This window comes from Lynx rufus, unplaced genomic scaffold, assembly GCF_022079265.1.
Source record: "Lynx rufus isolate CCGP_SWC_20201006 ecotype Redwood Valley unplaced genomic scaffold, mLynRuf1.p SCAF_8, whole genome shotgun sequence".
Classification (NCBI taxonomy): Eukaryota; Metazoa; Chordata; class Mammalia; order Carnivora; family Felidae; genus Lynx; species Lynx rufus.
Genome location: NW_025814896.1, coordinates 102,615,034 through 102,668,595, shown reverse-complemented (window position 1 = coordinate 102,668,595; position 53,562 = coordinate 102,615,034). Strand labels below are relative to the sequence as shown.

General features: G+C 52.4%; 1 protein-coding gene across 1 annotated transcript; it reads right to left on the bottom strand.

Moving 5' to 3' along the window:
• Positions 1-6,342: 6,342 nt before the first annotated feature.
• On the bottom strand, positions 6,343-50,650 carry PAX8 (paired box 8). Its single transcript, XM_047068764.1, has 11 exons — positions 50,596-50,650; positions 32,007-32,172; positions 29,363-29,563; positions 27,935-28,023; positions 27,496-27,621; positions 27,058-27,233; positions 22,870-22,990; positions 22,185-22,391; positions 14,789-14,890; positions 8,221-8,307; positions 6,343-6,786 (listed from the first exon to the last, which is right to left on the bottom strand). Exons 1-11 carry the CDS (start codon positions 50,648-50,650, stop codon positions 6,710-6,712), a joined length of 1,407 nt encoding a protein of 468 aa, XP_046924720.1. The 3' UTR covers positions 6,343-6,709.
• Positions 50,651-53,562: the final 2,912 nt, after the last annotated feature.

Sequence of the window (53,562 nt, the reverse complement as noted above, 5' to 3'; positions counted from 1 at the left end):
CTGAAGGCACTTTCACATCACCTCTCTCAAGGCCTTCATCACCTTCCCGCCTTGTTCTGTCGTAGTGGCTTTCAGTAAAATCTCAGTTCTAAGTTCCGAGGGAGGTGGGGTGGGGTGGGGGATGGTGTAATCCAATGGGATTCATCTTGTTTTCCAGTAGATGCCTGTCACAGTCTGGCACATAGTAGGTGGGTCGGGAAAGACTCCCAAATGAATGAATGAATCAATGGATGGGAGGGCTCAGCAGACTTTTCTTGCCCCAGCCTCTGTTAACTGTGGCCTATTAGTCTCACTCTGGTTTCTGCCCCAGCCCTGGAATCCTTTTGAAGCCTGGCTTAGTTCCTCCAGCTGAGACGGGGCCCCTGGGTGAGTAGGGCACCAGAAGCCACCCCGTCCCCACCCAACAGAGACGCGATTCCAAATACGGCAATATGGTGCTTCCTATGGGGTTCAGTGGAAAATTACCTGGGGAATTTGGAAGAAAGAGGGCTTCATACCTGAACCAGTCAGATGAGGCCGGTAATGCCTTTCACTGACCCAGGCAACCACTGAATCACAATGTTAGGGCCGGACATCATCTCGGCCCAAGCCACACATTTTACAGCTGAGGAAACTGGCCTCCCCTGGGGTCTCCAATGGGGAGGAGATGGGGAGGGGCCAGAGCCCCGCACCCCAGCTCTGGGCTCCTTAGCTCCACCACTGGCCACTCGCTCTGGGGGAGGGGTGGGAGAAACAGAGGTGATGGCCAGGGGCCCCGTTATGATGACAAGAACTAGCAGGTTCCAGTACCCCCCAGAGTCAGTCTACACTGGCAGGCGGAGCAGCCCTTTTCCTTGGCATCGGCAGCTAGTTTCACCAGCCCTTCTTTCTTTCTTCAGCTTTTCTCTTCCTCTTCCCTTCTTTCCGTTGGTGGGGAAATGAGTTTCCATTCAGACCAAGCTCACCCCTTCAGGGACAATTTCTTTCCCCGCGGGGGCAGCAGATCCCCTGGAGGCCGATCGATAGATCGGGCCCAAGGAATGTTCTGGCCACACTCCCTGGGCTGGGGCCGCGGGGTGCTCTCCTCTCCAGGGGGGCATATGTGGGGGAGCCGAGGCCTCCCAGGAGATGGGGTGGGGGGCGGGGGATGGAAGGGTGGAGGGGTGGGGGGGCACAGGCTTGGAGGTGGTGGGAAGATAGGAGGCCTGAACGTGACTTCCCGGTCCAAGCTCCGGGCAAGGCCCGGGGCCGTAAGTTAAGCTTGCTAACAATGCCCCCCTCCCCAAGGCAAACAAACGAAAACCAAACAAAAAAAGATTTATTTGCAAATGAACAGCGGCTCCCGTAGGAGGCCTGGGCGGCGGGCTGTGGGCCCGTGTGCGTGACTGTGAGCGCCCGGTGGGCCCGGCTCCCTCACGCGGGGGAGGGTGCCTTGGCTGTGGGGGAGGAGGACGTGGAAGTGGGGGGTCTCGGAGCGGGTGGGGGCCGGAGGCACGGCGGGGGGAGGGTGTTGGCTTCACGCTGGTACTAGTTTGATTTATCCCTAATGAGTTCTCAGCACATGGCTGCTCCCGGCGCACTCCGGGGGCCAGCGCGGCCTCCCGCGGGCCCCAGCCCGCCCCGACTCCAGAACAGCCGCCGCTCGCTCAGAAAAGAGCCAATTTCCACACTGCACAGTCCGCTTCACTCAAGGGGAAATCACATTTCCCTGGGAGAGCCGCAGGCAGTCACTCCACAGCCTGGCCAGCTGCCACCAGGCACAGATGCGGGGGAGCAGGGCCCCGCTTCCCCTCTCCCCTCGCCCAGAGCCCCGCTTCCCGCCGCCCGCGGGCCCCGAGCCCCTACCCCCAAATCTCCGGGCAGCCTCTCAGCGGCCTCTGCTGCTTTGCAAGACCAGGAGAGAGGGTGCCGTCCAGGGGAGGATGCTGGCCCGGAGGGGACCGGCCTTGCCCGCTTCCTCCGGCTTCTTAGAAGGCCAGGCGGCTGGTTCCGTCCAGGGGCTGGGGCACGTGGAGGCGGGGTTGAATGTGGTGGGTCTGCCTTCAGGAGACAAGGCCTCCGTGCCTGTGTCCCACGGTCCCCCAAACAGCCAGAGGAACAGAAGAAGGTAATGAGAAGAACAAGAAGCCAAAAGATAAGCAGATGGAGAGAAGAGACGCGCGTCCTGGCATTTGTGGAGCAGGACGCAGGACCTCTAAGCCCTTCCCGAGCGGTCACTTCCTCTCTCACGTGTCCACACGCCTGCGGGACGCAAATGGGGGCGGAAGGAATCCTTTGCTCCGGACCCAGCGGAGGAGGAACTGGAATAAGAAACTAAGAGATGAAAAATGTCAGGACAAAGAGGTGAGAGAGGTTGAGGGACGGGGTTCTCCACAAGAATCACAGCTATGGTCACTCAGCTTGGTCACTCCCTGTGGAGGGTGACGCATGGACTGCGGGCAGAGGAACAGTTAGATCCCCTATAGATGGAAGTGCTTTGTGACCCTAAAGGTAGGACGGCAGCTGCCAAGGGATGGCCGGAAGAGAAACTCACGGCCAAGGACAGCGGAAACGGGGTCAACCCGGTGCTCCTGGGCCCAGTCCTACCCACCTCCGCCTGTAGCCTGACCTCTGGACCTTCCATCCAGCACTGTTTGCCCTGTCAGGAGAGCATGGAAGTGCCCTGGGTGCTCACGTGCCTGCCATCCCTCCCCACAAAGTAAAAGCCGCCTGAGGTCTCTGCAGAAGCCTGGCCACATCCAGGTATCAAGGCCCTAGATTAGGATGCAGAGTTGGCCTTAGATTAGGGGTTGGGCTGTGGTCCCTGCTCCTTTGAATGACCTTGAAAAAGTCAAGTAATCGTTTGCTCTCAGTTTCTCCACGTGCAAAATGGGGCTGATGTTCAGAATCAGAGACAAAAATTGATATGAATGAGCTTTATAAACAAAGACTAAGCCTATGTGGAGGATTAGGACGTCTTCTGAGGATGAGGGAAGATGGGGGTGGGGGTGGGGGGACAGTTAAGTAGGGAGTGAAGGGGGGCCGGGCAGGGGCCCCCAATCCCCCTTGGCCTCCCTCTGCTCCTGAAGCTCAGTCCCACCGACCAGGGGCATCGTGGTCTCTAGGCCCCTCCTCTTGCACCCACCCCAAAGGACAAGGACATCAGGAGTCTCCTAAAGAGGACCTAGGTGGGTACACGTGTGCATTGGGGGAGGGAAGCAGGAGAATGACGCGGGCCGGCAGGAAAGCAGCAGCCCTAGCAAGTGCCTCGACTTCCCTGGTCTCCTATTTCCTGTCTGAAAACTGTGGCCACTGCTCTTGCCTGAGCTTGTTGCCAGGGTGAAGCGCGTGCCCGCACGCGAGGGACGGAAAATTCACTTTCTTTGCTAACAACTCGTGGCAAGGATATTGGAGAAGGGAGAGAGGGGTTGGAACCCGCCTGGGGCTGGCCTTGGAGGCAAGACTCACAGCCGCCCCTGTCCTCACCCCTGCAGGCTGTGGGGTCAGACTGGAGCGTCCACACAGCTCCAACCCACCTTAGAAAGTGGGGGGTTCTGTCTGCTCCACCTGGTGGCCCTGGGGGTGGGGGCTTTGAGCCGCTCTGTGTCTCAGCCGGAAGCTGTTCAGCTGCCTGCGGGGGCTGCCTGGCCCACTCAGACCTCTCGGAGCTTCTGGTACCCTGGGCTGGCCCCGCTGCACTAGGAGGGGCAGAGGGGGTGTGGGGAGGTGTGGTGGGCGGTGGGGGTCACTGAAGGGGATGGAGTGAAGATGAAATGATGGAGCAGGAGCCGGGAGAGCTGCCTGGAAAGCTGAGGAGGCCTCCCCACACCGGCTGTGACTGGGATTGCTTTGGTTGCGAGGCAGGTGGGTGCCTCTCTCGCCCGCTCAGGCCCAAGCCTCACCTCAAATCCTCCTCCGCACACGCTCTACTCCCACAAGTCTTCGCAGAAACCAGGGCCTGAACTTGCTCCCCGGCAAACCGACCCCCTCACACGCAGCTACTCACGGGTGCTTCCCACATTCCCGCGTGTCCTCCCTCCTCACAATCCTTTACCCCCGCCCGGGCCACCCCAACTTCTCCCAACGCTGCCCCCAGTGCTGGGGCACCTCAAGTCGTCGCTTTCCCCCAATACAGAAACGACTCTATTTTCTGAGACCCAAAGGGGGACCATGGTTTGACCGTGGATCGAACGTCTGGACAGGCACTGTCTAGTAGGACACGTGGCCGTTGGCCCACACCACACACTAGCCAACACCCGCTTTGAGCACAGTGCCCTGAGACGCTCAGCTCACCTCCGAGAAAGGGAGGGGAGTTCAGAACCACGGTTACCTGCAGCAAAAAAGCACAGCCCCAGTCCCTTTGTCATTTGGGAGGGCCTGCCAGGAGCACCAAGTGTGCCCAGAGAGGGTTCTGTCTGCAAATGCAAAATCGGTCTGCGGGCTCCTTGGGGCACCATGCATCTCAAAGTGATCTCGGAACCAGGTCGGGGGGCACTGTCTTAGGGCACTCAGGGACCCAGAGGTTCGAGATGATGAGGAGCCTCAGATACGACGGGATTCAGTCCTGCTTCCATGCTCATAGCTAGAGGCAAGTGCCATTCTTGGAAAATGAGCCTCATCTCAGATCCCCTCAGAAGAGGAGACGGGTTTTCTCTGCGGGAGGGTCCCGTGGCTCTACTCTCGTGCCATCCTTGGCCAGCATCCTTGGCCTCTCTTTAGGGCCAAGAGGCCTAGCTCTCTGCCTCAGCCCTCCTAGTCTTGGAGTCCCTGGTGGGTGAGGAGTTTCCTCTCCGACAACCTCCGTGTGCTGCCCTGTCGTCAGCATTCACCTGGGCACCGTGCTACACAGAGCCCTGCCCATAGTTCCTGCTGTGTCCCCGGTGGAGAGGGTCCCCACAGGCCAAGCACCCTCGTGGGGGCACAGCCCTTACAGTCACCATTTTATGTGACCCTTGTTCTCCAAAACTTCTTAGAAAGGGATTGTCTACCCTGCGGCCTCCCTACCCCCTCCTGGCCCTGCACGCCCAGGGCCACCCATTGCTCGGTCTTTCCAAGAGGACTTGATTGAACCCCAGCCCCCACCCCCACTTCCCACCTGGGGCAAGTTATTTCATTTTGCCGGAGCCTCAGTTTCCTCAAATCTCGAATGGGGCTAATCCCAGCTTAATTTATGGGAGGCCCTCCACACGGAGCCTTGCACACAGTAGAGCCCGGGAAATGTCTTCTCCCTCCTGTCACACCGCAGGGCGCATGGGAGCGGTTACCTGGGCTCCGGTTTACAGTGTTCCCAGAACCTTCACCAACCCTCCCGCTGATTCTCTGGCTTCCTGTGAATAACAGGAGCAACTACTTGTGGGGAATCTACGATTGGCCCGGCATCGTGCCATGTGCTCATTTTAATCTCACATTCACTCACAGTGGAAATCAAAGCTTAGGATAAGTGGCTGCCCGGAGTTAAACATCTATTAACAGAGGGAGAGGGAGAATGCCAAGTCAGGGCTCCTGGGCATCAGACGGTCTTTCAACCCCCCACCCCCCACCCAACATGAGTTCACTGTCCACAGGGCTCTGGGGTTCTCTGGAGAAAGCCCAGACCCAGGGTGCTTCCTTCCCCAGCTGACCCCAAAGCCTGAGACCAAGAGTAATGGTTTATTGAGTTATGTGGTAATGGTGGGTTGTCTTTAAAAAAAAAGAAAGAAGCGTCAAGGAGAGAAAGCCCAACATGGCAGGGAGACAATTCACTGAGAGGCCAAAGTCTAGGGGTGGACAGAGGGAAGCTTGACCCAAACAGAGCTTCATTTACAGTATTTACAGTCAGGCTTCTGGGGCAAGGGCTGCGAGGGGGCCAGAGGGGGAACCTCCATTGCTGGCTTCAGGGCGTCGCCTCAGGGTCTTTTCCGTTGCTGTGGGCTTGGGCTGTAGGCTGCATACCTGGCTTGGCAGGGGCTGTGAGGAGAGGGAAGCGTCCCCGGCAATTCTGCCTCATTCTGCCCCCGGGGAAGGGCTGCAGCTCACTCCCCAGGAGCCGGGGCCCTGGGGAACGTCTGTCTCAAGCTGTAATAGGCCGACTGGCTGGCAAGGAATGATCCACCGGAGGAGAACCTGGGGCGTGCTCACACATTCTCAGCAGCAGGCGAAAGGCAGGCCCTTGACCGCCAGGTGGAGCTTCCGGCTGACTCCACCCGGCCCTCAGCCCGTGGCCGGGAGGGAGGCGCGGAAAGAGCCAAGCAAGCCGAGTGGAGGAGGTGGACGGCCAGAGCCTCGGCTGTGGGGCAGGCTGCAGGTGACGGTCAGCGGGGCTGTGGGGGGACAGCCTCCGCGCCCGGCTGTGGTGTGCGGGCTGGACAGAAGTGCTTACAGCCCAGGACAGCCAGAGCGCGTTGATGGAGCCACAGACGCCTTTGCGGCCCTAAGCCCCTCGTGGGCCGCGAGCCGTCCCTCTCAAGCTCCTCGGCGGTTCCCTCCTCTCTCCACATTTCTCCTCCAATTCTGTCTCTTTTGGAATGGGGCAGTGCTCTCTCCCTGGAACTCCTGCCCCTCATTGCGGAGTCTTTAGAGGACAGTTTGGCCTTCTCCAAAGTCATCCTGTCTTTCATGGTTCATTAAATCAACCACACAGGGAGTGAGCCGCAATGCTGGACTTGTGGTTATTTTTCATGTAATAAATAAAGATTCCTTTGTGTGACTCTCTGGGGCCTGTCCCAGGCCAAGTCCTCCTGTTGCTCAGTTGCTCCCACTGTCCCCATGGCAACTACAGGTGGTCAAAGGCCGTGGCAGTGGTGGGCGGTGCGCTTGGCCTTGATGTGGAACTGTAATAATATGGGGAACCTGGACGTGTTTAAAAAAAAACAACAACAACAACAACACTGCTGGTCAGAGGGGAAATTGCACCACAGCCTTCCCCTGCATCTGCTAACCTTTAAGACAACACAAGTTAATCATCTACCCCTCCGGCCTATCTGATCATCAAAGATTAACTCCTCTCTGGGCCTATTTCCTCCTTCCCTGGCCTCACCTTTGGGTTTCTGGCCAGAATGAGAACTGTTGGCTTCTTGCCCCTCCCCCCACGATGGCTTTGACCTTCAACACCCTCCTTTTCAGGGAGAGGGCAACTGAGAGCAGTTACATCCGGAACCTTGAAGAACCAAGCGCACCTGGGGATCACTGGGGCCTTCCCCAACCTTGCATACACAGTGCGAGGTCAGAGAATCTTCTCCTTAGGGCCCAGAAGGACTAGAATCCTGACTGGCCATGGGGGATGTGCGTTTGAGGATCTCCACAGGGAGGCTCCCTACACCTGCAGGATGCGAAGCCCAGGAAGGCTTGGCGGGGAGGTGCCCTGCCCCTGGCCCATCTCAGCACCCTCATCCTTTCTGGCTAAATTGAACGGAAAGGTGAGTTGGAGTTGACCCCATGTGGCAAACAGAGCCCAGGTTAACCACCCTCCCAGTCATTTTTGGAATGCCAGAAGGTAATGGGAAGAAAGGGGGTTCTTGGGGGATGGCTGGTCCTGCCAGGCCCTTGGGGTGGGCCACACTTGCTCCACTGCTCCTCTTGGGCTCAGGTTTGCTCTGAGACCCTCAAGGTCATCACTCAGGGAAACTCTGGTGGGATTCTTCAAGCCACTTATGGGGCTTGGTTTCCTAAAAAGCTTCCTTACCCAGCCCATGGCCCCAGGGCAAGAGAGGGGTGAACAGGAGCCCATAGCTCATCTCTGGACCTCCATCCTGAAGGGTGTCCACATCTCAAGCCAAATATCAGGAAGGTACTGAACAAAGGGTCCCCGTATGAGGGTTCTGGTGCTGGATAATGAGTACCAGTGCGCCACTTAGATGGTTAATGTGTGTGACAGGACAGCCTTATTTGCGCTCCTGTAGGGCGTCCTTGCCTCGGTGTCCCTGCTGCTGCGCTGTGAGCCCCTGAAGGCAGGAAGTCCACTCTTAGACTTTGCTGGAGTCCACCTTTGCCCTTCCAAGGCCTGAGCCCTGAATCTCACACAGAACCAAGATTTCAGAGACATGGCCTCAGGCAGTAGGAGGGAGAATGATGCCGAGAAGTCTCTTGCTTGTGTGCTCTCCCTCCAAACACCTAGGTACTTGGCCTTCCCTCTACCTGCTTGGACTGCCAAGAACACCTGTCTCCCAGAAGCCCTCCATCTAACCTGGGCCTCCGGGCTGCCTTTCAGGCAGACTTTTGGCCCAGTCTTGTACCCCAACCCTGCCCCACACAGCAGAGGGCCTGGGCGGCCCCGAGGGGACTTACTCAGCAAGCTGGAGTTGGGGAAGCGCCAGGCCTCGCCGTAGGAGGAGTAGGGGGTGTGGCCGTAGGCATTGCCAGAGTATTCACTTCCTGTTGGAGGCACACAGGTGAGAGGCCTGTGAGGTGGACATACCAATGTAGGCTTGGGGGTGGGGGAGAAGGGTCTGCAGGGCTGGCACTGGGCCAGCCCTGGGGGCATGGACAGCCAGGGCAGAGACCATGTGAGCTCAGATGTCCCTCAATCCACCCCTTGGGGGCCCCTCAGCCTGCATCAATCTGGACAGGTACCAGAGGCGCCGCCCTGACAAGCTCAGTCCTCCCAGGTAGCCCAGGAGGGACGTGATATTATTGTGCCCATTTTTCAGGTAAAGAAGCTAAGGCTTGGAGACCTCTAGAAGCTCACACAGCTGAAGGGTTTGGTGATGTTTGGAAGCTGAACTGTGTCTCCGGCGCCCAGGTTCTACCACTTTTTCTGGGCCTGGACCTTCAGCAGAAGACCTTTCCAGGAGGGGCAGAAGGGAGTGAGCGGGGTCACAGAAGCAGCCATAGAATGAATTAGCACGTACAAACTTTTTAGCCTCCCTAGCTCTGAGTTTGTTAGGGACGGGTGTGGGGTGTGTGTGAGGCCGTGGCGGTGGGGGAAGGGGGCTGCTGAGGATTAAAGGAAGGAGCCCAGGGAGGAGCCCTGCGAAGCACCAACCTCTTGGGGACTTGCTCTGAGGCCGTGGGGGTCCCATCCTAAGTCGGCCACATGAAGCAAACTCAGTGCATGACTTCCAACACAGCAAATCAAATCACCTCTTTCTGTGAGTGGATTCTTGGCTTTACCAAAAAGGAATGACTTACCAAAGAAATGACATAAGGATTCCCTTAAGTAACAACAAACCCAAGCAGACCGCACCATTACCGTGGGTACTTGGTGGGGAGCTTAAAGTCTGCAAAACATGTTCCCATACACTATGCTCCTTTGTCCTCATCAGCATCCTATGCAGCACCCATCAATATGGCCAATTGATAGAAGAGGAAATTGGAGTGCCGCAGGATTAAGCAGTTTGCCTCAAATCAAATGGCAGAGCAGAACTTGGCCTCAGGGCTCTTAACTCTGAATTTCGGATAATCCCTTTATGTGCTTCTGAGACAGTTTCCTCTGAAAGCCAGGTTCCTGCCAATCCTGCCAAACCATGAATATCTGCACCGCCTTTCAGAACCTCATCTGCTGTTGGGAGCTAAGAGCCTTCGGTGGCTTCTGATCTCCTTCACCGACACTGGAAGGGAAGCTTGAAACTGCCTGACTCTGGAGCCGGCCTGCCTGGAATCAAATCTCTGCTCCCAAATCTCCCACTTCCTAGCTGTATAACCTTGGGCAAATCACTTAACCTCTCTGAGCCTTGCTGTCCTCATCCGTAAAATGGGACGAATTGTTGTCTCTATCTCATGGTGTTTTAGGGAGGATTAAATCGGATAATATACATTACACGTTTAGCCCCACTCTTGGTATATAAAAAGCACTCAAGAAATGCTAGCTTTTACTATTTTCCCATCAAGCAGGCGCTAGAATAAAGCTCAACCGAGGATCACGAGTGAAGAAACTGCTCCCCAGAGAGGGAAAGACATTTACCCCAGGTCCCCTGTTCAGTTAGAGCCTGCACTAGAATCATGCGCCCTAGCTCCTACCCCAGGGCTCTTTCTTGTCTTCCACAATGGAAACTGTTCCCCATTAACCGCTGTTGTATCCTCGATTTGCCTGGTTTCAGAACACCCTAGAAGGAAGCTGATTCTACGTGGGCTACACAGCCGGGGCCTCTAACCACAACCCCCACTCACCCCACCCCCCTGCCCAGTGCCAAACACTACTGGCTTCGAAGGACAAGGAAGAGAGGTGGAAAATACAATGTGTTTCCTCTCTCATTTTGTCACCTATTCATGCATTCACTCACTACACACTTACTCATATACTGAACACACATTCACCAAATACCTATGTGCTTCAATCACACGGAAGCTGGCAGAGGGGTTGGGGCACAGGAGGCGGCACGCACCTGGGTGCCATGTCTTCCCACCACCAGACCCGTCAACCTGCATGCAACCCCAGTGGATGAAATGTTTCTGCATCCGTGAAAGGCCAACCCGTCGTCTTTGCTCCGCATCCCACCCCTCTCACCTTTCCAAGGACTTTTCCCCTACAATCTATCCCCTTTTTTCCTGCTTCAGCAATCCCTCCCTTTCTAATTCACCACTTCTTCCAGGCAGCAAACATGCTCTGCCATCTTCTCTTTTTTTTTTTTTTTTTTTTTTTAAATTTTTTTTTTTTTCAACGTTTATTTATTTTTGGGACAGAGAGAGACAGAGCATGAACGGGGGAGGGGCAGAGAGAGAGGGAGACACAGAATCGGAAACAGGCTCCAGGCTTGGAGCCATTAGCCCAGAGCCTGACGCGGGGCTCAAACTCACGCACCGCGAGATCGTGACCTGGCTGAAGTCGGACGCTTAACCGACTGCGCCACCCAGGCGCCCCTGCCATCTTCTCTTTTAAAAAATTCTCTTCCTGCCGCGTATCCAGCTACCAGCCCCTTTCTGTGCTCCCTGGTCTCTGCCCTCACCTCCTCATTCCCCTCCAAACAGGCCAGTGCTGATCCCCTGACATCCCCACAACCTCCATCCTGATCATCCCAATGGTCACTTCGATGCCCACCCCACCCCCTCAACCTCCTAGCCAACCTTGATTCAGGTCATTGCTCCCTCTATGCCTTTGGGTTTCACGATGCCTTTGCCATTAGATCCACTGTTCCCTCCCACTCACTCTCCTTGCTGGTGTCTTCTCTGCTCCAGCTCTAAGTGCTGAAGGCTTGGTCTGTGAGCCTTCTGTGATTTTCCATCCACATTCTCTTTCTAGTGATCTTGTCAAATCACTTGGCATTAAATAACAGCTTGGAACAATGGCTGAAATTTATGTCCTAGCCAGAATTCGTTCCTTCAGACATATATCAAGTGCCTACTGACTTATTAAACCGGGTATTTGGAGGTGTCTCAATCCTATTATGGCCCAGTAGAACTCTTGATTTCCACCTGCCACACATTCTATCCTTTCCTCTCCTGGTCTCCCATATATATACTCGCCAGCACCACCATCCACGCATTTTCCCAAGCTTCAAGCCTAGGAGTCATTCCTGCTTCCTCTGTTTTGGAACCCCCACAGCCAATTCACCAAGTGTTGTTGGCTGTACCGCTAAAATACCTTCAGTGTCTCTTTTCTCCTCCCTCACTGTTTACCCCCGCCCAGCCCAAGCCACCAAGGTCTTGCAGGAACTATTACGGCTGTCCGTCCCCTAACTGGTCTCTGTGCTTCTTCTTTTGACTGTCTACCTTCCAGTCCCACTAAGCTCCACCCAAGAATGAAACAGCAGTCTGTTTCCCCGGCAGTTGTCTTAAAATTTGACCCAGCCACTACCAACATCCCCTCCTTTTGTAGTGCCTTCCCCATTTACTCGTTGTTCTTGGATATACTCACCAACTCCTTTCTAAGTGTGATCGCGCTAAACTAGTTCCTGCCTTGGGGCCTTTGCATTTGCTGTTCTTTTGGGCTGGGGATGGTTTGCTCTAGTTTATCACTTGGCTGATCACTTTGAAAACTGTCTCAAAGAGGTCTCCCCTGTTCACCCAATCTAAAGTAGTTATCTCCTCTCCCCGTGGCTCCTTAATACATCATCCAACTTTACTGTCTTCACAGCACTTGCCACTATCTGAAATGATCTTGTTTACTCATGTGTTGACTTGTTTACTGTACTTTTTTCTTCATGATTAGGTTGTAAGCTCCATGAATAGAGGGGCCTCCTGCCTTCTTCACTGCTATATCCTCAGCATCCTATACCATAGATATTCAACCAGTATTTGTCAAGTGAAAAAGAGATGAACGGATGAAAGGATGCAAGAATGGTTTAAAGGCTGGAAACTGGATGATGGATGATGGAAAAGTAGAAAGATGAAAAGATGGATATATAGAGGGATATATGGATGGGTGGATGGGTGGATGGATGGGTGGATGGGTGGATAGAAGGATAGATGGATCAATGAAAGGATGGATGTAAGAAAGGATGGATAGATGAACGGATACAAGGAACTATCAATGGAAGGAAAAAATGGAAAGATGGATGATGGATGGATGGAAAAATGTGTATAAAGATGCATGGATGGAAAAGTGAGTAGATGGATGGACGGATCCATCTATCTGGAGTTGTCAGTTCAGCTCCAGAACTGGTGTGAGGGTCATCAACTCTGTTAATGGGGCAGGAAAAACAACAACAACCATGAGAAGGCAAAACAGATGATGAGCGGACAGGAGAAGTCTGTGTCCTGGTCCTGTTCTTGTGTCACTTTGCTATAGCTTGCGTTGTTACTTCTAGTATTGGGGGAGGCAGTATGGTGTAGTAGAAAGAACCCTAGATTTGAAATCAAAAGACCTGGGTTTGAACAACTCAGTCACATGGTATAGTTAATTAAGGCCCTGAGCACACTCCTTTGCTTTTCTAAGCTCGTTTCCTCATCTATATTAAACTAGAATGATACCAGCTTCCTAATTTTATGGTGAGGATTCAAGAGGAAAGTTATATCTATGAATGGCCAGGCACACAGGAATTAATGATCTTTTCCTTCCTTCCACAAATGATTGAAGAATGCCCACCGGCATGCCTTGCTTTAAGCATGTATTATGCATCTAACACACAGTCGGCACTCAGTGAACTTTTTATTAATTTTAATAGAAGGAATCACCGTTTAGTCAACTGGGAGATTGCGGCTACTATAGAGATGGACAAATAATTTTTGTGCAAAAAGATTCCTTAAGAATTAATTTGTACCACGGAGTTCCTAGGAACCAGATGATACACTTAAATAGTATTGCATTTTCTGAAACCTGATTTACATATGACTTACTGGAAAGTCCATGCACTGCGCGAGGCAAGGCCCACCCCTTTTGTAATTCACTTGAAGTTGATGTTGTAGTTGTGCTATTTTTTTTTTTTTTTTCCACAACACTCACTCAGGATGAGATCCTTCTGGAAACACCTGCGGGCCTTTGATGAGAGGCCCAAACCTTCCAGCTACCTCACGGGTCATACTCTGGGCCCCAGGACCCCCTTGCCCTGGGCCTGGCCTTGGGGAATGATTCATAATTAAGAGAAAAGCCCTGTGCTTTCTGTTTCCTCCTCCTCCTCTAAGCAGGCGGCAGGGAAAGGTGGAGAGGTTGGAAGGGGGATGGGGGGAGCCGACTGGAGCCTGGGATTTTGATTGAGAGGCCCCATTATCCACACTCTTAAAAAAATAACCGAATCTTTTCCTTTTTTATCTTGACCAATCTCATTTCACGCTCCAGAAGAGGAAGGGAGGGAGGGAGGGAGTCCAGGGCCAGGAGGGAGAGAGGAGTCAGTATTCTGTATTTTCAACGCTGCATTAAGCACATCGCCACGGTAACCAGGCAGCAACAAGTGCCAGCTCAGCAGGTTCCCAGGGAGCGCAGAGCCTCCTTGCCTCCTCTCTTCTCCCTCCCCTCCCTCTGCCCTGGAGAGCCCAGCCCACCTGCTTCAGCACAGGGCACCCAGAGTGGGTGGCTGGCAGAGAACAGCCCCTGCCACGGAGGGAGGGAGGGAAGCAGCCTGGGTGAATGTAATGTGTTAAGTCTCTGGGGTCAGGGGCGTCTGCACGGGGGTCACAGATGCCCTGATTCAGAGCCCGTTCCAAAAGCTCCACATCCTGGGGCCTCTTGGGGCAGTAGATATGACTCGATTCTGCCCTGTCCTCCCTTGGGTCCTTCCTATACGGTTCCTAAAAGAGTGAGTGAGATTCGCCCAGAAAAACTCCTTGTCCTCACTTGTCTAGACCTTGACACCCTGGGTCACTATTGGGTGATGATCACGCCGGTGGAGAAAGAAATCCACATGACTGGCAGGCAGTATTCCAGGGCAATGCCAGTGATGATGGAGAAATCCTTCCAGCTCATGTCCCTGCAGTACCTTTGGAGTACCTGGAACACGGGTCCTGCCCATGCAGGGTTGAGTGCGTGTGGGGTGTGAAGGAAGGTATATTTCAACCATTTCATCATCATCATCATCATCATCACCGACCCCATTCTTATTCAAGTTTTACAGAAAGGGTGTACAAATGCATCAGAGTGAAAAAACTGGGAGACAATGGGTTGCTCAAGGGCCAGGCTTGCGTTTAGCTCACACTGTCCTGCGGACCCCTAAGGCACCCTCCATCAAGCCTCACTGAGTCAACGGAAGAAGTGACAGAGTTTGGGTTTGAACACTGGCCAGTCTCAGCCCTGCCCGTTTCATCACAGGGAATCTGGGAGCAGGTGCGAAGAAGGAAGCTGAGCCGGGGAGAGTTAAGGAGCCAGGACTGCAGTGAAATCTTTGCTCCAAGCGTTTCCAAGAAGATGCACCCTTTGGTGGGTCCTTCAATGCCTTTTGGGAAATCTGTGCATGGGACGCACCCTGCCTCTTGGCCCCTCTGGCTCTACCTTTGGCCAACACTTCCTGTTTGCAGTACTCCCCTCCTGCCCAGCCCCTCCCCTTACCTGCCACCATGCCTGCGATGGCAGAAGAGGCATAGCTGCCCTGTCCGCTGGTGGGGATGTGGGGTGGGTATCCGGGCAGCGTGGGCCCCACCATCTCTCTCCCTGGAAAAATACAGCAAGGAGTCATTAGTTGAGCCACTGTGGGCTTCTGCGCTGTCTGTCTTGCTTCCCTGAGGCTCAGCGAGTCTTCCCTCATGCCACCACCACTCTCCTCAAAGCCAGTCTCCAAACCCACTCCCCCTCCTCCCTTCTCTGAGCTCAAGCTTCTCCCCCTGTCTGGCCGACAGGACACAGGCTCCGCCGTGCAGGGAGCACTTGCTGTTGCAGTCCTGTATTGTGGCCCATCCTCCAGTGATTTTATTGGTGTGCATCTTATTTACCCATAACAATGTCATGGTTTTGAAGGCAGGGCGGGGGCTCTCTCTTCTGGGTCTTTGTTATCCCCCCCAGCGTCCAGCGTACCAGTGTGTGTAGCTGGCCTAAGTAATACATGAGGGGCCACTGGACTCAGAGCTCACATTCTTTCAGCTCCGCTTTGAGGATCAAGAACGAGGTCCTACAAGGGATGGCAAAGGCCTTTGGGCCACTACCTTTCACTATACTTTTTTGGACCCGTGGCAGACATCGCTAATCAATCACTGAACTGGCTTCCAATGGGCCAGGGAGGGTGGTTCCTATTCCTCAACGTGGTCTTCCAGGTGGGTACAACCTACCAGAATTGTAAAGGACACAAAACCTATAGTCTATCCCTGACCTAGAAAGGAGACACAGGCTGAGAGATATTTGGTGTTAACACCTGAACATGAATCACACATCTGTCAATTCCATTCCTGGAAAAAAAACCACAAACAAAAACCAAAAAACAACCCACTTTCAGCAAAACGGACATCCAGCTCTCTCTTTATAATCTACGGGTAATGCCCTTGTCTTGGAGGCATGTGGAGACAGCCCTAGTGACCTGATTTCCCTGGTTCTACCTCTCCTCTACATCAGAAAGTTTGAACCTTCCCATTCTGGAGGCCCCGTCTGACTCGGTGAGTTTCTTCCACTTCTCTCGTGTCCCACAGGCCCAGATCAGACTCTCCCTCACCCAAAGATTCTTGGCAATTCATCCTGCTTTGGCCACATCTGTCCAGGTAATGACCGCTGTCATTACCACTCAGCATATTTATTAATAACATCTATTTTACTCTCAAATGCCCCATTTGGAATGATGAGTTATTTGGTCATTCCATTTCTTAGTGATGTTTACAGGGTTTCTCAACTTCAGCACTATTGACATTTGGGGCCAGATAATTTTTTTTTAATTTTTTTTTAACGTTTATTTTATTTTTGAGGCAGAGAGAGACAGGGCAGGAACGGGGGAGGGTCAGAGAGAGAGGGAGACACAGAATCTGAAACAGGCTCCAGGCTCTGAGCAGTCAGCACAGAGCCCAACACGGGGCTCGAACTCACGGACCGCGAGATCGTGACCTGAGCCGAAGTCAGACGCTTAACCAACTGAGCCACCCAGGCGCCCCAGGGGCCAGATAATTTTTGTGTGGGGGTCATCCTCAGCATCGCAAGGATGTTCCATAGCATCCCTGGCGTCTAGTCGCTAGGTACTGGAAGCACTTCCCACCCCACAGGACAACCAAAAATGTCTCCAGATATTGTCATACGTCCCCAGGGGGCAAAATCACCCTGGGGTGAGAAACGCTGTGTTCGGTTATGACCATTTTACCCAAGCGCCTCTGCCTCCTTCACATCGGGGGCTGCCTTTTCTCCCGGGACTCACAGGGACCCCCTGTGAGTCTGTCAACCAACTTACCAAGGCCGTCCCCTCTGCACCACTGCCTGTCCAACTTTTCTGCCTGACATCCCCCCGAGGTCCAACATGCTTTGAACTCTTCAGGGGGTGGCCAGTAATGATGAAAGGGAAGGCACGTCCCATGGAACCTTATGAGTCGTCAGTACTGCGGCGACTAAATCTTACCTCTATTTTTAGAGATTTCCTGAAGACAAGTTGTGCATTCAATAAAGATTTATTGAGAAAGTATGAGGTCCCAGGCACTTTTCCGAATACTGGGGATACAGCAGTGAATAAGAATGCTAAATTAGCAAGGCCAGCCAGTAAAGCAAGATTGGGCATGAGCTGGGATAAGCGTGTGAGCCAAGTTTAGGGGGTCAACAAACGAGACCAGGCCTTCTGGACTTCTGTCTTTCCTCTGAAGGAAGGATTTAGGAACCAGAGGACCTTGGTCCTTATCCTGCTTCTGCAACTAATTTTCCAAGTGTCCTTAGACCTATGTGCCCAAGCTTGTTTCTTCATGTGCAAAATGGGTGGGGGAGGGGGGAAAATAAGAGTACCTTATATACCTTATTACTATTACTATGATGTTATCAGTATAACTCACAGCCAGGGTTTCATGTTATAGGTGGACATCGATTAGTGCAGTGGACACATTCTATAAGTTGTTACATCATGGGAACCCTTATAGAATAAACCCTATTTGAAATGAGCCATCAGTGTTCATTATTTAAAACTATGTGAATGTTTTCATAAAAATGAACACCATCGGTGCCGGAGCAAACAGGGTGGAATCCACTGGAATTCTATAGGTGGGTTCAGTTCACTTGACCCAAGGTCTGAATAAAGGAGGGATTGGAAACTCAGGTGAGGCAAGGAAATTTTAGTGCATTTAGAAGTAGAGGAAGGACTATGCAGAAAATACTCCAAGGTAAAATCTGATCCTTCTTTGAAAAGGACTGCAATACAATCAGCTATCGGACTCAGCCCCCTCGGCTCTCAGATGAACATTTAGCAAAAGACTGAAGGCTCTGAGAGGAAGGGGCGGCCATGAAGTCTGTGAGGGCAGCAGGCGTACAGGGGGTGGACAGATGCATGAGTAGGAGAGTGATGGAAGAGGGTTGGTGGCTAATTCAGGCCCAATGCCTTTTCTTTTCTTTTCCTGCTTCCTCTTCCCTGAGAGAGAGAGAGAGAGAAAGAGAGAGAGAGCTCTAGATCCAAGCCAGGCTGTGGATGAGGGACAAACTAATTTCTCTGAATCACATCTTCCCATCTGTCTCATGAGCTAGGTTAGATTAGAGATAGTAAATTAGGTTCACCTTATCACTTATTTCATTGGTAGGGGCTTCCTGGTACCCTGTGTTGAGGATTCTGAGGCTGCATCTGTGTCTACCATGACTGGGGCTGGAGGTGAGGAGGTAACTCTTGGCTTTTAGGCCTCCTCTTTGCTGGTGCTGGTCTAGGTATTCTCCAGGTCTCCTTTGACCCTGGAGCCTTGTGGTTCCACACTCCCCTTTCTACTGCCCTCGACCCATCCCTTTCCATCACCTGGCCCTACTGTTTCTTGAGCTCCGCAGCTCAGTGGGCAGAGCACCAGGACACATGCTCCCCCGAAGCTGCAATTTAGTCACAACTGCCCTGTAGGACCCCATCCCATGAGAGCTAGCCCCTAGACTGCTCTTAGAAATAAATTCATTAACCTCACTCCCTTATATTCTGAGATTTTAATCTTCATCTCTCCTTGACCACCGAATTTTCTCCCAGGGGAGCAGACGTTTCTGGATCAAGTGCTGGAGCAGACCCCAAAGTCTTCCATGAAACTTGGCCCTCCTGGAAAGCCTAGTAAGACTTTCTACAGGATGGCCCTCATCCAGCCTACGGTACCATAAACTCCCCTGTCAATCCCTCAAAACTCTGCTTCAGTTCCTTGAATATGTGGTTTCTTCCAAAAAGCCAAGAACCTTGTGACCTTCTCAGAAATGTAACCACAGAAGCCATGAGGTAGATGCACTCCAACATGTTAGAGACATGCAACTCTAACCACGACCTTTTACTGAATTACTTATTTTTGAAGGGTCTTCATCATTAGTTTCTTTGATTTGTTATTATTTATTTATTTATTTATTTATTTATTTATTTATTTATATTTTGAGAGAGAGTGCGTGCGCATGTGTGCATGCATGAGTGAGGGAGGAGCAGAAGGAGAGACAGAGAGAGAGAGAGAGAGAGAGAGAGAGAGGATCGTAAGCAGGCTCCATGCTCAGTGCAAAGCCTAAATCAGGGCTCAATCCCATGACCCTAGGATCATGATCTGAGCTGAAATCAAGAGAGACACTTAACCAACTGAGCCACCCAGGTGCCCTTAGGTTCTTTGATTTGTAATTCCTCTGCACTCAAATATACTTTCTACATGGCCCTATTTTTCAGAAAGTGACGTAGACACAGGTTGATGTTCACTGGCTGCAAAGTGGGGTTCTATAAAAAAAACACTAGCACCCCAGAAATATTGGCAAGTGTTCTAAATATTGGTAGAGTCCAGGAGGAATTTAGAGGGTAGAGGTGATTTCAGACAATTTTATTTGCCCACTTTGATGTCTGCCCTCTACTTGACCCCTTTTCAATTCCTTATCTTGTTCTGATAGCAAAGAAAATTTATAGCAATCCAGAAATCTCTTTGGCAGGACTAAATATAATTTTGCACAAAAGAATGGAGGCGGGTAGTGGACTCTTTGATGATAAAACCAAACTCAGGGCTCTCTGATCGACTGAGCTGGAATCAGCCCTGGAACACCCAGGACAAGGATGCCTTCGCTATCACTCTTGCAAATGTGTTGGGACCCAGACTGGGGCATCTGAAGGGAAATGGCAGGAATATTAGGGACAATCCTATTGTTCCCCAAACTCTGATCCTTCTTTTTTAAAAAGCTGATTAGGGAGAAGCTGAGACCCAGAGGGACAGTCACCCTGGAGACCGCACTATCAGAGACACTGGGTGAGGAGAGGAAGTGACCCCAGGGGGAGACTGTGAAGCAGCAGGGAGGGTTCTTAGGAAGCCACTCAGAGGAAGTGAGCTGGGAAGGCTCTGGTAGGTGAGGGCCAAGCTGATTCTGGAATGAAAACTCATCTGGTCCTGCCTCTTTCCTCTTGTCTGCAGCACTACCTCGGCATAATTGAGTCTTGGCTCCCTTCTTTCTTTCAAGTTCACCTCTTCTTCTCTTGGATGGCTTTCTAGCCCCCCCCGACTCTTGAGATCCTTCCTTCCTTCCGGCCTTCCTTCTCCCTGCATGTCCTCCCAGCCTGCTCACCGTGGCTCGGACACACGGTAGGTATTTTAGGTCCATTCTTGACCATAGTCTGCAGGTGGACAGTCTTCGAGGAGCCGCAGGTCAACACCCTGGGCTCCACATGGACACCAGCCATCCTGTACCTTGTGCCCAAGCCACAGGGCTGGCCCGGCTCTGTGAACTACATCCCTGACTTGCTTCCTGCTCTTGGCAACCTGCCTGGACCCGGTGCCTCCAAGCCTGGGCGTTCCTTGACAGAGGAAGAGTCCCTGACTCTGGTGCTGCATCTTCAGCCCTCGGGCTGGGCCCTACAGCCAGCCATTGGCTTCCACAGGGGCCGCACTCTATACCCTGCTGTCTGCTGACAGCTTCTTTGCTCCATGGGGTGCATGACCTTCCATTTCTGCTGCTGGTCTGGAATGTGGGCATGTCCACTAAACTGAGAGCTGACAGAGGTCGGAAGTGGCCCACTGCTTTGACTGCATATCGACAGGGGGTGCGTGAAGCCCTAACAGGGTGACAGGGAAGGGAGAAAGTTGGGGGCAGGGAGTTTGCCACGGACCACCGTCCAAGACCGCTTCCCAATGCCATGCGTCCACTGCCTTGACCTCTCGAATGGTCCTGCCAGGTACCTGGGCAACTCACGCAGTAACTAAAGAACTGCACCCCATCGTCACGTGCTCCATCCACACCTCATCCCCTGCCTGGCTTATTGCAGCCCTCCTGGTTGGGGCCCACCATTCACACGAAGCAGGCGGTCTCACCCAGCGCTTGGGCCTCTCCATCCTGCGGCGGATGTGAGCCCCTTTACTCCCTGGCTCCCCTCCCACCCTCCCATCCCATTTTCTCTGGCTGACATCACTCCACTCAGCTCACAGATTTTTCTCCTTTAATCACTTTGGTCAAAACAAATGACCCATCTCCGCTGACTTCACCCGCTTTTGAAATTTTGAACTCTGAGTCAGCATGTGCTCCCGTGCCCCATACCCTGAAACACTGCCTCTCTGCCCACACATTGGGCTTCCTTCATGAACCCTTTACCTCTGTGCCCACCTCTTTCAAGAGGTCCTCCCACACTAGACGTGGGGATGCACAGAGAAAAACATCCCAGGTCCAGCCAGACTGTGCACTTGAGTAAGATGACCTTGTGGTCCCTCTGGGCAGGTAGAGGCCTTGTTCTTCTGGTGTGGTGGTTTTCAAGTCCAGGGGCTTTCAGGGGGGCAGAGTCCCTACTTCAAAACAGAGTAGCTCTTCATTTGTCTGATTTGGATACCTGGCTTCTGTAAAAGCTGTCATTTTAACAGCGTGTTTTGAGGCCCAGCAAGGTGAAAAACACTGGTCCAGAAGGGCTAGTCCACTTCTGGCTTCCTCCATGGGTTCTGGTTCAGTGCCTTGGGCCCACATCTAATACAGTCCCATCTCCGTGGAAGCCCTTCGGAGAGCTGAAGGCTATCATGGGTCCCTCCCTGCTCCCCATTCTTGCTCCATCTCAGGTCTTCTCCTGCCCAAGCCAGACACCCTCTTTCAGCTGCTGCCCAGGCCTTGGCTGGTGGGCTGATGCCCTACTTCCAGGGAGGCCCACTTCTGCTGAGGTCTGACCCACAGGCCGCATGCAGGCCGAGCCCTCACTCTGCCAGACAACCACACGCCTACGCAGGGGCCCTGGCCAGGCCCAACTCCTTCCTGGGCCTCTTTCCCATCAATATAAGGAGAGATTTGCTCTAGATGCCCCTAAGGCATTCCAGCTTTACGTGTTTTGAGGCCAGTGAGGTTCCTGATGGGAGGTCCCCTGCTCCCTCATCTCTCAAGTTTCTCCAAGGGTGACCCTGTTAAGCTGGATACAAGGAGTGCTACACTGTGGAGACCCAACTGGGACGGACCCTCTGTCTTCTTTAGAAATTTGATCCGGAAATCGTCTCCAAAAGCCAATGACTTCTTCCCTCCAAAGTTTTCTTCTTTTCCTTCTTTTTTACTTTTCACCCAGACCAAGGGTTCACTGCTTTACACTGCCTGGCTCCTGGCCTTAAGGCCCCCCTGCTCTTCCATGGGTCTTTGGGGGGAGGTTCTGGAAATGTGCCGCGCACCCCACTTCCTGGCATCCCCAGAGTGCCTGCCCCTCCCACGGCCTGACTTGGCCAGCACCGAGCACCACATCTTGGCACGTCCAAAAGCTGCGGGTAGATTTAGGGAATAGGGTGACGGTGGACAGGACTGAGGGCCAGAGACGGGGCTGGACCCAAAGCAGGGGACTGGTGGCCGGCCCTGAGGACCTCCCCCTCCCCCACCCGCGATAGCTGCACGGCCCGGGACCTCCCTGTCGTACCTGAGAGGAGGGCCTGGCCCGTGAACTGCCCGTACACGGAGGCAGCATGGGGAAAGGCATTGAAGGGCGGGACCGAGGCACCGGCTGGGACCCCGGAGCCGACTTGCTGCAGATCCAAAAAGGCGGAGCTAGATAAAGAGGAAGGGGTGGAGCTAGAACTGGACACCTCGGGGGTTTCCTGCTTTATGGCGAAGGGTGAATGAGGATCTGCCGGAGGGAGGGAGACAACAAGGAGAGAGGGGTGTGAGATGATGGGGTGGGCACATGCACAGACCCAGCCATGAGATGCGGGAGGGGTGCGGGCGGGGCGCGGGGGCAGGCGGCTCCTCTCTGAGTCTGGGGGTGGCGGGAGGGCTGCACGTGTTCCTCGGGGTGAGTGAGGGCTGGAGAGAAGCTCTGCCTCCCTGCTGTGCCTCTGCTAGCATAGGAGTGTTGTGTGTGCCGCCTCCCCTCCCCTCCCCCGCAGCGGTGGGGGAGCGAGGAGGCACGGAGGGGGCCTGGGAGGGGGGCCTGGGATACGAGGCTAGACCCTCTGGACCCACCTGGAGGCCCAGCCAGCACAGCCCACCTCTCCTCTGCAGGCCCAAGGTCCTAGCACCCTCCTCCTCAGGGCCGGCCGCGCTCTGCCTTCCAGCCCATCTGTGCAGCTGGGGCCACATGGCCCAGGACATTCCGGGCGTCGTACCTGCCACCACTGGGTAGGTCTGATGAGTCGAGAGGTTGCGCCCCAAGGGTGTATTGGAAGGGGTCAGGGTGGCCTTGCCGTCGTCCAGGGCGCTGTTGAGCAAGGGCAGCGGGTAGAGGCCCTGGGGAACAAAGAGAAGTCAGCGCACAGAGGCCCCTGGCAGGCGGCCTACCTAGAGACCCTGAAGCCTGATCTCCGGGCTTCCTCTCCTGCGGCCCTGGAATTCAAAGCCGGCTGGTCTCCCTCCCTGTCTCCCCACACGGTCTGGACGCACAGAGAGCAGGATGCAGGGCTGGAGCGGTCTGCCTCTGGCCTGGCTCAGAGTGCTTCGCTCCATTCATTAGTTTATTCCTCTCCGGATAGGAAATGCAGGCACAGGGAAGCCAAGAAGCTCGTCATACTCCCATGTGGGGCAGAGCCAGGACCGAAACCCAAGGGGCCTGGCTCTCGTGTGCATGCTCTCAAACGCTGCCCTAAACTGGAAGACACGATGACCGCTTCTGTTTGCAAAGAGGGCACGTCAGAGCTTTGCCAATGCCATACTGATCCACTGAGCCCCATGGCCTTGTGATGTGGCCAAGCAGTATTTTGTATGTTTTGTACGTGGAGAGCCCAAAGCCCAGAGAGGCAAGTGTCCCTGGTAAGTATGAAACTGGTACCAAACAGAGGGCCCCGGATCCTGCCTCGTGTGCTCTTTCCTTCAATAAAGTGGCAGACAGGACACCCACCAGAACAGGTGGGTGTCTTTCTCTTTTCTACGCCCGAGTAAACATTAACTCGCAGGTTCAGCTGGACGATGATACTTGGGGTCAATTTTGTTTAAAAATCTCTTTATCAAGTACCTGGGGGAGTTTTCTTTGTTAAGGCTTCGTTTTAGATGCCCTCCGGCCTCCCTGGACACGAGTGGGGTTATGTACGATTAAGGCAAGCATGCATTACCCCTCACCGGGACTCCCTCCCTTGAGGGGACAAGACAGCGCAAACAGGCACACACCCGATCCCCCAGGCAGGTCACACACATCACAAACACACCAGGTGGAGCCGTGTGCATATTAAAATCGAGGAACGTTCTGCGGTTACATAACAGCTCCACTAAAGACAGTCACTTCCATGGAGCCGTGTTCTCCAAGGGGCCACAGCACTTTCTGGTTGCATGCTGGGCACTTTTGGAAACTGCAGTCAATTCTGAAGGCCACCAGGGCACCATTACCATGTAGCAGCAATTACTGACTGAATGGTGCTCTGGTTCCATGCCTTCCGAGGGGAGACTGCTGCAGGGTAGGGTAGGGTTGCCTGGAGCCTGGCTTAATGAAATTGAACAAAATACCCAATTTCTAGAGAGTGTAAGAGAAGTTTAAAATGCCTTATGGGTGTGTTGATTTGATAACAAATATCTACTCAAAATCCTATAGCTTTCCAGAATCCAGGCAATTCAGTGAAGGGGGAAAAAAAAATCCCCAAATCTCTAGAGTCAGACATCTTGGTGATGTTGCATTGAATGGCGGCGATATCCCAGTAATGGGATAAACTGGGATGGAGCCTGAATTGGCGTGCAGAGGGGCACAGTGCTTTCGTTTCCTGGGCCAGTTTGAGCCCTGGCTCTGCAATGACCAGCCAAGGAGCTTTAATCTCCTTGACCTCTCTGAGCCTTGATTTTTTTTTTTTTCTCCTACATAACAAGGATAATAGAATCTGATGTACGGATTGAATGAGATTCTATATACATATACTAAATGCTTAGCACAGAATGCCCAATAAATTGCTATCATAGGTATTATTATTTCAGAATTATGTGAAGAGTCATAAGCTGCCAAATTCTTGCAGTCTGTCCTAATAGTCACATTCTGTTGATCTGCTTCTTATTGCCTTTATAAAATAGAGGAAAAATACCTGTTCCTAAGCGTGACATCTAACTGTGCCTGATCGTGAAAGAGTAACCAGAAGTAAGGCCGCCATCTTACTTTCCCCTTGTTGATTTTACAGAACCTGAGGTCAGGTGTGAGGACCTGTAAGCCTCTCTCTCTCCCTCTCTCTTTCTCGGCTCCCCAGGCCAGAGGGCCTTCCCGTGCCCAGATGAGAGAACACGGAGTGTCCTTTGATGGCACAGAGTCACCAAGGGTGGGAAAGGCAGGGGCTCAGATGCAAAGAGCCCTCGGGACAGGCTGGATTCTCCCTGCCCCCACCACCAACCCAGGTGAATGAATGAGCGAGCAGAAGACTGGCTGAGGGAGGGAATGAATCATGGGTGGACATGGCTGAGCCTCAGTTTCCTCCTGTACAGGATGAGAGGTTGGAGGAGTTCCATGGTTTTCGAACTCTGTTTTTCCGGTCTTCACATAATAATGGACATAGAAGCACCATATCTAAAACAGGTATCAGTGGGCAAGTCTGAATAAAACCAGGGCCGGCAGGTCTGAGCTCCACAGTTGTTTGCTCCCCCAGGCTCCTTGGACCCTCCCTGGCCCTGGGTTATCTCCACGCAAATGGAAAGACTGGACTCAGTGGTCCCCGAGGTCCCTGCGGCTCTGAGACTCTCTGATAACCATAATTCCCCATGTACAACATAGGCCGGCTTGGTGTGGGGTCTCGGGGCTTCCTTGTAATCAAGGAATCGGCCAGGTTAATGGAGCCAGGAGATGGCTCTGTGACCCAGAGGGCGCCTGGGGTCTCAGCAGCAGGGTTTCTTTACCAGGATGGCTGCTGTTTGCACACGGGGTTACGCAGGCTCCTTCCCACTGAGCGGGGTCCCCGTGGGCCCACGGCTGCGGCCCCATTTCCCTCAGGGAGCCATGTGCTGACTCTCCGATGAGCACCTGGACCCTCTCCCCAGGTCTGCTGATGGCCAGCTTTCTCTGCACCCCCTCGTGGGGTGCAGAGCCCGGCCTGATAAAATCGCTGACGCAGATTGCCGGCCCAGCTGCGGTGCTGGCATGGACCCAGCAGCCCAGACGGTCACTGGCAGTGGTTCAGCTGGTTATTGGCATCGGCGACATTGTCCTGCTCAGACTTTAAAGGCGTAAGGCTTGCCTCATTCCTGGGTCAAACGCTAGCAGGAGCAAAGTGGGACGCGTGGACCCACCCTAAGGGAATTCCTCAGCTGGTTGATCCCGTGGGGGAGGGGGTGGAGGTCACGGCTACTGCGGACAGATACAGATGAACTGAGGGGCCAACGGCCCTGGAGTTTCTGTCAGACTTGTGGAGTCTCTTTTGGGCTCGTGGGAGACCCGTGACATCTCTGCTACCTTTTCCCGGAAGCTGACCCACTATAAACCATCTCGTCCTGAGCACGAGAAATAAAAAAAAAACAAACAAAAACAAAACAAAAAACTCCCCTGTAACTTGAAATTTAGCGTTCTGGATTTCTCAGCTCACTCACCCATGCGTCTTCACGGGGTATCTATTCTAAAAGGGGCACAACGTTAGGTGCTGGAGATTAAAAAAAAAAAAAGATGCTTCAAGATGCCGCCCTGCCTTATGAAATCCACTGTCCACACCTCTGTCCACTAGACGGTTCCAGCACAATGTGAGAAGTTACCCGAGGGGCACGTTGGGTATGCAGAAGCACAGACGAGGGAGAGACGGAGCATGTCTGAGGGGCAGGGCATGCTTCATGGACAAGTGATGCTTGAGCTGAGTCATAATGGCCAAGCGGTACTTTTCCAGGCAGAAAGGTGGGAGGCGAGGCGCTGTGCGGGGAGGGCGTGCACCGTGCCAGTGCAGAGAGGTGTGAACGAGAGCGGTGTGCTCGGGAGCGTGAGTCATGCAGGGTCGTATGGTGTGCGGGTGTGAGTGGCTAGAGATAGGCTGCAGGTGCTGGCTGAGGTCATGGCGTAGGGCTTGGAGGAGCTGCTTTGGAGCTGTAGGACCTGACCCCTGCGGTCTGTGAAAGCCACGGGGCAACAGAGGGATGGTTGTGTTGCTCTTCCCGAAAAGGCAGAGCTCAGAGGCTATAGGTGAGGAGAGGCAAGAGTGCTGGGGGCAGGGGCGGGGGGAGGGGAGGAGATGCCAGCATCTGGGAAAATAAAGTCTGTGAGGCTTGGAGCTGCATGAAGCATGCGCCCTGAGCCCGTCGGAGCAAGTTCTAGTTGCTCTGGTGGCTGGACTGCAGGCTGACTGGGAGTCTTTGAGAGACGGCGCTTTGCTGCGGCCCCTGCCCGCCGCCGCTCACCTGCTCACCCGGCTGCTCACCTGCTCGCCTTTGGTGTGGCTGGGGGAGGCATAGGCCTCCGGGTAGTGCTGCCGCTCGAATGGGCACTCGAGCGGCTCAAGGTGGTGCTGGCTGAAGGCGTCCGTGCGAAGGTGCTTGCGGGGCCCGCTGCTGCTGCTCTGGGAGTCGATGCTCAGCCGGCAGCTGTCCTGGTCACCTGGCATCCCCAGGCAGGGAGAGAGCTTTCAGGGGACCCATCTACCACACCCCAGGCCAGAGTGGAAGGGCAGACTCGGGCTGCAGAGGGATGGGAAGGACCTGGCTCCGGGCTGCAGGACTGTGGCCAGATTGGGGGGGTGGGCCACGTGCTGTAGGCGGGAGTTGCAAAGTCTGGGGCCACCGGTCCCTGTGGAGCCTGAGCAGACTGCCCTCCTGCACCCCCCCCACCCCGACCTGCCCTCTGGCTCCCCAACACTCACTGTCGTCCATTTTCCTCTTGCTGTCGCTGCCAGGCTGAGCAATCCCCAGGAGCCCGTTGATGGAGTAGGTGGAGCCCAGAGAGTCTGACTGGGGTGACTCTGGGGGCGTTACAGCTGAGCTGGGGACTGCAGTTGGGGGGAGAGGGAGAGGGTCAGCACATGCAGGTGACACCCCTGGGAGCCCCCGCTGCCACCATGGGGGAGACAGGGGGCCCACTGGAGTGGGGGTTCTTGGATCAAGGCTGCCGGAAATGTTTCCACCCCTAAGTATGTCAGTGCATCTTCCCCGGGACCCAGCAAGGCTTTGTCGGTGGAAGGGCTCAGTCTGCACAGGCGGGTGTGTGTGTGTGTGTGTGTGTGTGTGTGTGTGTGTGTGTGGCTGTTTTTGCTGATGGGTATGGGCGTGCGAGGCTGAGTGTGCCTGCAGGTCAGCACTCACTCAGCGTGTGTCCCGGGCTCAGGGACTTGGTGGCCACGCAGCTGTCCATGGGGAGGTTGAATGGTTGCTGCACTTTGGTCCGGATGATCCTGTAAGGAAGACAAGAAAGGCTATTAGAGAGAAGAGGAGGAAACAGGACTCACGCTGCCCTGGATCTGTGCCTTTTTGAGAGCCCACCTGGGTATCTTAAAGGCACCTCGATTACAACCTGCTACAATCAAATGCATGGCCTTACTCCTCACACCTGGTCCTTCCCAGTTTTCCCGTTTCGCGATCAGTTCCATTGGTCACTCAAGGCAGAGATACAGGCGGAGTTCACGTCTGCCTCCTTCCCTCTTCTCTCAAGCCCATCATGAGGTTCAGTGGGTTTGACCTTGTAAACCCCTCTGCTGTTGACCCCTCTCTGCATCTCACTGTCAGCAACTTAGTGCATGCCACTACCAAGTCTCTCCCTCCGGGATCGCTCCCTGGCCTGCCCCTATCTGCTCTTGACCCTTTCTACTCGATTCTCCCGATTGTAGCTAGAGTGGACTTTTTGAGATGCCAGTCAGCCTCCTGCTTAGAGTCTGCCAAGTTTCTTATAGGTCACAGGTAAGAATATGTGACATGGCCACCCGCCTCTAAAGGGCAGTCTTTGCTGACCTTTCCACCTCAGCCTACCCCATGTTCCCCGTCTATCTGCTGGCTTTCTTTCGGCTTCTTGTCTAAGATCTATGAGCCACAGGTCCTTTGCATGTGCTGCCTCAAGGCTCCTTTGGCTCCCCTTTTGACTTATTTAACTCTTACTCATCGTTCTTACTCAGGGACATCTGTTCATACCTTCCTAAACCAAGTCGCTTTATGCTAGCTCACATACCCGCATGTTTCTCTCCTCAGGAGGACTTACAGTTGCACTTATACAATTGTTCGTGTGGGCACTTGATTAGTACTTGATTAGTGTCTGTCTTCCCCCTAGACTGTAAGCTCCACAAGGACAAGGATTGTGTGTGTCCAGGGCCTAGCACATAAATCGAGTGCATCACACATACATGAATGAGTGAGTGAGGAAATGATTGACTGAGGTAGTGAGTGAATAATTGAATGACTAAACAGTGGGGTGAATGCTTGAATGAGGGCCGGGTTAGGGGTCATGTGGCCCAAGAAAGGATCAATTCAAGATTCTTTCATTGAATAAAAAAGGATGTAGCGTGTGAGGAAGGAAACTGTGGAAAGTACAACCCAGGGTGGGGTGGGGTGGGGGCAGAAATGTCTCCTAGCAGTGGGGAGGTGTGATATCTGCCCGGAGGCTGGGGGGCTTCCTGCTTAATTCTTCAGCAGTAGGCCCCTCCTCAGGCTCCCCTCTACCCAAGCCAGGCCCTTCTTCAAGTCTCTGTCATGATTCCCCCAAAGCCCAGGTGCCTTGGCCCCCGGCTGCTGTGTCCCTCTTACCTATTGATGGAGCTGACACTGGGCACAGTGTCATTGTCGCAGACGCCCTCAGCCAGGAGCCGGTCTCGGATCTCCCAGGCAAACATGGTAGGGTTCTGACGCTTGTAGTCTCCAATCTTCTCCACCACCTTGGGGGTGGCCACCTTGGGCTTGGAGCCCCCTATCACTCCAGGCCGGATGCTGCCAGTCTCGTAGTACCTACTCCAATAGAGAACCCCAAAGAATTACCCAATAAGCAGGTGGGGTCTTCGGGCCGGGACTTAGCCAGAGACTCTCATTCCTCTCCAAAGCTTCTGGGGAGGGGTTTGGGGGCTAAAACGCACCCCCCAGGGCTGGCCTCAAACACTTGATGTTCCTGGCACTATCTGTTTCCCTTGCATGGGTAGGTTTATGCTGCTGCCGAACTCTGCTAAAGACCTCACCCTGGACACCTGGCTCCTCTCTTTTTCCCTCAGGCCAGTGTCTTGTGTCTGAGCTCCTGCAAGAGCCACCTGTGGAGAACAAAAGATTTCCCTTCTTAGAAAGGAAATTGTGATGCACATGCTGTGTGTGTACATACAAGTTCACAGTGGTGGGTTTCTCTATCTGGCTTTTCTTTCTTTCTTTTTAATGTTTTTATTTATTTTTGAGAGAGAGAAAGAGAGACAGAGCACAAGTGGGGGTGGGGGCAGAGAGAGAGGGAGACACAGAGCAGGTCTCTGTGAGCTGTCAGCAGGGAGCCCGATGCGGGGCTCGAACTCACGAGCCATGAGATCATGACCTGAGCCGAAGTCAGACGCTCAACGGACTGACCCACCCAGGTGCCCCTCTATCCAGCTTTTCTTAGTTAAAGCATGACTCAGTGTTCTCGGCCATCCCGGCTTTACCCTCCCCAGGAAGCCATCTTGGACCGTTGGGCCCTCTGCCTCGGTCTGGCTGGTTCACCTTTGCTCCCCTCCCTTCCCCCCTGGCTGGCCACTGGTTTTCTACCAGGTTACGTGGTTCAGGTTGAAGCTGCTTCTCATGGACTCTGGAACGCCAGCCTGTCCTGGATCCCTGGCCACGTCCAGCCCCATAAGCCAAGCTCACTCTCCCAGGCTCTCCACTTCTCCTCTCCTCTGAGCACCCAACTAGCTGCTTTGGTGGATCAGAGACTTAGGTCAGGATAGCTTTGCCCTCCTTGTTGTGGAAACTCTGTGGTCTCTTCTACAGTGAAATAAAATCTGGTTCTTTAGAACTCCGCTTGCCTGTCACAGCCTTCCAGGGCTCATCTCTCTGGGGCACCCCAGCCCACCCTGGGAAGCCCTCTCCTGACCCTAGCCACAGAGCACATGTTACCCTGACACCTTCGGTAGGAAGCCAGGGCTCTCCACAGTTCAGTTACAGTTCAGGGCTCTTTGCCTCTTTAAACCAGCACTCCACTTGAATCCATTAAAAAAAATTTTTTTTTAATGTTTCTTCATTTTTGGAAGACAGAGAGAGACAGAGCACAAGCAGGGATGGGGTGGAGAGAGAGGGGGACACAGAACCTGAAGCAGGCTCCAGGCTCTGAGCTGTCGGCACGGAGCCCGACGCGGGGCTCGAACTCATGAACTACGAGATCATGACCTCAGCCGAAGTCAGACACTTAACTGACTGAGTCACTCAGGTGCCCTTCTTCTTGAATCCACTTATCAGTTGGGTGAGGGAGACAGGTACATTGAACTGATGCAAAGCCCTAAGTCCCCCAGTGCAGGGGCATTTTGGGAGTGGCTCTCCAGACTGTGCTATGTCAATCCAGAAGCAGGGCTTTGCTGCTCCTGGTTCCACCTGAACCTTTGGGTCAGTGGTCCTCAACTCCGGCTGCAGAAAGTTGGAATCACTTGATGGAGCCTTAGCACTGTATGAAAACTTGGGCTCATTCTCCTAAAGTTCTGCTTTAATTGGTGTGGGCTGGGGCCGAGATATATATATATATATATATATATATATATATATATATATATATATATATTTAAATACTTTTCCCCAGGTGACTAACGTGCAGCCGGGGCTGTGAGCCACCGCTCTGTGGTTAGTGTTCATACGTGTTACCTGGTCATCTCATAAAAATCACAGCACCCAGGCCTGGCTTCCAGAGTGGATGCTGTGATTTATATGTAGGTCTGGACCAGGCCTTAGGAGCTGCCTCTCATCAGGACCCCCTGATGCTTCTGCTGCCGTTGCTCTGGGAGTTACCAGTTTGAGAAGCACACTCAGACATCCCTCATGCGGGGCTTAGGCCGCAGGAGCCACCTCTGATCATGTGCCCCTCCCTGGTGGCTCCATTTCCTTTGGTCTCAGCGGTTGGCGGGGGTGGGGGTGGGGTGCTTTGGGGAAGATGCTCCTGCTTTAGGAGTAGAGAAGCCTATAAAAATAAGACATGAGACAAAGGAGAAAAGTGGGAGGGAGAAACAAAAGGAAGGAGAAGTGGACAAAGAAGAAGAAAGGGCAGGAAAATAACAGAAGAAGAGCAGTGCATAAGGGGGAGGTCCAGAAGTGCCATCACACTGTTCAGGTCCCGGGGACCAAGGCTGGACATCGGGAATGGACCCGAGTCCCCTGGGGGAGGGGAGGGTGGCTGCGAGGTGGGCCGCAGAAGGCAAGCCCTGCAGGGACGGTGGCGTGTGGTGAATTTTGTGCTTACCTGCCAAGGATCTTGCTGACACAGCCATGGCTGACTCGGAGCTGGCGGGAGATGTCGCAGGGCCTCACGCCCTGGTGGGCCAGGTCCACGATGCGCTGACGCACCACTTCAGGCAGGGGTCTGCCGTTCACAAAGGCCCCTCCTAGCTGGTTCAGCCCTCCGTGGCCTAAGAAGACAGTAGTCCCAGGAACAGCTGTCAGGGGCCAGGCAGGGCGGGTGGGTGGGAATTAGCCCGGGCGTGGGTGCTTGTGTGCATGAGAGACCGTGCACGTGAACTCTAACCATCGTGCCCTCTGGTTCTCCTGATGCAATGCCCCCTGTTTCCCACTGCAGAGGGAGGCCAGCTCCCATTGGGGGGCGGTGTATGATGCCACAGAGGGTTGCGCTGCAGTCTGGGCACCTCTTGGACCTGCGCAGGCTCCTCTGAGACCCTCAGCCCTCCTCTCTGAATGCCAACCCCACCACCTTCTTCCCTCCCTCTGAAAGGGATTGGAGATGCAGAGTCTTCCTACTCTGACACCGAGCTGTGTGATGTTGGAGCAAGTCCCCTCTCCTCTCGGGCTCCCCGTTCCTTATCTATCAGATGAGGGCATTCAGTGGTCTTTACATTTGTCAGAGCCAGATTTTGTAAGCACAACTGCACTGAGAAACACAAACACAAATGAACCGAAGCAGAGCTTCTCTGCTTGAGCCGGGGCAGAGCGGGCCCAGGCCCTGTGTGTGGGCTCCTGGCCCGAGTGAGTGACCCCGTGGTTTCTTCTTTATGGGCCAGAGGACTAACAGGACTGGCAGAGAACTCCCTGCCATCCATTCCCGGGGGCCCAGGGCTATGTCAGGCTGCAGGCAGTTGTGCAGAACGTGGACAAGCCATGGACGCGTGTGCATGTTCCTTAGCTGCCTTCCCGACTTGCCCTCTGCCCTCTGGCCCCAGCCTGTGTTTCATTCTGAGCCCTTCTACCTGTTCCAGTGTATTTATTGAGTGCCTACTATGTGCCAGGCCCTGCAGATGCCCAGGTGAATAAGACAGATGTGATCTCTGTTCTTGTCTCACGGGGTTTACTAAAGTGAGGGCCCGGACCAACAAATAGCCAATTACCAGACCACGTGACCACTGCTGGGACGGGGCCCAAGTAGGGAGTTATGGGAACCACTGAAGGGGACCAAGCCCAGGCTTAGGGGACCATAGAAGGGTTCCTGGAGAAGTCTGAACTTTGACTGAACATAAAGAGGTGTTAGCCAAGTGAAGGAGTGAAGGGAGAAAACTGTTCCAGGCAGTGGGAACAGCACGTGCAAAGGCTTAGAGGTAAGAAAGTGCTTGTCTATTAGACTTACCAACCTTCTCAACTCTCTAAAATCCCTAGACCAGCTTGGCCTAATTCCAGGGCTGAAATATCCCTTTTGTTGATGAAGAGACTGGGGCTTGGAGAGTTTCAGTGACCTGATTTATGACTTAGGTCACTCAGCCCGCTTGAGGAGCAACCAGGCTCTAGCTAAAGATTAAGGCTCCCATCAGTGCTTCTTGGGTTGAGTCCTGCACTTGCGTTGAGTCCAGAACCGACCCTGGAAGCTTGGCATTGCCCCTGCGGGCCTGCACTGAAGGTGCCATGGTCTGGGCATGAAGGAGATCTTTCCACACCGGGGCATGATTTGGTGATCTGGCTGGGATGGTGGAGCTTGAGGGGTGGGCGTCAGGGGGAGCGAGCAGGCAAGGAGGAAGAGCCAGTGCCAAGCCTTCTGTGTGAGCCCATTAAGGACTATTTATGGCCAAGGGTGGGAAGGGCCTCTCAGAGCACACAGTGCCCATTATCGCCCACTGACTTAGCACATTCAGAACTGCCTTGCAATGTCCCCTCAGGGGCCCAAGCTGGCTTCAGCAAAATAGTCAATTTCTCTTAAAAGAAAAAAAAAAGAGGCTATAAGCCTCTGGCCTGGGCAATAAGTCAGGAGGAAAAAGCCTGCTGGCCAAATACCCAGCAGGAGGGACACAGTGATCCATCTCCCTGGTGGAGGCAACTGGGTGAGCTGGAGCACAATTTCCCCCTGTGCTCTGCTAGGCAGCTTGTCCCAGCGAGTGCTTTCCCACCAGGGCTGGGAGGACATCCCAGATGACCCTCTCCTGAGCCCATGCGGCTAGCTTCTCATGGCTACAGGCCATTCTTGGAGAATGGCTTAGCCACTTGATCCTCATTCGTCCATCCTTATGGTCTTTTGGCTCGTTTGGGTCCAGACACTGAACACAAGGGGGCGCCAGACAGCCACCCAAACGCAGACAAGACCGTGAACTGTCCAGCTTTGTCCCCATTTTCCAGAACTTTGATCTGCCACGTCATCTACCAAGGTTCAGGTGTTTGGGGGTGGGGGCTAGAGCCTCTATATCTGGAAGCAAGTTTTCCTGCAGGTGGAGTTCTTCACCCCTAGAAAGGTAGAAGTTGAAAAAACCAAGCGCCATTTTGGGGGTGACCTGAATTGGGTATGGTGCCTTAAAAAAAAAATCAACCCTATCTGTTTCTCTGTTGAAGCTGTATGGGCTATTGTCCTAAATCTTCCTGAAGGGCTGATCAGGATTCTTAGAGACCTGAGCCCTCAGGAACCCTCCTGAAGGCTTATTTATTGGATCATCCAGCATCAGTGTGAAATGGAAGGTGTTCTCATACCTCTGGCCCCTAAACTATAAATGCTCTGGTGCTTTATTTTATTTTAGTGGCTTCTGAGTGACTTTGTGTTGCTGTACAAGGAGCTTTGGGCCAGAGTCTTGCATCGACTCTGTCTGTTTTTACTTTTATCATTTGAGAAAGTTGGTAGGTTTTTTTTTTTCAGCCCTACTTTTCTCATCCATTGAATGAAACTTTTTCCTGTGTCTCATGCTGACCCGTAACAAGTGCTGTAAGAAGATGTGGAAATGAGGGTGTAGGAGTATTTGGTTTGATGGAAATCTTGATAGAAGTGTAACGTTTTTCTAATTTGTAATATTCACATGGTTGAATGTTATGTCCCAAGCTTGGACCTAGGACTGGGGCAGTGGTTCACACACTTGAGCTTGCATCAGAATCACTTTGGGAACTTTTAAAAACACAGGCTGATGAGCCCAGTGCCCTGAGTTTCTGAAGCAGCGGGTCGAGGATGGAACCATGAATTTGTTTCTATGAAGTTCCCAGATGCTGCCGATACTGCTTGTCTGGGACCACACGTTGCAAACCACCGGTTTAGGTTGGACAATGGCAGGGAAAGAAAACTGAGAGGAACTAAATATTTGTACATCTACCACCTCAGCCCTACCTTCTAAGAATAATAATTCATATTATTTGTTAAAATTTTCATTTCTTTTTATCTCAACACGTATGTATGAAGTGCCTACAACGGCTCAGGTACAGAGCACTGAGGATGCCATCTTGAATAGGACAGGAAACCGGGCCCTCAAGGAACTTACAATCTTTGGGGGATGCAGTCACATAAATTGGGAATCACCATGGTGAGGGAGAAGTTTCTTGAAAAAGGTAAGTTCAGGCGTTAGGGGAGCCCATAAGTGGTCAGATGGAAGTTGCAGGGAGGAATGACCAGGAGGTAACCAGGTGAAGAAGTATCCACAGGAAAATAAATCCATGCACAAGGTCTTGGCGCTCTCAAGGTACTGGAAGACATTTACTGTGGTGTAGGACAGACAGGTGGCAGGCAGGTAAGAGAAGATGGAGATGGCCCGTATGGTTTGAGGCATTGAGCTGAGTCCCCGTAATGGAAGGACTTTTGTCCTTCCTATGTCCGGTGTGGGGGAGTGGAGTCCTTTGGGTGAGTCACCACCAAATGCCCAGAGGTGGGTGCAGCCTTCCTTCCTGCACCGGGATGGGCTGGGCCGCCCACCGTGCTGACCACCTTTCCATGCAGCTGTGGATGAGGTGGGCTTTGAGGCCGGAAGCCGGGAATGAGTGGGAGCTCCTGGTTGGACTAGTGGGAAGGTGTGAACCCGAAAGAGGTTGGAAGCTTCCTAAGCAAAGGCCCTTTGCATGGTCTGGAGCGTCATGGGTGGGTATGGTAGAGGAAGACAAGACTGCTTGGCCGGACACAAGCAGGTTCTGAGTGCGGAGGCCCTCAGACAAGGGGATGCCGACTTTCCCAGGGCCACAGAAGGAAACTGAGGGGTTTCGACACTGAGGGGTTTTGATCCTTGCAAAACCCCAGATGAAGCCTGCTGTCCGGAAGTGTATACTATGGAAAAGTGCCATTCAGGAAGGCATTAGGATTTTCGTTGGTAATTTCTTCACTCCGTATAGAGCTCTAAGGAACAGGAATGGTAGGAGGAAAAGAGACACGCTCATCGCTTAAAATTCTTGTTACGTGTACCAATCCCAGACCTTTAAGACACATGGAGAATTTTCCTGGGCCCATAGTCCTTGATACAAGTCTCTGTCATGTCACTGAGGGCACTGATAAGTCTCTTTATTTATATTCCAAAGGGCCCTCCTCAAGGCCAGGACCTTTGCTGTCTTTGTCTACCTAGCACCTGTCATAAAAGTCGAATTAATGCTTCAGTATATACATGAGACAGAAAAATGCTTTTCAAACGTGTGGGGCTGTTGTGATGGTCACATTGCACTGACTCTCCACTGTGGGATCTCTAAATGGCAGACTCCAATACTCTCCTTTTTCTTTCTGTCTCATTCCTCACGCCTCTGCCCAGTCCCAGAGTGACACTGGTGCAATGTGTTGTTCTGGGAGAATTTCCATGTAACTCCCTGGGGATTTTTGCTTTATCTCCAAAGGGTGTCAAGGTGGAAGTTTGACCCTTGGTAGGACTATAGCGTGAGGGGCTTGTGGCTGCCTTGGGATGTCCTTTAGATCAAGCATGCCTACTCCCCTTCCATGGAGGAACAGCCTTGCTGATGCTAACTGGGCTCTGCCATACTTAGCCCGGTGGTGGTGTCCCTCCCCAGCACGCTCGCCAGGCCTGTGGTCACCCACTGCAACCTCCCAGCTGCTCCCCTTAGCCTGGTGCCTTTCTGGAATAAAGGCCAGGGCCTCAAACCATTCCTAAAGGAAGTGTTCCAGGACCACAGAAACCTAGTGTTCCAACCTCTTGTTCCATCTTGCACCCCAAGTCTGCACATCGGATTGCACTGGCATCCATGGTTATGGGTTCCCTGGGCACATTAAGACTTAGACTAGCACAAAAGGGGTGGGCATGCTGAGAGACAGCCTTCCGCATCTGGCTTTAGCCCCGTCTTGCTGCGTGGCCTTCGTGTCTGTGCCTTGCACTTCTCTCCCCAAGGCTAACTGACTGGGGCAGAGACAGTAGCTAGGTAAAGCTATTGCTTCTACTTTTCATTCATTTCACATTGATGCCTCGCCCTTCTACCCATTCTGGAACCCTACTCCATAAATTAGCCTTACATTTCTTTTTTTTTTTTTTTAGTTTATTTATTTTGAGAGATGGGGGGGAGGGGCAGAGAGAGAGGGAGAGAGAGAATCCCAAGCAGGCTCCGCACTGTCAGCACAGAGCCCGATGTGGGACTCGAACTCGCAAACCACGAGATCATGACCTGAGCCGAAATCGAGTTGGATGGTTAACTGACTGAGCCACCCAGGTGCCCCTCCTCACTTTTCTTTTGTTACTTACCTCTCCCTTTCTACTAGGTCTTTCCCTGGACCTACAAACTCAATTACATTCTTCTATGCCGCTTCCCCAACCCCTCCCCGTCCCCCCAATATTCCCCCCGTTGACTATGAAATGTTTTCTGATGATTGTTTTCAACCAGACTTCTCGAGAAGTAGTCATACTTGCTGTTCCTATTTCTTTCATTTCCTTCCTTGCTAGTCGGTGGTCAACTCACTGCGTGCCTCCAGCTTAGCGTGTGCTCAAATTCGGTACTGGATGGATGGTGAGTGGTTCTGTGCTAGGTTCTCCCCCTTAAAGAAGTTTCTGTGACAATGCTGTCTCCTGGTTTCTTATACCTTCAGACCTGCTTTTGTTTCTCTTTACTGGGCTCTCTTCTCTCATTTGTTCTATTATATATGTATATATATATATATATATATTTTTTTTCAGGCTTTTCTCAAACCCCAGTGCTTCACCCACTTTACACCATCATCCTTGGTGATCACACACCCCCTCTCATTGTACCCATGTACTGATGGCCCCATGGGCACCCCTGGGATCTCCAGCCCAGAACTTTCCCCTTCCTTTTATATCCAGTTTCCTACTGGAAATCTCCTGTTGGGTGATAAAGAGCATCCTCTCTAGTGTTGTTTTGGTCAGTAAAAGCACCAGCTGCCACGCAAGCACAGAGCCTGCCTTTGGCTTCATCTCCCACCACCCTCAACCACAATGTGCACCGTGCCCTCCCTCATTGGCTTCCGTGTGACCTTAGAGCTACCAGTGCGTCCTTCTGCCTTGGGGCCTTTGCACACATGGTTCCCTCTGCCTGAGGGAACCTCTTCCCCTCTTATCTGGTTAACTCCTGCCCATCCTGTATAGGTTAGCACAAAGTCACTTCATCCAGGTGGCTTTGCTTTACCCTGCAGAGTAGGTTAGGGCCTGTGGTTAGACACCGTCCATGACATCGTTTATCTTTCTTGCAATGCAGTCATTCAAATTTTAATTTCACATTCATTTGCATGATTATATACAGGAGTAGTGACTGTCTTCTCCCACCAGATCGAAAGCTCCATGAGGGCGGGACCGTGTCTGTTCTGTTCATTATTAAATTGTATTAGGTGTTCAATTAATATGTGCCATATGAAAGAACTAATAGTCTTTAGTTTCTTCCCTTCTGCTCATAGGGAGGACTCACACAGCCACGACATTTTTACCTCTTAAATATTTACCTAACCAGTACCTTCCTAGCCATCCCCAGTGTTCACACATCCAAATATTCATTTATCCATTCAACGTGTATTCATTGAGTACCTACCACATGCCAGGCACTTTACTGGGACTTATCATATAGAATTGATGCCTGATCTCATGGAGCCCCTAGTCTAGAAATAGGTAGATATTTAAAAAGTAAACGCATAAATAAATGGATAATTCTTGCTAGGATAGTGCTAAGAAGGACACAATAGGGTGCAGTATTAAAGAATACGGGGGTGGAGGGTGAGACATAGAATTAGTTCCAGGTGACCAAAGACAATCTCTCTAAGTGATGTATGACCTGAGACAAAGGTAGGGGTTAACTAGTCCCCTGGACTCACTGGTCTTTGCTCTCAGTGTGCACACATGGCCTTTTGTGGGGAGCAACCCATCTAAAACCTGAGTCTGACCGTGTGCCCCCCGGTATTGAAGAAACCCGCTGGGGTGTGGTCCCATCTCCTATGGGTGACGTCTAAGCTACTAAATCTGGAGGACAAGGTCCATGTGAGCTGACCCTGGCTCACCTCTCCTCTCCAGCCTCGATTCCTACCTGCCCGAGCCTTATTTCTGATGGCCCAGCAGTGCGGAATTGCGTGCTGTTCTTTCACAGCATCCAAATCCTCCCCTGTGTCCTTGTTTGTGCCGTCCTCCATGCCTGGAGTGGCCTTTCCTAACCGTCTCCTGATTGATTTGTACGCATACCTTGAATCACTTCAGGAAGCTACCTCCTCCAGGAAGTCTCCCTGCCTTTCCTGCCTGTTGTCTCTGGTCCTTCCTTCCTTTTTTTTTTTTTTTAAACATTTTTTTAACGTTTATTTATTTTTGAGACAGAGAGAGACAGCGCATAAACGGGGGAGGGGCAGAGAGAGAGGGAGACACAGAATCTGAAACAGGCTCCAGGCTCTGAGCTGTCAGCACAGACCCGATGCGGGGCTCGAACTCACCGACCGCGAGATCATGACCTGAGCCGAAGTCGGACGCTTAACTGACTGAGCCACCCAGGCACCCCTGGTCCTTCCTTTTAAACATGTCAGGACATAGTCTCTACCACTACACGTGGCAGAATATGCATCTATTTATACTGGCTGTGTCCTGCTACATAGACTGTGCCCCATGAGGGATGATTTTTTTATATCTCTGAAGCACTAATATCTAGTATAAGGCTTGGTGCACAGTAGGCACTCAATAAATGCTGGCTAATTATTGGAAGAAAGGAAGGAAAGAGGGAGGGAAAGAAGAAACAAAGGAAAGAGAGGGAAGAAGGAGGGAAGGAAGGAAAGAAAGAAGGAGGGGAGAGAGAGATGAAAGGAAGGAGGGTGGAAGGGAGGAAGGGAAGGAAGGAAGGAAGGGAGGGAAGGACAGAGGGACAGAGGGACAGGAAGGAAAGTAAACAGGCCCCACACAAGCTTAGTGAAGCCCACACATTCTTTGCGCTAAGCAGAATTCTGTCTTGCAAAGTCATATTCTCTTAGACACGAGCTATTTTAAAAGGGGTCCAGATATCACAGTCCAGGAAAAGAGAAATTTGCCCTCCCGTAGGAGCCATGGGATGAACACAGAGGCCTTCCTTTACATCAAGCCTTTGACGTCAGCATGAAATGTGTGGGCACTTGTCATGGCTCACTTACAGCCTATTTGGTCTGCAGGGGCTCCCTGTCACTCCCATGGGAGACTGTCACCAAGGCGGGCCTGCAGGCTTCAAGGTGAGAAGCCTTTTCCTTCTAACCCTGGCCTTGGAGGGCCTATGGAGAAAGATGCGGGGACACCTACACAGAGTGACCCTCACGGGGTTTACGGCTCTGGTGGGGAGACTTCAGTGCGCACCGAGGGAAGGAGCCACAAGAGAGAGCTCGGGCTAGGGATGACCGCTGTGTCGTGTCAACAGCTACCCCTCCTGGGACCTGGACACCCCAGAGTCAGAGGCACACTTGAGGAGAAGTTTCTGGCTCAGCGCTGCTGGGCAGTGACGCCCTTTTACGTCTAACAGGATCCAGTTGTTAAAAAAGAAACTGGTGGGGCGCCTGGGTGGCTCAGTCGGTTGAGCGTCCAACTTCAGCTCAGGTCACGATCTCGCGGTCCGTGAGTTCGAGCCCCGCGTCGGGCTCTGGGCTGATGGCTCAGAGCCTGGCGCCTGCTTCGGATTCTGTGTCTCCCTCTCTCTCTGCCCCTCCCCCGTTCATGCTCTGTCTCTCTCTGTCTCAAAAATAAATAAACGTTAAAAAAAAAAAAAAAAAAAAAGAAAGAAAGAAACTGGTGTCCCAGGTCTCAGTGCCAAGAAGCTCAGCACTGTGCTCTGTGTTCAAGGCCAAGGACACGACCAAGCCAGTCCTGGAACCCTGTTTCCTCAGACCTCTCTGACATTAAGTAGCATTATCAGTCAGTGTCTAGTCAGAAGACCTGTCCTTAGGTATTTCCACAGAGATGCTTCAATGTAGGAACTTGCTTATCTGGCTGCTGGAAGGCTGTAAACAGAGCACAAAGAAACACTGAGGTAACCCTGAGGTGGTAACTGCAGACAGGAGTCACTGCTCCTAGGGGAAAGAAAGGGAAGAGGCCTATTCTGGCCTGGTCATTATCTTGCTCTTGGAAGTTTCTGGAATGCCCTAAGGGACAGGCAATAATCCCAGCTCTGGCTTCCCCGCTCCTGGAGCCCCTGCTGAGATGGTTATTCATAGATTCTTGGGCTTGTCCATGTTGATTTATTCTCCTGGTCCATTGGGCTCTGTCCCTCTTGTGCCTCTGTGCACTTTAACGAAGCCCAAGAGGTCTCCAGGTTGGGAGGCCATGAGGACAAGCTCCAGCTCCCAGTTTCTCTCATCCCGTCATTCCGGTAAATTTGAGGGTCCCGCAGGCCCTTAGGAACAATAGGATAAGAAGTTTGGCTCCCTTAGAAGCTCTGCCTTAGATCAGCCCAGAGGGTGGGAGGGTTTAGCACTATTCTTTCCTCCTCAACAGGGAGAGAGGGCTGGGAGGGGCAGAGGGAGGGAGACAAAGGGTGGGGAAAGAGGTCTCCCCTGGATTAGTCTCCAGCTGGGAAAGAGACAAATTTGGTATCTTGCCAGTGTTGGACTTAAAGAAGAGGAAAGAGGGGAAGGAGGAAGGAAGCAAGGGCTATTTTCAGGATTCAACCTCCTTCCCCCATTAGTCAATGCTTAGGAATAATACTAAGAGCCCATCTGCAGGAGGTACTTACTCTAAGTGCATCTTTTCATTAGTTCCCATGACAACCCTTTGAGGTAGGTAGCACATTGTCCCCATTCTACAGATGAGGAGATGAGGAGCAGAGGCCCTGTGGAACTTGCCCAAGCCTGCATCATTACAAAGGGGCAGAACTGAGACTCGGGCATAGGGCCTCCAGGTGCCGCTCGGCCCATCCACCCCCGGCCCCGCCCCTGGCAGCACGGGGTGGTTCCAGAACAGTCAGCCCCTTCTCTAAGAGCCACAGTGTCTTCACATCACCTACCAAACAGGGGTACGTTCCAAAACCCACTTCAGGATCCTCCTCAGGTTTTCATTTCGTTAAGGCCCTAATCTTTCCTTTTTTATAATTTTCTTTAGTCATAAATTTGGTTCTTTTTAAAAAAAAATTTTTTTTAAGTTTATTTGTTTATTTTGAGAGAGACAGGGACAGCATGAGTGGGGGAGGTGAAGAGGGAGAGGAGAGAGAGAGAGAGAGGGAGAATCCCAAGCAGGTTCCACACTGCCAGTACGGAGCCCCACGCGGGTCTCGAACCCATGAAACCATGAGATCGTGACCTGAACCGAAACCAAGAGTTGGATGTTTAACCGACTGAGCCACCCAGGCGCCCCTAACCTAATTCAGTTCTATTTCCCCATACTCTTCATGTTAATCCTGCACTCTATTTCCATGCTTCGCCACTGCCTTTGTGCCCAGTCTTTCCTGCTCTGGGTTTGATCCTTCTGCCCTCTCTTTTGATTGCCTTCCTTTCCTTTATTTCCAGCCCTTGCTGACTGCCCCTGCGCCTCCCATTCTCGTTTCCTCCCAGCCCTTTCCCTGCCCCAGTCCCTTGGCCCCGTCAAAGATGACAGAGCCCTCCCACCACCTCTCCCCTGCCCATTCACCCTGAGTGTTCCCTTCTTTCTGCCTCTGCGCTCCTTTGGCCGACCCCCTCCCTGCATCATCTTTATTGCCTGCATGACTGCTCAGGTTCTTTATCCCATCTTCCCCTCAAAGGCATTCGCAGCTCCGCTGTTATTCTTGTATTAGCATTGAACCCATTAAAGCTAATTTGTTTGCCCTAATCTCCATTTATTTTTCCCTAGTTGATATTAGATTTCCCTTTCTATTGCTCCAGCATGATTTTCTCTTTGTCTTCCTAATGGTCTACCCCCCTCTCTCTTCCTCTATTAATCTGGTTGGCTTCACCGTGTGTTTCAAGGCCTTTCTCCGCCTCCCCCAGCCCTTAGATTAACCCTGTCACCTCCCTCCCAGGAAGGGCCCCAGTGCATGGATTTCCGGATGATGGAGCTGCTGTAAATGTCAATAGACCCTTAAGCTTCCTAAGAAAAGTCCCACTTGACGTGAGGCCCTGCCCTGTCCTGAAGGCAGTCAGGATGCCTGGAACTCAGGGGCTGGGGAGCTGGAGGCACGTGGGAAAACACGGGCTGTTCTGAAGGGTCGCCAACCCGAGGCTTCCCTGGCTAGGCTCCCCGCTGGGGCTGTCTCAGAGATTTCTGGAAGCCTCTGCAAGCTTTCTCAGATGCACACATTACATTGGTAAGCCACACAGTGGATGGGCCACTTTGTCCCTGTGATTAAGGTTGGGTACCATTTCTCCTCCTTCCTTGGTTCTCCAACTAGAGGCACGCTGCCTCCTTTCCCAGAAGAGGTGAAGCCTCCTCTCTGAGGATGTGAATTTGGGGTGGCTAATCTTCACCTTGCACTCACGTTCCCCCAGATAGAAGCCTTCCTGGACCAGCTGTCAGGGACAGCTGTCAGGGACCTCCACTATCCCCTACCTTCCCCCAGCCCTGACTGCCCCTGTCCATGGCCCCCTATCTGAATCTCATTAGGCCTCTCTCGGGGTCGATGCTTTGTCTGCATAGCTAGATGCCTAGCTCCTTGAAGGCAGGTGCAGTGTCCTATCTGGCCATATAAGCTTGCCTTGTAGGGGGACAGCCATGCTCCCACCTGTTTGCATGTTGGATTCACCTAGGGCATTTGCAAACTTTCTGCTTCTGGTCAGTTCAACCAGACTCTCTTGCCATGGTGTCCCTAAATCTGTATTTTAAAAAGTTCCTCTGGTGATTGCCCAGAGTTTATATCCACTCATTAGATGCTCAATACATGCTTATTGAAAGCATTAATTAATTGATTGAACATAAAGTTCTGGTCAGAGGCTTCAGTGGACCTCCAGTGCTGGCTGGAGGTTGATTAGAGGTCATTCTTCTCGGCCCCTTCTCACTGAGTTTAGATGTCTCCAGACTCTCCGGAAGTGACACACCAGGGGCTACAGGAGAAAGGGCTCGGGCCTCTGCAACTCGGGGGGCGGGGGGTGGGGGAGGGAGACCTGAGAGGTGACAATGCCAGCACGCCCTGGACACGTACTTAGAAGCCCAGCAGCTACACAAATCACTGTGCCCCACCTTTCTATCACCCTCCCTGGGGTCAGAGGCCTGGGGATATTAATGTTGTTTTTTAAAATATGGGTCTATGTTAAAGCAATTTTCAGTTCGTTAGATTTCAATTCAATGAGTACCCCCTCTAAGTCTAATAATATTCCAGGCTGGATGTGTGTGGGGAGATGGTTTCTGCATAGAAGACACAGTTCTTGCCCTTGAGAAACTTACAAGTTAATAATCCCTGACACGTTATAGAACCTTAAAATTTTAAAATCCGTTCACATGCACATCTCCTTCAATTCTTTCGACAAGCCTGTGGAATATCTATGGTGGGGGGTGTGCACATGTGTGTGTGTGTGTGTGTGTGTGTGTATGAGGATGAATCATCAATAATTCACATCCTGAGGACATATGTTATGTAACGTTAGGCCAGGTTCTATAGCTCAAAGTTATAATGTTATAAATGTGGGTGTTGTAGACATTGACTTAAAAATCACCCAGAGGTGGGGAGGGGAGAAAGAGGCCAGGTAGCTTGAAGGACCCCTGGTGAACAAGGGAGGACTTGGTGGCAGAGGGAGAGGCAGAAGGAGGGGGGAAGGAAGCAGCGGCCGGCAGGTGGGGTAACTGCAGTGACTGAGAGGCCAGAGGTTCGAAGGACATCTTGAATAGAAGTCAAATCACATGAAGAAGAGAAGTGGGACATTTTGCCTCACCTAGAGGGTTGAACTAAATGACCTTGGAGATTCTCTCTAATGGGGATTCTATGCTTCTGAGGTCTTAATTAAGATAAGAGGTGGCTGACAAGCTCAGCAAGGAGGTGGCTGGAAAGGGTAAGCTTTGGTCTGAACTTGAGGCAGTTGGAAGGGTTGTGTGTGTGTGTGTGTGTGTGTGCAGGTGCAGAGCCCTCAGGGCTGGGGTGGGAAGGGGAAGAAGGGGAGCCTGGCCGTCCTGTGGAGCAAAACAGGTAGGAACAAATGAAGAGGAACTGCGTTTTTGAGTCCGACACACCGAGCAAAATGTGTGACAAAACCGCGTATCTGTGTTTTCCACACCTGACAGCAGCTGGGCCCCCAGAACCTGGCCCCCCTGGCACCATAGCGAAGTGGATTACACACTCTAGAAGCCACACTCACGGCTGCATAAGGAACCAGGAGGGGACAGGCAGAGGTAGACTCAGCCTGCAGGTTATGGTTTCAGGGGAGGGAACAGGAGTGCTGAGACCTGGGTTCCACCCACTCTGTGACCCTACCTGGCTGTGCCTCAGTTTCCTCATCTGGTCCGAAGGCAGCAAATGATCTTTATTGTCCTCCTGATCCAACAGCTGCCACTCCAGGAATGCCCTCAGGCCTGGGAGCAGAGGTCAGACACCCCCGGGAGGGTGTGCACAGAGAGCTATGTGGTGGGACGTTGGGCAACTTTTCCACACAGGAAGCTACCAGTGGGTGGCCCTGAGGCCACCTGTAGGAAGATGAGGGAAAGTGGCACGCAGTGGGCCCCCTGGGCTGCCACGTGACCTGCATGATGACAGAGAGAGACGCTCTGGCTGACTGACTATGGAGGTGGCCATGGGCAGTATCTTAATGCCAGAGTTGTGGGCCCTTCTAGAGCGTTCTTGGCCAGGAAGGGGAGGTGACCTGTCTAATGTCACAGACTCACTTCATGGCACAGTCAAGACTCAGGTTTTCTGACCCAAATCCCTGTTGGTTCCACCCTCCAGGAGGCCCTTTTGGACCTGGGCACCACCTTGGCTGGGGCCAGCTTGGCAGACAGAGGAGGAAGAAAAGTGTAGGGATTGGGCAGAATGTGTTCTGAATCTCAGCATACCCTGAAAAACATTTCTGCTCCTCTTACCAGCTTATTCATTTGTCATTTTTATTTGCTTATGTGGTGAACCCAGACTCAAGGGTCTTGTCTGCAGGTTCCGGGTTTATGAAGCAGAGTCCTCTCCTCTGTGGGAGCACTGGGGTGGACACCACAAGAAAAGTTCTAGAGAACCCATATTGGTTTCTCCTCTTCTTCTGTCAGTCCCAACAGATGCTTCTACAGCTGGTGTCATTTGGACCTAAAGCAGCCAAGGGTCCATTCAGGGCAGGGTGGAGGGCTGACCCAGATCACCAACCTGCAACACTCAGATTGTTATGTGTTGAACTGTGTCCCCTCAAAACTCATATGTTGAAGTCCTAACCCCCAGTACCTCAGAATGTGACCTTATTTGGAAATAAGGTCTTTGCAAATGATCAGCATGAGGTCATTAGGGTGGGTCCTAATCCAACAGGACTGCGTCCTTAAGAAAAGGGAAATTTGGACACACAGTGATGACGCAGGGAGAATGCCATGCGAAGACTGAAGTTATGTTGCCACAAGCCAGAGAACACCAAAGATGGCCAGCAAGCCACGGGAAGCTGGGGGAGGGGCATGAAAAACAGACTCCCCCTCACAGCCCACAGAAGGAACCAATCCTGCCAGCATCTTGATCTCAGACTTCCAGCCTCCAGAGCCGTGAGACAACAACTTTCTGTTATTTCAGCCCCCCAGTTTGTGGTACTTTGTTACGGCAGCCCCAGCAAACGAATGCACAGATCAACAGGGTTCTAGCTCTGAACTGGATCCAGAAGGTTCAGGGAGGCGTCCTTGGGCTACTCTCCTGGGATACTGGGCTGCCTCTCCAAGTGACTTCACAGTATAAGGCAGGCTCAGTCAGGCAGAGGGCACTTGCTAACATCTGATCCTCTCTATGTGCCCCTCTCCTCTTGCCTTCGCTATGGTTCCTACAGAGCCACCATTGTGGTCTCCATTCCTGATCCTTCTATCCTGCGGCAAATTCTTCTTTAATGTCAACATCAGCATAACAAAGCCTCCGTGTAGGTGTCAATCACTCTTGCCCAGCCAGGCTGGGTACCCCACCCCCAACCCCCAATCAGGACCTCCAGGCTTCTCCCTCTTTCAAGAACCTTCCGGATTGACTTTAAGGGTTGGTTATGGACTCACCTAACATTTGCAGCGCCCTTTCAAAGAGTTGGCAAATAAGTGATTCTTAAATTTAATTAAATTTAATAAATATCAATCGGGCCTTGGTTTTTATCGGAGATGGGTTTTCATAACTCTGTGAGAGAGGTGGGGCTAGCGTGTGCGCTGGCTTGAGCACAGCCAGCTAAGGGCAGACTTGAGACTGTATGTCAGTCTGATCCACTCTTGCCCACAGCTAGATGGGAGATCTCGGTGAGGCAGGGCTGCTGTGCAGGAAGAAGGGCTGTCTCCCCAGCAGGCTGGCTTGACAGTCTCTACCTGTGAAAGACCTCTGGCTGGGCCTTGGTGGGCTGACTATGGATCTGTGGTTCTCAAAAGCTGATCCACAGCAGAATCACTGGGCACCTGTGATGGGTGCAGACGCCAGGGCCCTACATCTGTTAATAGAGCCCCGGGAGCTTCTGATGCTGGAGCGAAGGCCACACTTGAGAAACACTTGTATAAAGCAGATTTTTGAAACGGTCATTTCATTTAGTGAATATTTACTAAGCACCTAGCATATATCTCCTATGTGCCAGAGGGGTTTGGGGCACTTAATTCATAGCCTAGAGAATCTTGTAAGCTTTGGTCCTTACAGATGGTCCTAAATCTGGCCATCCGCCCTGCCAAGCTGGTGCCCAACATCCACGAGGAAGGACCCCTGTTGGGCCGGTCTTGCCCAGGCCTGCCAATACTTGCTATTTCCAGGGGTCACTGCGGCCCAACCTCAACAGCCCCCATCGGGGGCCTGCGGCAATATCGTGTGAAAGGGCCAAGTGCGCTTCATGTTGGGAAAGCTTTATTCGCTAAGCTCAAATGTACGAGGTAGGTCAACTCCAAAACAAAAACATGCTGTTGGAGGATTATGTCAAAATTACCATCATCGGGGTGCCTGGGTGGCTCAGCTGGTTAAGCATCTGACTCTTGATATCAGCTCAGGTCATGATCTTGTGGTTTGTGAGATAGAGTCATGTCAGGCTCTGTGATGACTTCTTGGAGCCTGCTTGGGATTCTCTCTCTCCCTCTGTCTCTGTCCCTCCCCCACTCATTCTCTCTCTCTCTCTCTCTCTCTCTCTCTCTCAAAATACATAAATAAGCTTAAAAAAAACTACCATCATAGGCATTTTCAGAGCCCTCGTTTGATACAGGATTTTATGTCCAAGTGCTAGGGATGTAGAGAGAACAAAGAGTTCTCGCTCTTGCCTAGCTCGGAGGCGAGTGCAGTGGGGAGACAGACCAGAGGGTCACTAAAGCTGAGGGGAGCAGAAAGGGTCGGGTTAGGGAAGTGGAATGTGGGTGGGACCTTGTCTAAAGGGTAGGAGTAGGGATGATGTTCCAGGCAGCTGCCATCGCATGGGCAAATGCACAGAGGTGGGACTGCACACGATGTGTTTTGGAAACAAAGACTAGTTGGCTGGAACATGGGTTTGCATATGGAAGTTGTGGGAAACAGTGTCAGGGAAGTGGGATAGAATGTTCTCAAACTGTATACCAGCGGTTTGCCCACAAATGCCTGTTAATGATTGGATGAAAAGGAAGCACAAACAGGACTCTAAGATTATTTTGGAAAATCACCAGGCTAAGATACTCTGGAACAGGGATGGGAGAGGAGAGAAATCAGAACATTTTGGTAATGCGAATCATCTAGCTATCACAGATTATTGCCAAGCTGTTCCCCTTAATAAAAATACCACAAAGCCCAAAGAGGATAAAATAGGTACGTGGCTCCAGCAAGAGAGCTAAAGGGACTGTGAAAATCAACAAGGGAAGTGTGAAGTCAAGCCAGGAGAGGATGCAAGTTTTCATGCACGGTGAGTAAAACACTCCCAAACATGTACATGGAGCGCACTTGGCCCAGGCTTCCTGACCCTGACAGCAGGGTTGTATCAACAACACCTTAGCCTGGCCTCTCTGGTCAAAGCCCCCTATAAATCCCAGCTGACGTTCTGTTGCTGTATCCTTTGCCCAGAGCTGACTCTGGTCCCTGCCGGCTGCACACACACCTAAGACTCCACATCTCTGCTCCTGCTGGTCCCTCCCAGAGTCCTCTGATGGAATCCTGCCCCCGCCTCGGTGTAGGCACCCACCCCTGCCCCGATCATTGCCCCGTATATCCTCCTCTCCCACGGGCTCAGCATTTTGTGTCTATCTGGACTGAGGTTTTTCCTTTCTCTCCTGGCTTGTGGCTGAAAGTCCAATTTGTTTCCATTCTCTCTAGAATGTCAGCAAGAAGGCGGAGGCCGGGTGTCTTGAGTTCTGCAACCCCAAAGGCCAGAACCTACTGCATGTTCACTCGTTAAACTTAAAGATAGAGTACAAATGTCCTTTGAGACAATTTGGAGTTAGAGCTCAAGGTTTATGTGGCCAAGGGATGAATGATTGGGTGAGAGGGCGAGGGTGTGTCACAGGACCCCGGAGTAGCTAAGCGTGGGCTACGGGGGGGGGGGGAGGGTGTGTGGTCAGAGACCTGTGCAGGGCACTGCCAGGCAAGTGCAGGCATGTGGGGCGTCAGAGGCAGAGAGTAGAGGGACCCTGGATGCTTCTTTAGGAGCTAGAGTATACCCTCAGGTGATCCAGGCCCAGGGGCCAGACTGGGCACCCACTTAGGAGAGAAATAGGCCAGGAGGAGAGGGGACAGTCTCAGGGCATTAGAGGTTGGGAAGAGAAGCATCTCTAGAGAGTGGTGGGCCGTGTGGTTTGTGAATCTGAGAAAGAGGAAAAAGTAGATGATGATTTCTATGGCTGGTGTCATGGGCTAAATGTTGTGTCCCTCCCCCCCCCCCACTCAAATTCATACGTTGAAGCCCTAATCCCCAGTGTGGTGGTATTTGGAGGTGGGGCCTTCGGGAGGTAATTAGGGTTAGATGAGGTCATGCGGGTGGACCCTTATTTTTTTTTTTAATTTTTCAATGTTTATTTTTGATAGAGAGAGACAAAGCATGAGCGGGGGAGGGACAGAGAGAGAGGGAGACACAGAATCTGAAGCAGGCTCCAGGCCCTGAGCTGTCAGCATGGAGCCTGACGTGGGACTCAAGCTCTGAATGGCGAGATCATGACCTCAGTCGCCCAACCAACGGAGCCACCCAGGCACCCCACGGGCGGACCCTTATGATGGGATCAGTGCTTATAATTAGAGCTTATAATGACGCTTATTCTTACCAGAAAAGACACCAGATCCTTCTCTCTCCAAGCACAGGAACCAAGTAAAGGCCATGTGAGGATACAGTGTGACGTCCCAGTCTACAAGCCAGAAAGAGCATCCTCACCAGACTCCATGTTGGTATTCTGATCTCATACTCTCAGCCTCCAGAACTGTGAGAAATAAATATCTGTTGTTTCAGCACCCAGTGCATGGCACTGTATTGTAACAGCCTGAGCTGACGAAGACAAGTGGCCGGGATGGAAGGTGTAGGGGTGATGGGAGCTTCTGAAAAAATCTCGAGAGGTGTCACAGCCCTAGGGATGCTCCAGGGCAGCAGAGAGCGAGACAGAGGGGCAACTTGAAAAAGCTGTGTGGGCAAGTGTCCTTACTCTGGCGCAAAGCCACTGGGTCCCTTAAATGACCGGCACATGTGTGCCAAATATCATATTCCTGGAGAGCAGGGGGCTTGTTGAGAAAGTAAAAGGGAGAGGTGGGGGCCCAGGGACATGGCTTCTTCCTTCCTTCCTTCCTTCCTTCCTTCCTTCCTTCCTTCCTTCCTTTTAATGTTTTTTTTTTTTTGAGACACTGTGAGGTGGGGAGGGGCAGACAGGGGGACAGAGGATGCGCTGACAGTGAGAAGGATGCAGGGCTCGAACTCATGAACCACGAGATCATGACCCGAGCCAAAGTCAGACACTCAACCGACTGAGCCACCCAGATGCTCCCACAGGCCTCCTCCCTTGATGGTGGCAGTGCAAATCCTCTGTGATGGAAATGCCTTCCCACACAGGAATGTGCATCTTTCGATTTCACGGAATTGGGGTGCTGCACCCACCACGCGGACATCAGGCAACTCCAGCCTCACATCAACACTAGCTGTTCTGATACTTGTCAGGAGACAGGGCACCTGGAAGGTCACACACACGTCCACCGAGAGCGTGACCACACGGCAAGCTCCACGTAGCAAAAAGTATAGTGTGCTGCGAACTCAATCCCAGATCCTAAGGAACGTACGACGTTGTGCCACTAAACGGAAAAAAAATTACACCTTGAACTCGAAGGTGGTTTGTCCACCAATGCACTTTCTCCTGCCACCCTTGCTCAGTTGCATTATATCAGTGAGCGTGTCTGCCTGCTCTGCAGGGAAACATTGTTTGAGAATCACTGATTTATGAAGGTTATACAAATATTTGTGGATCAAATGTACAAAGCATTCATGATGACGCCATATTGTTTGTGATAATCAGCTCATGCAGGTGCTGCAGCAGGCATTGTGCGTCCGTGAGATTGAGGTGCACACTCACGTGGCCCCTGCACATTTTAGTGAACAGGGGCATGTGTGTTCATAGGGCTACAGGGCCAGGACCGAGTGGCTCAGGGCACTGAGCTGCCAGGGAGTTCTGATAGGGGCAGAAGATTCTACAGGATATTCTCATGGTCTGAGCAGAGGTCAGAGCCCTCCAGTGACAGTGCTCAGCCACCAGGGGACCAAGAGGCCAGATCTCTAGAATAAGCAAGTCCTGCTGCTGTTGCCCACCTGCTCAGTAACTCTGTCCTCATCTGGGAAGAGCCACTATGAATCCCAGGGACAGAGCACTGCTAGTGGCTCTGACATTGGCCCAACGAGTGGCCCATGCGAATGACTGTCTTTTGGTCTCATTTGAAAATAAGGTCTCTGCGGGGTCCCCATGACCACCTATGTCCCATCACTTAAGTGGGGGCCCAGGCAGGAGGGTGTGGCTGGACAGTGGAGTTCCTCTGCTCAGATCTCAAACCATAGGTTACAAGAACGGGGAGGTCACAGGTCCATGACCTCATGTCTAAATTGTCCAGAGCTGACCCACCACACAGAGCAGATTCTCTGGATATCTTGGACCTCAATTTCCCTACAATGTCTATTATCGGTGCTTCTCAGCAATTGTGGACTCAGTCGGGACTCAGCAATGGCGCCTGTATTTCCTTGGGGTGTCTGAGAGCAAGGGCTTCCTATGTGTACGTGTGTGAGCATATGTCGCCCACATGTGTACGGGTGTATGTGGGTGTGTGAATCATATATAGGGGACTAGGGCAGGACAGCCAGGCACCCAGGGGATAAAAATTTTTTTTTAATTTTTTTTTTAACTTTTTATTTATTATTGAGAGACAGAGAGAGACACAGCATGAGCATTGGAGAGGCAGAGAGAGGGGAGACACAGAATCCGAAGCAGGCTCCAGGCTCCAAGCTGTCAGCACAGAGCCCTACTCGGGGCTCAAACTCACAAACCCACAAACCGGAGATGATGACCTGAACCTAAGTGGGACGCTCAACCAGGAGATAAAACTTAAGGAGGCATTCACTCTCAGGGCCAGCCTTGCCCTTTCGTGCACCTGAGAGTGAGTGCTTCCTTAAATTTTGCCCTCTGGATGCCTTTGTGCCTCACCCCTAGTGGCAACCCTGGTGGGGTGTATGTGTGTGCATTTGCGTGTCTGTGTGTGTGAGTGTCTCTGGCTTCAGCGGTCCCTGCCAGCAGGCGTGGGAGCCCCTCTTCCCAGTCCCCTGGGTCAGTGCTCACTTAAAACAGGCCATAGCCAGTACTCCCTGGACCTGAGTCAGCCCTCACTCCTCCCCGGCACACTCTGAAGGCAGCCGGGTGTCACAGAGAGAGCGCTGGAGCCTCTGCTGTGTCACTAAGCAACTGGGGTCTGGGGCAAGGCACGGCCCTATGAGTCTCCATTTCCTCGTCCGTAAAATGTGGCCACAGGGCCTCGCCGGAGAACCCCTTCTCTGGGGTCTAGGTAGATTATTTGACGTAACAAAATCCTATGACGTTCCTGTGATATGGGAGGCCTACCCACTCACAGGTGTTCAGGTAGGTCAAATCTAGAAGGCATGAGTCACAGAGAGAAATATTTCTTTACAAAGCAGACTGTAAAACATACCATAAAAGTAAAGGTCTAGGGGGCCCTGGGAAAGGGGTGGAGAGGAGGGAAGGCTTTAGGGGCGG

What these genes read in the sequence shown, in the direction of transcription:
- PAX8 (XM_047068764.1), bottom strand. Translation starts at nt 50,650, where the DNA reads ATGGCCTTTACTTGGTTCCTGTGCTTGGAGAGAGAAGGATCTGGTGTC. An exon ending in GGGCCAGGCCCTCCTCTCAG is followed by an intron (nt 14,891 to 22,184) that starts GTACGACAGGGA and finishes GTATTTTTCCAG; the next exon opens with GGAGAGAGATGGTGGGGCCC. An exon ending in CATCGCAGGCATGGTGGCAG is followed by an intron (nt 8,308 to 14,788) that starts GTAAGGGGAGGG and finishes TGCCTCCAACAG; the next exon opens with GAAGTGAATACTCTGGCAAT.